The sequence below is a fragment of the Argiope bruennichi genome, chromosome 6 (genome assembly GCF_947563725.1).
Source record: "Argiope bruennichi chromosome 6, qqArgBrue1.1, whole genome shotgun sequence".
NCBI lineage: Eukaryota > Metazoa > Arthropoda > Arachnida > Araneae > Araneidae > Argiope > Argiope bruennichi.
Window position 1 is genome coordinate 40598796 of NC_079156.1, and position 72089 is coordinate 40670884.

Consider the following 72089-nt stretch of genomic DNA (forward strand, 5'->3'; position numbering starts at 1 on the left):
TTTCAAAAAAAAAAAAAAAAAAAAAAAATTCCTAAAAGCTTTAAAATATTAAACAATATATATAATGTATGATAAACGTCACTTATATTACATTCCTGATTCAGGGATTTGTTCCAACATCAGCATATCGATTCTAATATTGATTCATAATTAAATATTCAATATAAAAGAGGAAACAATCTATCAGACAAAAAAGAAAACTGAAGATCATAAAAATATTTTATTAATAAACACAAAACAAGAGATTTTAGTATATATATATATATTTCAACATTGTGATGATTGAAAAAATAAAATATATGGAGAAAATAACTGTGACCATAAAAGAAATGAGATAATAACATTTCACCATAACAGATAAAGATTATAAAAAACAATTTCAATAAGTATTTGGGACCTTTAATAGAAACTAACTACATAACTGCAGGATAATTTTTTTTTTTTTCTGTTTTAACTTAAGAGAATAAATATATCACATACAGCTTGTGCTATAACTAACAATATAAACAGAAAAGTGATAAATATACATAATTAAAACACTGAGAAGGAAGATTAAATACTTAATGAAATCTTTGGATTGAAGTCTTCTCTTTTTTCCAAAAACCTCTTAAACATAACAACTCAAAATATAAGAACGAGGTTAAATTACTGTAAATACACAGAAATAGATTGGTATATATGCTAACCATAACAATTTGTTCAATGAAAGTCTGAGAAAATAAACCACTTTAAACAACAAAAAGAAATTAGAAATTTAAGTGAGAAAAACAACATAAAACAATTATAATTAAATGCCATAAGGATAATAATATAAACAAAAGCGTTGATATTCCAGTTAAGTTCAATAAAGTGTAAAATTCATGTACATTTATAAATAACATTTCTTGATTTTGATTGATGCAAAAGGTAATTTAAATATCATGTTCATTATTAAGGCCACAACCATGAAACAAGTTCAAAAGTATATAATAGGATATTTTCATGATCCCATTGCTTCTGCTGTTTCATCCATAACTTCAAATTTGTAGCCACCACGTCCATCCATATAGAGAGTATACTGAAATTATTAGTTTGCATTATTTTAATACATTTTTAATATTACAGTTAAAGTACTTAATAAACTATTCTATTAAAAAGAGAGAGAAATCAAATTTTTAGTTTGAAGCATTCAAATATCATATGTTTTGTCTGTCTGTTTTTATGTTACCTTCAATTACACCAATGGTATCATGCACACAAAAATATATTCAATACTGTTTGAATGTACGTATGCATAAATGCAATTACTAGAAAAATACAAATTATTGTTGCATATTTATAAAGATGTTTAAAATTTTACAATAAATTAAACGAAGAAAATGGAAGATAACATTAATGTCACTATAGAGATTTTTTAAATTTTAAAATATGGGTAAAAATGTTTTTTGTAATGTAAAGGCTCAGAAGTTACTGAAGGGAAAACTTCCAAATTTATTTTTATTTGAAAAGGTTAAGACGCTTTTCTTTTTTTTTTTTAAATAAGCACCTACTATCTAAGAAGTAATTATGCACCAAATCTGGTGTACAATAGACTGTTCTTTCGAGTATTTTGAATTCTTTTTTGTATCATACAATCTATACTTAAGTATGATAAATTTAAATATCATTTTAAAAACAATTAAGGTCTTAATAATTGAAATCATCTAAAAACATTAAAAAAATATAGCTATAAAATGCTTATGTAAAAGCTATATAGCTTATATAAAATAATACAGAATAAAACATCAAAAGAGATTATTTTTTAATAAAATAAAAAAGGCTATTTATTTCACAATATACATTATCTGAAGAATTATGACCTTTACATGTTTCTCGATTTCAAACTCATAAATCCTAATAAATAATTTTAACTAAAAATGATACAGGAAATAAAAAAAAATCCTATTTTAGGAAAGCAAAATTTAAAATTAAATTTCACTGCATTTCATTTAAACATTTTTTTTTTCAGTAGACAATAAGATAACCACAAAAATTAAAACTGTTATTTTTTAATTAATAAATTCAGTTCCCCACACAAAATAGTAATATATGCTAATGACACAAATAATAGCGAATGAACTTGTATTTTTTCAAAACCACAGCAAATGAAGCCACTTATGCAACAAAGTAATTCAATTATTATAAGTAATAATTGAATAAGTAATAAAATAAGTAATCCAACTATAATATTTTTTAAAAAAATCAATAATTTTTTATTATTAATATTCAATAATCGGATAACAAATTCCGATTTATTGAAAACAATCAGCTCATTTAGGTTAAGCAATACTGCATTATTTCTAAAAATGTATAAATGACCCCAAAGCACAAAGAGTTTTTTGAAATAAATTAATTGCCAATATCTAAGATTCCATATCACACCACAATGAGTCATAGGAAAATAGATGTATGGAAGAAAAAAAAATATTTTATCAATTCAGGAAAATTAAAAAAATATGTATGTGCATATTTTTATGTAAACATTATAAAAAATATGTATATACATGAAAGATTTTTTAAATCACACATTAAAAAAATTAAGAAAGTGAAGTATCAAAATGAAATGGTATTTATCATTTCATTGAACAAAACATATTTAACTTACCTCATGATGTTTCCATAGTGATTTTCTGTGTGAAACTGTAAATAATGTTATTCCAACCTGAAATGAAAAGAATGAAAACAATAAGTACATAAAATATTTATTTTAAAATATGACATAATAATTAACTATATAAAATACCAAATTTTAATATTTTTCATATTAAATTATTTGTATTTTTATATAAAGAATTATTTAACATATTGATCTTTCAAATAGAATTTTAAAAAAAGGATTAAAGCATGGCTATGGATGATTGCAAAAAGCATATTTGCATATGATAATTATTATGTTATAGATAATAATAAAAATATAATTCAGAGAGAAAAATAAAAAGATTGATTCTCTATATCATAAAACTGAACACAAAAATAAAATATATATATATTTTTTATGACACTGTGTTCTAATATTTCAAAATTTCTTTATAAATGGCATTGCAAAGCCTTTTAACATAAAAAAAAATTAATTAATGCATTCATACCTCTCGGCAATATTGATACATAGATCCTTCAACATCCATGCTGACAGCACTAGTGCATTCATCAAGAATGGCAAATTGTGGGCGATGATAAAAAAGTCTTGCCATCTTGGAGAGAGAAAGAATAAAAATCAACAATAATTCACAATCTATTAAATTAAATAAGATACATGGATTGGCAGAATAATTCTAAAACTTGATTCAATTAAAGTAAGTAACCAAAAGTTAACAGTATTCGAATTTATCCTATTTCTGTATCTTACTTTTTTTAGTCCAAACATGCTACATTATAAAAACAGGTTTATTAATAAGTATTATCTAAATCCAATCATTTCTTTTTCATGACACTTTATAATACTTACACTAAAAATAAATTGATAAAGTATAAGACAAAATTCACGGGACAAATCTACATTAAAGGTATGTCTTTAAGTATTTATCCATTTATCCATTTTCTTTTGAATTATAAAATAATCCCATAAGTAAACAAGTTTCTATCAAATAATATAAGTTGAAACAAATACTTGAATCCATCTTTATTTATATAAAAATCAAAGTTATAAATAATTTTACATAGCCACATGAATTCATTAATCTTTTTGTGCAAACAATATTTATTTAAGATTAAATTTAATCACATTTCTCATCCATAAAATTAATATTTACAGTTATTGATGTTCGTTTTAGAAAGAAAGACAGATATTGCTGATAGTTTTTCAACTATAATGGCTAATCCTACACAATTTACTGTATATATTTTTTTTATTATTCAGAGTAACGAAAATAAACTTTTACAAAATACATTTATTTCAATGAAATTTAGAAGCTTCTGTTAATAAAACTGAAACATTATTTATATCTCTTTAAAAGCAATGTCAATTAATTTATAGTTTAAAAAAGAATCACTATAAAAAAATAAGGTATCACAAACAGATCGCAGACAAAAAAATTGACACTCCACTGATTATAAGTAAAAAACTTAATCTAACATATGTAACAATATCAAAACACAGGGAAAAATCATAGCAAACTTACAGCAATCCTCTGTTTTTCACCACCACTAAGTATATCCATCCAATCCTAAAAAAATAAAAATCATAGTTAAACACCTTTATCATGTATGAAAAAAAAAAAAAAACTATATACAAAATGTTTTTCATAACTTTAGTATAATTAAAACCTTCAAAAATTGTAACTAATACATAAAAGTTATTACTTTAACAACTAATGGAACATATATATCCTACTAATCTTTTAAAATTAGTTTAACTAAATCATAATAAAAGCAATTTTTTGTATCTTTTTTAATTTAATAGTCATGTCTCAGCCTCTGGCTTAAAAAAATCATTTGGAGAACTCTTCTCAGAAATTATCCTGACTTGTATATCAAATGAAGAGAAAAAGACTTTTTAAACATTTGAGAAACATTTTACAAATTATAAGGTGCAACCGAACACTTTAAGATAAGCATAACTCAGCATACTATGCAATGTCATAATTCAAATAATGAATCATTAAAATATGTCAGGATACTATGGACCCATACTAAACAGTCCCATATTATGGATGAGGCAATTACTTAATACCTCATGTTTGGACTTTTTCCTTTGGGCTCATATGAATAACTCACCAGCTCATATGACTCCAAATATGATAATTCTCATTTTTAAATTTTGATATTGAATCTATAGAATAATTTTTGTCGGCAACACAAGAAACGAATATACATAAAAAAGTCTGAATTCAGTGTTGATATTCAGTGATTAAATTTAATCATTTACTTCAATTCTATAATTTAAATTCCTTCTGTTTTGTTTATTCCTTAAATTTATAAGTTTACTTCAATCCTTCTCTGCCATTCTTATTTTATCTTAAATTACAGCAAAAATAATGCCTAATGTTTTGCCATTTAAATTACAATCTTATTTGAAATATCTTATGTTACATTCTTGCAACAAGACAATCCATGATTGACTGCATAAATTCTAGGACTCATAGAAATTTATATCAAGAATTTTTTAATTCTACCTCTCTATTTTTTTTTTTTTTTTTTTTTTTTTTTTTTGCTCATACATCAAACAACTTAAAATCATTATTTATTAATAAGTGTAAATTATTTCAATACTTAAGGGAGAAAACAGAATCATCACGATTATTTAATGATTAAACATATCAGCACTACTAATCTAAATATAATATTATAAATAAATTTTAAAATATTTAAATAACAGAAATACTAACTTTTATTGAATTCCAGTCTCCTTCTCTCTCTAGTAAATAAGTTAATTGTACCTACAATAAAGAAATAAATCCATTTTAGGTACCATTTTTAAAATTTTTTAAGTAAAATAAGTAAAAAAAAGATTTTTTAATAATAAATTTTCAGACATCAAAGACAAATTTACTGCAACGAAATCTGGTTTTATCAGAAAGGGGAAAATACATTGTTTTATCTTCGAATCTATTTTATGTAATGATAAGTTTGATTTTCTTCTCCTTCAGTATTTAAAAGATAGAAAAGTAGTTTTAAAAATGAGCACAAGTCAACAATTTAACATCGTATAAGAAATGTGTCAATGTTTTTCATTTGAGAGAATTCATTACCAATTTATTTTTACAAAGTGATAATAATTTTACAATTCTGGAACATTAAAGATTTAAATTACCTTATTGAATTAAAAAAATAAAATTTAACAGAAATGGAACAATATTTATTTTCCTCTTCTTAAATACAAAAACTTGATTGATTTTTTAAAATGGAAATTGTTTAAAATTTGATATTAACAAGTGGCCTAGAAAGTAATTAAAGTGTTTTTTTTATTACAAAGATATAATAAAATAATGATCAATTATTTTAATAGCAAAACACAAATTATATGCTTACCAATTCCAAAAAGTATTGCAAATCAAGATCTGTTACTCCTTTTCGTTTCATATCATCTTGGCTATCTGGATATATTATTTGATCTCTAAAAGTTCCAAGAGTCATATATGGTCTCTATGGGGAAAAAGAATTTAACACTAAGAATACTTTCAGTGTAAATTTATTTGTTATTCCATTTATTGTTTTAAGCATATCCTATTCAAATAAATGCAGAAAGTCTCTAGGAATATATAAGTTATATTATAATAGAAGAAAACTTAATCAATGTCAGAAATATGCTTGTATAACAACTAACAATTATTTATCCAATGCTTAACTTATGGACCTTTTGAAATTAATTAATAAATAAAGAGAATGAAAAAAAAATGGAATAAACATGTGAAAATATTCTTAATGGGATTTATTCAGCAATTTAATTTTTTTAAACTGTTGTAGATTATAAAATGAAAGGATTCAGTGTATTTCACCAAGAATACTATTTATTGACTGGATAAAATCAAAGTATTGCTTTTTCATAAGGTGACATTGTATTTTAGGATTATGCTGTTGCAAACCACTACAATACCTCTTTGAACTAAAGTATCTGTTGATTCTATAGTTCACACATGCTATTAAAACAAGTTTTTATTGAATTTTTTAAATCAAAAGAATAATACGATAGAAAAATTTTTAATTTGTAAGCATGCAATATTCTAATATTCAAAATTTTTGAATAAAAATAAAAGTTTAAAATTTGCAACCATGAGTTAGTAAACCAAACATATAAAAAAAAAAAAAAATCTAACATCAACCATTGCAAAGAGAGAAAAAGAGCAACCTGGTAATCATAGACAACATAAGACAGCTTTTTTTTTATATAATTGGATAAAATTATTTAGATGTTATCTTTTTTTAATTGTTTTTCTCAGTAGACAGAAGCAATAATCAAGCATCAAAATTGATCGCTTTCAAATTAGAAAGGCAACTGACAAAATATATGCAATTGTACGATTCTTATTTAATGAACAAACTGTCTTTCATATCTTGTTTCAGTACACTCTGGTATCAACAGCTTAATGGTTTAAAACTTTTTACACAACGTACTAAGCAAAGGGTTACTTGATAAAAACAAACAATGACATAGCTATATTTTTAATTTCTATAGAGTAGCAAGCTGTTTACCAATAAATAAACGCTCTTATTATTTTACTGGCCCTGGGATTAGTATTGCTCTTTAAGTATTATCTAGTTAGAATATTAACGAATTGTATCAAATACATCATTCTTAAAATTGGCAAGAAATGGCATAATTTGGTAACATACAGTTATTACTTGGTATATTGGGTGAGCCATTTTATTATTATTATGTTTAAGAGAAAATTCCAACATTTCACTATATTCTGAAGAATTAAGCTGCCACAAAATTTAAAGAACTTATAAAATCGATGATAAAAAATCTTAAAATGGATGCTATGAATAATCAATACTACATTAATAAATGACGATGAAGCTTCAATTTTATAATGATACAATTGTTCAGTTTAATTACAGATATCTTGGAAAATATAAATAAAACTAAGTAAAAATTAATAACTTCCCTTAAAATAAACTTAAAAATTTAAATGCAGAAACTAGTGGCCTCGTCATATTTCAAGAAGATCAATTAATTTACCGTTTAACTACAAGCAGACAACTTTTTTCTTAAATTTTTACAAATTAATTATGCTTGAATTTTGAAGATAACTTTTTAAAAATAATGGCTAGTTATAGAAAAAAAAAAAAAAAAAAAAAAAAAAAAGGGAAAAAGATGAAGATATTAAAAAGATGATGACTGCTTATTAAAACAGGCAGTTTAAAACAAAACTCTAGACTTTATACAAATATTAAAAACAGAACAAATGTAACTATCAACAAAATTCCACATATCTTTTGCTATCTACAGTATTTTTGTACCAATGAACATAACAAATGTAAAAATTATAGTGCTTACTTGAGGTATATAAAAGAGTTTTTCTTTAGCAGGTTTTGTTAACACTCCACCAAACAATGGCCATAACTGAAATATACATAGTGCTCATTAAAATATTGCTTTCACAGGAAGAAAAAACTTTATAAATGAGCAATAAATGAATGAATGAATGAGATAATTAAAGAATAATTTTATGGCTTGTGAAAGATTTTTAGTTTTAATCTGAAAAAAAAATATCACTAAAAAATACACAGTTTCCAAATAAAAGTGATACTCATTATTATTTTACAAATTCATCATCCTTATTTTTATTTTATTATATAATTTACTCACTGTATATCAGTGTCAGCAGTAAACAAATTTTAAACAAAAAGAAATCTTTTCTTTTCTTTCTTTTTGTATTGCAATGAATTAATAGCGAGGATAATTAAAAATGATAAAAATGTTTTGAATCCATATGCCATTATAAGCCCTTAAAAAAACTTGTATTTGATTAATTATAATAGATGCAATATAAAGCTAAATATATTTACACTCGACATATCACTCTTTTACAACAAAGTTTCAATTGGACTTTGAATGCATCTAAGTAACTGATTTAAGGATCAGTTCTTGAAACTAAAAACAAATGTATAGATATCCATATAATTTTAATAAGACAAATATCAATACTGTTTAAACTACTGACTATAAAGAATAGTTATATGCAAAATTCAATAAAAATATGACTGAACTGTGTTTAAAATAATAAGAATTTAGATGCAATAAAAAAAAAGGAATTCTTAACACACACTTGTATATCATGAGATCATACAAAGATATATGATATATATTGTACTTATACATTGAATAGGACTCTTCTTTTTTTGTAATCTTAGTTTAGATTTTCATAGCAGTCTCTATTTTTCCATATTTACATTGTGCAATAAAGCATGCCTTTTTTTTTTACTGATAATATAATAAAAAATTTAATTAATAAATAGGTAGGTTATTCTGAAATAAATTTTGCTATTTTATTGCTATACTTAAAGTTTAATATACTTACTTCACCAAGAACACGGAAAAGAGAACTTTTTCCACAACCATTAGGCCCATGAACAAGAACATTCATACCAGATTTAACCTAGATTAAAATAAATAAAATAATATAAATACTTTTTCTTTCCAAATTGATTTAAAAATATTAATTGCTTTATAAATCATTTATGCAAACTAAGAATTATTTAAACCCCATTAAGTTGGGTTTCTCAAGCCAGTTATTCATTTATTTCTGAATATCTAATACTAATAAAAATTGTAGTAAGTAAAGAATAATTACTTCAATTGCCAAGATTGTTACAAGGGAAAATATTTTAAAATATACTCACTTCAAATGATAGTTCCTGAATTAATGTATCACCATTAGGAGTTTTCAAAGGAACACGGTCAAACCTAAACAAATAGTTTTAATATAAATAAGATATAAATATGATAACATAAATAACTATGGGCATACTTTTTACCATTTTCAAATGAATAAAACTTCTAGCTTGTTAAAATCAAATTACAGTTGAAAATTAAAGTACAATTATTACTTTAAAACTTACTACTTATTATTTTAAAAATAATAAATAACATGAATGAATTTATCAGTTGCTTTTTTTAAATAATATTTCATTGCTTTTGCTATGTGATGATGCAATTTATTGATTTTTAATTTACTATTATTTTTTAAATCATAAGCAAATAAATATCTAAAAAAATTTTCCTCACTTCTTTAAAAAATAATAGTTTAATAAAAGTATAAGAAATATTTTTCTTTTCATAAAAAAAATAATTGGCACGAAAAATTTAATAGTTCAAATGATACCCAGTATTCGGCATATGAAAGATTGACAAAGTCTAGTAGTTAATATTAAATAACATCATCAATTTGTTTCGAAAAAAAAAAAAAGCAGACGTAGATTGCATTTTTGAAATCAATGACTACTTCTAACCAATTTTCAACAGGTTGCATGCAGAAAAATAAAAATTAAACTCAATAATTTTTTTCAGAAATCATTATTTTTAATAGCTGAGCATTTTTATTACATGCTAGAAATGCAAATTTTTCACAGCAAAGGGGAAAAAGAACTTACTTGATAATATTGTCTTGATATTTTATAACACCTGCTCCTGGTCTTAGGTTTATTGCTGGGGGTTCTTTAAAACTCTCTGCATGTAGTAAATAAAAGAAGATGTATACACTGATATGTTGTGCATATGAATGATAAGCAATATGAAAGATTTTTAAGAAAAACTAATTGTCAAAATACTCACGTCCTTCTCTTGAATCATTAACCATGGTTCGCACGTAAGTTCCTTCGCTCAATTCCTTGAGAACTGTAGTAAGTTGAGTGATGCGAGCTGTAAATCCAGCCAGTTTAGTCATCTCACGTCCAGCTAATACTAAACGTCCTATGGCTTCAGCCAATTTTACAAACATTCGTCCATTTTTGTAATATGACTGTTAAAGAAAGTTTTCAAATTTTACAAAGATTCTTTTTTATTTATTGTTTAAAATACAGTTAAGGATAACTTTAACATAAGAAAAAAACCTTTCCAAAAATAAAAGTTTAAAAATCAATAGCAATAATGAGTTTACATTTATTTTTTAGTGGAGAATTTCAAATCTCATTTATTTTTCTTTAATATATCAGTTTCCATTTTATTTTATTTTTTGCTTACATTTTTTCCCCATTCAATTACTTTACTCAAAGAAAATTTTTTGTATATTTATTTTTCTAATTTATAAAATTTTTTTCTTAACTTTCACAATCTAATTTTTTTAAAAAAGAAAAATATTAAATAGTTGAAATCAACTGCTTATTATATGCAAGTTATTCATATCATAAACTACTAATTTTGTAAAATAAATATTAATATTTCTCGTTTTTATAAATACTTTACAGCAATGTAGTTCATAAGAAATGTACAGGAAATTTGGGATTAATAAATTCAAAATATGTTAAAGTGTAATCACCTCAAGTCGTTCACTGGATGATAAAGCGTCTTTCTTAGTACCAATAAATGGACGACTTATTAATAAGTATCCTACAACGGTGGCCCAATCTAAAATGCAAAAAAGATGCATAAAGTAAAAAAAAAACAGTAGGTAGAATATAATTATTTTAAATTCATGATCCATGATATTATGATAAAACATATTTTATTTGTACTGGAATTTATTATATTAGCTTATTTAAATTATCATTACAAGGCAAATGAAAAAACTATACATATGGCACATCTAAATTGTAATATGCCATTCCAAATGAGAAATTTCAGCACAATTTTTCTTTTTAAATTTTTATTTGTTTTTAAGCTTAATTCTACTAAGTTTATCACTTAAAAATATAAGGAGTACATATTAAGTGAATTAAAAAAATATTTAGTTTTATATGAGAATAGGAGGTTTTACAAGAAAATATTTACCTATAAATAAATCATTTCTTTTTTAAAATTTCATACTCAAAGAACGTTAACATTAAAACATTAAAAATCTATATTATCAAATTTTAAATTTGAAAATGCTAAGATATTTCTATGTATATAAAAAATATTTAAAAGATTTTATTTAAGCAAGAAGGAAAAGTCTATGATATATATATATATCAAGGAAGCTCAAGGTTTAGTAATTTCATTAAAATTGATGAGTTCTCTTGGTAACACACAAAACAGCAATATTACCAATGCACTATGCATAAAAGAAATTTTATTTATTTTTTTTACTCAACTAAATGAAATATATTTACTGAATGAATTTTCATACTCCCATGAATTAAAATATATGAATCTAATAAATGTCCCACTGTATGAAACATATTTATTTCAATTATAATTTTTCCAAATTGATCAGCACTCAGTACATCTTGCAAAAGAGAGACACATATGAAAATTATTTAAAATCACTCCCAAATAATAAATACAGTTTCTAATTCAGACATTTCATTAATCACTGGAATTTAAATGCATGAAAAGAAATTTCAACTTTCGATTATGTAAATACTCACATCTAGCAATGATGTTATCAATATAGCCCATTGTGAAATTAAAATGTTGTGACATTTTAAGATGATGGAACTGGAAAAAAAATGAAATAATAATTGAAAATTATACATACAAAAGGCAAAAGAATGATTTACATTGGAAAACAAAAAATTAAATTACCAATCTCATAAATGCATGCATCATAGTAACTTTTTCTCTTTGATGACCTCGATAAAAAGCAATTTCTTCACTAAAAATAATTCAAGTAAAACAAAAAAAAATTAATGTAAGATAAAAATATTGGTATAACAATAAATTTAGAAAATACAGAATTTGTATACACTATACATCTATTAAAAAAGGAACAAAATAAAAGATACATAGCTTTCCAAAATACCATTTGTTTCATATGAATACAAACTTTTCTTTTAACAAAACAACCAATCTTTTGATATGTAGCCATTAGGAAAACATATTCATATCCAAACATGCTAACCATTCATAAGTCAGCATAGCAACTGGTAGTTGTCATAGTTATGATTTTGATGAACAGAAGGAGCCATTATCTTATAAAATAAAGGTTGCATTGTGAATTTAATTTTGACAAGAATGCCAGACATGCAATAAAGAAAATATGATTGGAATGTTTTTTTTGTTTTGTTTTTTTAATTTAGAGGTATGGAGACTATTTTCAATTGTTATAAGTACATACAGTCATTCTCTTGCTTATATTCTTGGACTAATATGCCAACTGCATTAATTAAAAGAAATAAGAAATTAATTTTTCAAGTAACCTACCAGGTTGTTAGCAGTTTCAAATTAACTGTAACTGAAGTTGATTTAAAAAAGTGATAAAACAGGAAAATTGATAATTTGTTGTGGCTATAGTACTATTAGATGAATAACAAATAATCTAAAGATAACCTATATTTTAGAAAAACAATCCTAAAAACCATTAAAAACAATTTTTTTTCTTCTCTAGTCATACCTATTTGTAATGAGTCTGGAATTGACGTATCTAAATTCTCCTTCCAACTTCTGTTCATTCATTGTCATTTTACCAATAGGCCTTCGTAATCTAAAATGATACATTTTATAAAACTAAATAATGCTTATAGAACATTATTTAACTTTTTTGTACAAAAGAAACTGATGTGAAAGATGGAACAAATTGCAATACAGCAGTAAAAAAAATTAATATTGAATTTAAAAGAGTGCAATCTCATATTAATTTTACATACATATATATTATGCTTTTAACAAAAACAACAAAAAAGAAAAAAAAATGTATAAAAACAGTTTAAATAGTTGATATTGTTTGAAAAAAAATTGTAATTCTGCAATTAAAAATTTACACTGTTGTACTACACAGACATTTTTATTCTCTCAGATTAACCAATTTTAAAACTGTCAACAAAGTATTTATCCCTACCAAAATTAATTTAACAAACAAACACATGCATGCACACACACACAAAATAATAATAAATGAATAATAGTTTGTTAAAAAGTTAATAGTAATAAATTTTTCGCAATTTTAAAATTATTTTTGTGAAGCATTTCTCATATAGGAATGAGAGCTAAAAACAAACTCTATGAATAGAATGAAAACACATTTTAACTTACTGAAACATAATAAATATGACTGAGTTAATCATTTTAATTCAGCTATAACCTAATGGTCATAGGTGAACTATTTTATGTAAGTATGTATTACAATTTTGTGTATGTATGTGAAAGAAATAGGCTGCTAACTATTGTCGCAGAACTACAATTACACAATTAATATTTACTTAATATTCTTTGCCTTAGATGAATGATTCTGTTCATATGATTCTTTATTATTCAAATTCCCAAGAAAAAAATACTCATAAAAAATATTTCAAATTTCAAAAAAATAAATAAATAAATAAATAAAAAAAAAAAAAAAAAAACCCTTAAATATATTTTTTAATCTTTCAAAGTTTTTTTTTTAATTAGAAATACAAAGTATATATTTTTTTTTAATTTAAAAAAGCAATATACAAATGGAAATATAGCCAATGCATTCAAATAAAACAGAGCGAGCGTAAATAAAATATAATTTACCTTGTAAGTATGAGCCCAGCAATTAATAAATAAATCATCATACATGAAGGGCCCTAAGAAAAAGAAAAATAACAAGTTTGACTATTAAGGCAATTGTAAATTATTATAGGAAATACATTTCATATACAATTTGATAAAAATAAAGATAAAAAATACACACATTAATATTTAAAAAAATTAAACCAGTACCTTTTCACTATTCCCTTAATAGAATTTAGTAATAATTTATATAAATTTAAATCATAACTAATTTCTGTAGCTGCTAATTTTAACAAAATATGAAATTTTTTTTTATGATCCATATTTCTATGTTATTCAGGAAAGGCAATTTAAAAAAAAAAAGTTTTTTTTTTTTTTTTTTTTTTTATGAACAAAATATTTGTTGTTTTTGGAACAGAAAAACTGAAAAGCCCCCTCCTAAAAAATAGAAAAACACAGCATCTTTAATTCTATATTAAATTATAACTGTTAGAAAAGGTTTTTTTTTTAATTGGAATTTTTTTTTTAAATTGAAAGATACTAACATTTTTTCTTTTTTTGATTTCCTCAACCTTCACTTTCCATTTAACTGACTGTAACATATTACAACATTCAATCTTTTAAAATTGCTCAGTTTCATGGTTGCCTTTTCTTTATGACATGCATTTAAATAGATTTTGAAGCATAATTGTTCATTACAAAAATTACTGTTAAACTATTAATATTTATAACAATTATGTATTAATATATACAGAAAGCAAGATTTCGTAATAGAAAAGTATGAAAAATCATTACCTCAACACCCACATCTGATGCCAAGCGTTGGACAAATATTATTATATCCAATAAAGGCTGAAATATTAAACAAATAAATAAAATTAATTAAAAATTATAATACAAGAAAAAAAAAGTACAAAAAAAAAAAGAAGAGTCAATCAGACTATGTTCACGACAGCAAAGAAAATAATTCAGCTTTTAATTTAGTTTCAAATTTCTATACAGAAATAAGAACATGAAGAAAATTATATGCATTAGAATGATCACATTTGAAAATATTTATTAATTTTGTTGTTAAAAGCATTTGTTTCTTCTTCTTTTTTTTCTCTTTAAAATCTATATATTTCTTTCTTTGAATATACAATGCATTAATTCTTTTATCATTTTTAGGTTGCATTTTCACTAATTTAGTCAAGAATAACCAACCAAATTATTTTGTGTTTAACCAGAAAACAATCTACTTGTATTTATACAGACAACAATCATGCTCAAGGATTATAATGCAATACTCCTTATATACTGGGGTTTTATTCTTTTCAATAGTTAATAATAGGAGATGACTGATTAATACAAATGCAAAAAAGCATGTAGCAATGAGTTTCCATCTTTTTTTAAAATGCTGCAATAGTTGTTTTTAAAATTTATTATTAATATAAATATAATAATTTTTTTAAACACTACAATTTACTTCAAAGATTTAACATGATGTTGTAATTACCAAAATTATATTATGAAAGCTTATATTAATTATAAAATGGGAATTTGTATTTGTAGTATTAATAGTATTTTACTGCTTATAGTTCTTTTTACTGTTATGTATTATTAATATATTAAATTGACTATTACTATTTATTTATTATTATATGTTATTAAAAAATTTTACATTTTTAATAGTCATTTATTTTGAGCATACATTTTTGTGCTTTGTTTAACTATTTCATTAAACATTAGCCAAAACAGAATTCTTTTATAGTAAAGTAATTAATGTAGACTGTTTAAATATTTCTCCATTTTTATTCTGTTAATACAGTATAATATCTATTTGATATTTTATGACAACCTTTTCTAAATGATAATTTAGCAAAAAATTAATAATAAAATCCTTTTCACATAGTGTTTAATTTACATTTTATATACTCTCCTGATATTTCATATAAAAAATTTTTCTATAAATTACAAACACGAATACATGTCGGATTGTGTATACTGATGTGCTATAGTGGTTGCATCAACTTGAGATGCATTCATTTTACTTAAAGTCTCATTGCTTAGAGAGTTTAAGTAAAATGTACCTCATTCATTCAAATATGGAATCAATTACACATCTTGCATTGTCTGCTCATATACTAAGAACATTCCTATTTTTAACAAATAAGGTTATTTTTATCTAATATTTTCTTTGGCAGTATTCTTTTATTTTTTTACATTAGAATTTTTATACTTTTTATTGCATTGTAATCAGTTTTTAAATTATGTTTACATTATTTAAAAATAACAAATATAAATTTTAATGATGTTTTATGCTTGTATATTTAATTTATTTTTATCAATTATTTCTCAGATCCTTTTTTAATAATTATTGATATATATCAGCAGGTTTGAAAACTTGTGTGCTTTAGTGAACACAATTTAATGAAGGTTTACAAAATTAATTTCAAATATTTTATAGTATGCGCTTTTAATAACTTATGATTGTTAAGTGAATGCTTGGAATGCTTTTTTTTTTTTAATTTTGAATATGTGATTTCTTAAAATGCATTCATATAACCAAAAATCTAATAAATAATAAAATGTTTCTACCTAAAAAAAATTACAATCATTTTAGATGACAAACAGACATGTAATGAATTATACAGTTAATTTCAAAATGTCTTTACATATTTGATGACACGCATTCATATGACAATATACTAACATTTGCCATGTGATTATAATGTCATGAATTGACTTCATTACTTCCAAGGCAGAACAATGAAATCCATCTGATATTTTCAGATTAACTAAATAATTATTATACTTAATGAAAACTAATTAAATTAAAGGAAGTTTTAAATATTTTTTTCATTCATTAATTTTTATAATATTTTTATCACAATTTTAATTAATTTTTGTTAGTAGTTGCATATTTCCTTTACGAAATATACAGCTACTTTTCCATTTAGGAAATATTCAACTACATTTTCTTTTAGGTAAAATACAACTCTCTGAAAAAATTGACCACAGATAAACAAAAAAATTCCAACTGTTTAATAAGTATCTAGTTTCTATCTCTCAACTGTTTAATCTGTTTGAGCAGAATGTTCAAATTTTTCATCACTGCACAGCTGATGTTTAAAAGAATCATCAATTACACAACTGTCAGATTATGTGATATACTAATCATTAAATAAATCAGGTAACTATTGCATAAAAATGTAATTTACATGCCATACGAAATTATAAAATGTGCTATTACATTTGTTAAGTTCACACTTTTTTAAGGAAAAGAAACAGTGATAAAGTAAAAGAATTGTATTTTCAAGAATAAATTTAATCTTTCTTTTGAAATGAATCCACCCCCCTCCAAAACATTTTCAAATTGGGTTCATGTGATTAGAGGGTAGTAGGACATTGACCAATTAGAAGTATTAGTAGAAATACTTTAGAAAAGCTACTGTGATAAAATGTTCCAGAACATCTATTAATATTTCAATGATTTGTCAAATATTTTACAGTATATTTAAATTTCAATATATATATATTATAGTTTTTTTTTTATGTTGATGTGAGAGCCAATCTTCCCAGAACAGTTTGTTTGTTAAATTAGTGATTTAAAATGTTTCAATATAAAATTTGTTAATAACAATTCAGGCATTATTTTATGTACTTGAAAATATTCATACAAAACTAATACTCACTTTGCTAATATTTGAGTATAGATCAGTAACTGAAGCACAGAACTTATCAACATCTTGAGTTAAAAGCTGGTCTGGATTAGATATTCGATTGTCGATGTTGCTCATTTTATAGTAAGTAATGCCACTGGAAACGAAATATATTGAACTTTAACAATTTTTTCATTAAAAACAACTTCTTTTAATCAACAATTATCTTAATTTAAACTAAAAAAATAAAAAAATGCAGCACTTCAGACATTATTACTTCACAGGAAAGCTAATCAAAATTTTAATTTAGAAGAAGAAAATATAGCAGATGATATAAATACATGTTGTAGCATGTTAAAAAGTAGTGGTGAAGGAATGATTTTAGTTCATAACTATCTAGATTTCACAAATAATTGAAATTGTGTTTAAAAATATTAGATTTGTGAAATTTATCATATGGCCTTTTCCTCTTAAGCTTTGACAGTAAGAAAAAAAAAAGTTTAAAAAAGGAAGGAAAATTAAATTAAATTTCAATTTATTTTTTAAAGTTATCATTAATTATTGTTTTATTTTTATATTTATTTCTTCCTTTTGGGATCACAAGACATAAATTATTTTGTGATAAATTACAAATATTTTTAAAAGTTTGTAGCTGAAAGAAAGTTTTAAAAATTCTTTTCCTCTTCTATAGATGTTGGAATATGCTATGAAAAAAAAAAAAAAAAAAAAAAAAACTATATTTAAAAGTTAGTTCAAGAAATTTAAGACATTTTTCAATGCAAGCTATTACAATTATTTAAAATGCTAAATTCATATATTAGAACTGAAAGTTTAAAGCACTTCTAATTTATCTATTGATAGATTTCAGTAAAGATCATTAAATTATTAACACCCATAGTCATATTTTAAGAACAATTATATTTTACTTCTGCAGCTAAATTAAATGCATAGCATATCTCCTTTACTCTGTCTAACAAATCAATATGTATTCCTAAACTTGTAACTTATTCTTAATTAAAATGTAGCACTCATTAATCAAATTTTGAAATCAAAGTGTTGACATTATGAAATTCCACTTTCCATATTGTTTACAAATGATGGTAGGAGATCAAAAGCTATTTTTATTTTTCTATACTTTAAGAATCTTTTAATATATATCAATAAAAAATTTTTTAAAGTATTTTCTATCAATTTTTCAATTTTTTTTTTTTGGAAAAAAAGAAATTTGATGTACTTTACAATATTTATAATCATGGTTATTTTAACATAAAAATAAATTCATTGAAATCTATGCTTTAAATTATGATGAGTCAATCAAGAAAATTATGATATAAACTGTTTAAGAGATTTTTTTCAGGGAAATGAAATAACTACTCTCAAATCATTAAATAAAATTTAATAAGTCTTAAAATAATAATTTAAATTCATTAAACTTCATAGTTTAACAAACAATAATTTTAATTGATGGAAATTTTAATACACCTTTAAAGAACATTTACAGAAAGCACAAAAAGAACTGCAAATTAATAAAGAAATGAAGCCTCATGAATATAATTTAAGTTAAGAATTTTCTTATCATAAATTTTAATTAAAAAAATATTCTAAAAAAATCAAACTTTAAAAAAAAAAACATTAAGTAAAGAAACATCAAACAAACCTAAGGTATTTGCTATATAAGTGTTTGGTAAGACGTGATCGGAAAAGAAGTTTCAGCTCATTAAGTGTGAACTAAAATAAAAAATTTTCAATTTTAAAAACAAGAATATAATATACAGATGGAAACTGAAGTAGCAATTTATTTCATACAATAACTACAAAGAGGAAAGCATCTAAGAACTCCTTATCTAAAGTTACAATTCAGATTAGTAAAAATGTTGCAGACTTTGCTAATTTTAAAACTGTTGCACATTTCTTCATAAAAACAATTTTGGTAAGTGTTTTAAGATGAATATAAAATATATAAATTAAAAAGTGTATTAAAGTTAGTTGTTTGGACAGCCAGGTGTATTGATATATATATATAAATGCTTAAAATAAAATGCTTTTACAACAGGAGGAAATATTGCTTATCAATTTTTAAAAGAAATATTAATTATTATGAAAATTATATTATGAAATATTAATTATAAAACTATATATAAATTAATAATATGTTTATCCAGAAAAAGTTTGCAATCTATAATTTTGTATATATATTTAAGACACATCTTTTTAATGTACTTTGATTCAGAATTTGAATTAGAAATGATAAAAATCCATTTTTCAAAAATATAATGCTTAAAAAGCAACAGATTTCATCAAAAAATTAACTTAAGAATATATTTAACTGATAATGATAAAGTTCCTAATGAATAAAGATATCTATCATTCCGTTAGAAGTGACAGACAACAAGGAAACTTATTTTCCAAGAAAGCAAATAGTATGGCAATTTTTCCTTGTGCAGCTCAAGGACAAATTAACACAAATGCATGGAATTATAAATATCTTACAGATTTGCTGCCGAGACCAAACGAGAAAAAGATTTCCTCCTTGCTTATCAATGAAAGAAGATATACTAAAAAACTAAGCTGAAATATCATATCCTACAGCTTTAATCATCTCAAAGTTTCATTTTAGAGAATTATTACTAGAGTTTATTTTGAATTAAAATATTTTTTAAATATTAATATATTGTGTCATAGAAAAGATGCATTGATTAATAAATTTGAATAAACAAGAAAGGATAAAAAAATTAATTCATAAAAATAATATTAAATATCTAATCAAATGAAAAACACAGACTATAATAAATTTCAAGTCCTACAAAAATTTAATTGAAACAGAAATAGCAGACAAATTAAAAATTATACACTCACATCTATAAATTTTCCACCAGCAAATCATTGAACTTTGTTATTTTATTAAAATTTAATTTAAAATTGAATGAAATAAAATATATTGATATATTTTTAAATAAATGAATAAATGGTATATAATTTATAAAATGTTATATAATAAATTAGGCATTTATGTAGATTTATATATTAAGATTAAAAGAAATCATGAATAACTAATATAATTTATGTAAGAACTGTATTGAAATGTATTTTTAGATATAATTTAAATGATGGGGAAAATGTTAAATTAATATTAATCATGCAGTTTAAAAGGAGTCATTCAAAAAAAGATTATGCTTTTCACAGTTAAAAAAAACATTCCCAAATCAAAAATACTAAACATATAAATTTCAATATCAACCAACACAGAATAATTTTTAATTAGAGTTCTTCCATTTTTCAGTATTTTTTAAGACATTTTGATGATATTTATTATTTATGTTTGAAATCAAATAGAAACATATTTGGAAAACTATAACTAATTAAATATTAATATCATTTAAAGGAAAAGAAACTGATTAAATAATGTTACGATGGAATTAAAATAATAACTTACTTTCATAGCATTATTTACAAGTGAAAGCTGAAAAATAAATTTTCAAACATTAGAAAAAACATTTAAAGGTATTTACAAATTATGTTTTTAAATTCCCAAAAGATTATTGATAATAAATTTTCAATGGAAGATAATATTTCATACATATAACACTGGCCCTTCAAGGACAGATACAGCAGTTGGAATGAATATCATAATACTATGATAAATGAATGGCAATTTATAAAGAAGTAATGTACTAAATGTAAAAAAAGATAAAATAAAAATAATTTTAGAAACTATTATTTTGAGAATTTATATATTTTGCATAGTTATTATAAATGAAGTTACAACAGATTCATAATTTTGTAACAAACATATTGAATCAATAGCTGCATAAACTAATGCTTATTCATTTATGATAATAGTTCTGGAAAAAAAGTAATAATGTTCAATGATGTAGTATGAGAAGTCACCAGATAAATCTCTCTCTCTCTCTCTCTCTCTCTCTATATATATATATATATATATATATATGCAATATTTTATGACATGTTAGATTTATAAAAATTCCCATAACATATTTATTTATTCTTATCATTTTATTGCATCCTATGGGATTTTACTGATAAAAATGTAATTTTCTATTTAAAGTTGCTATGCAAACTGTAAAAGAATGCTATAATTCTATATAATGAAAAGATTTAATTAACAATTTTTTTTCACTAGTTTTTCATCTTCAGGAGTCGTAAAAATTTATGATATTTCATCCAAAATAATATGGTAGAATTTTTAAATCAGATTAGAAGTATTCTAGGTAATGTTAAATGAGAGAAAATGTGAATAATTTTCTTTGCAACTGAATTGCCCCTTATTTCATATGCACATCATACCTTCAATTCAAAATTAACATAATAATTAAATAAAAACTATGAAATCTTGAAAATTCCATCCACCCCAAAAAATGATTATATTAAATTATGCAGTATAGAATTTTTTTTTATCCGAAAGTGAAAAACACTGTATTTCAATAGGTATATGACCATAAAAAAAATACTTATTTGAATTATTCAGAAATTATATTATAAATCTTCCTAACAGATAGATATCGTAATATATATAATATTTAAATAGATAATACTGAAATAAAGGATCAGTGTTTGAATAAAACTAAAAGGAAAATAGACAGCACTGCTAAAATAAAATAATCTTTCCATATGAATTTGAAAATTTTTTTTACTTACCATTGGCATTGCAATAATAAATGCCTCGAGACTTTTTCTGAATAGAGGAACATTTTGTGTAATGATTGCCCTATAAAGGTAATTCACAAAAAATATCCCATATATTAATCCATACATAAAATATGCTACATAACAAAGACCTTCAAAACAAAGTGATAGAAATTTAAATATTTATGATATGAATAATGCATATATTATATACATTTTATAATATATGCATTATTACATATATAATTAATAATTTAAATAGAGTGAGATTCTGATGAAATCTGTTACATATTATTCTATTAATCAAATAAAAGATCTTGCTGATAACTCAATATTACAGCATCCAAGATTTGCAAACCAAATATAGCATACATTTCATATTTATATTCAGGTTGTTCATGGTAATCATGACACAATACATAATTTTAATATTGCATGAAATAAGGATATACTTCCAATTGAAAAACTGGATTAAATAAAATAACGAATAATATTCTATAGTGCTTGAACTAATAAAATGTATTCCAAAAAAAAAAAAAAAAAATTATTAAGTCTAAATTTTTATACAGTTTCCTGGTTCTATCAATTATATTTAATAGAATATTCTGGACTTTATTCAACAAATGAATAAACAAACAAAAAAAAACTTTCAGTCTTTCGTAAATAAAACTACTAGAGATAAGAAGCATTGAATTTTACTACTGTATATGATTTTAGATTATTTCAACAAACCCCAAGATCAATCAATCAATATATCATAGGTCTTTAAGGCAGTCACTAATTGACCCAAAATAATGAAATTCAAAATTCTTAATTTCTAGAAAGTATTTTAATACCATTAATAGGACAGGGAACCCTAATAGTCTTACAGATTTTTAATGATGCATCTATTGACACAAATAAATAAAATTTAATTTTATAAATCATTTCCAGTATTTCTTTAAATAGAATTAGAATTTCATGTTTATATCTATTGTTTTAGAAATTACTTACTAAATCATAATTAGAGTTAGATTAGCTATTATTATACATATAAAAACATAATTTGTTTCGTACAATTAATTGTTTTTCTTATATCAAGTGTAAACTTTAATGACGCAATTACTTAGAAACAAAAACTGAAGTTAATTCATTAGTACCAAAAACTGTAATAATAATAAATAAATAAATAATAATAAATGAGAATATTATTTTGCATTGATAAAAAAAATGTTTCAAAACCATTTTATATTAACATTTATTATTTTTCAATAATCTCATTTTATAATGAAACTGATTAATGAAAAGATACTGCCATCTTTCAATGTACCACTACTCTGTTACATAAAATAATAAAATTTTATAACAATTTGAATACAAAATGAGAAATACCTTTCAATAACAGTTCCATTATGTATCATCCAGATATCACATAAAGTTCTTCCAACTAATGTACCAGCAATTAAAGCAACATAAAGAGCCTGAAAAATATTGCATATAAATTAGCAAATATGAAACAGATACATAAAAATAGAATATTTTATATAAAACAAATCTTTAAAAAAAAGACCAACATAAAAAAAAAGTTTAATACATACCTCACGACTGAAAATCCCAGGCAAAATAATCTTTAAAATTGCTTTTAGTTGCCTGCAAACACATACATTAAAATTAATATAAATTTTGATATAATTATTAACTGAAAGAAATAATAAATATTCAGTACATTCAAAAGTAGAGCAATTTTTTTAATAGTTTAGTTGAATCATAAAATAATATAAATATAAAAAAAGGACAAGATTTATTATTATCAATATAATGAAAATATTTCAATATTCCACTATTATATCACCCTATTTTACAAAAAGAATAATGCTGTGGTAACTTTCAAATTCTAGTTTCTATGCTAAAAGAATTAACAAATTTAAACAATACATACTTGAAAAATTTTGCATCGACTTGAACTTTTTCTTTTTGTCCTTCTTTCTAAAATAAACAATAAAATTTTAAAATTTTGTATAACCTGTTATAACAATTTATTAAAATTGCATGTTAAATGCTCATGCTCAATAAGAAGCAATTTATAATTAAAGAAATTATCTATACAATTATCAAGTTTTCTTATTGTATGCAATTTTTAATCAAAATAAAATTATAAATTATTTTTAATATTATATAATTTAACAAATTCTCCAAAGAAAAAAAAAACTATACAGCATTTGATTTTTTTTTTGACAGCTTTTTTCAAATCTTCATTAAAAAAAATTGTTTACTCATAAGTGTATAATGATTTGTTACATAAAATCTATTAAATTGTATAATTATCAATAACTAATTAATACAAAATAACAGTAATTTTTATCTTAATAGATGAATTAAGATAAAAATAACTACTATTAAAAAGTAAATGATTAAATTCTAATAAAATTTATCAAGTTTAAATAAATATAAGATATCAATTTTATTTAAAAATGAATATTTAAATATAAACAGAATTGTATATTTTAGACTTAGTATCATTTATGACAAACTGCTTTGCCAAGAATGCTGGTTATACTTATTTTCAATTAAATTGCTTAGGCATAATGATACATCCCTAATTCTGTCAAGTTGTCAAAAAAATCATGTTATTTTAATAATTTTATATAATCATTGTATATTTGAGCTTTCCTAAGCAAGACCAGTTTCATGACACTAGTGTGCTATTAAAAATACAGTTGTTTAGTTCATCTCTGTTCTAACTTCTGTGGTATTGCAAATTCATTTTTAATTCATCTTCTGAGATATACAGATATTAAACAGAATCCTTCTACAGCTTTCAATAATGGAAGAAAATTTCATTATTGAAATTTTCATTACTGAATATTTTATTATTAAATATGCGGTGAAGCAATGAAAATGGTTTGAATTTTAATTCAAGAATGTAATTTATAGTAGGAAAATTAGGCAAAATAATAATAACAAATTACTAAAAAGCAGGGAAAATTTACATGATTATTAAATTGATACTATTAAAAAGATTTTTCTAAAAAGAAATTTGATGTGGTGTAAAATCTATTTTTGTTACAATATTATTTTCAAACGTTATAGTAGTAAACTTCAAAATTCAGAATAATTTTCAATTAAAATTAAAAAAAAAAAAATATTCCAAAATGAACATTCCCATCCTCCTAGACATATAGTGCTAAATTTGGAAACTGTAGGTCAAACAGTTTGTGTGTGTAGAGCATAAATGCACAAAGAAATACACAGACATTCAGTTTTATTATTATATTTTAAAATAAAAACTCACTTGAGCATAAGCACATGCAACTTCATCAATCTCGGCTCTGAAAAGTTTTCATAAGCAATATAAGAATATGAAAAAAAATTTAAAAATACATTATCAAAAAAAATTATGTTAATTTAATTCATATCTTTGATACACTTTCAATTTTAAAATTATCTCAATAATTCAATAAGATTTTTAAAGGCATTTACAACATATTTCTTATAATCAAAATAAACTTTTAATAAATTCAAATATATGAAAATGATTTGAAATTATTAATCAGTAGTGTACATAAATTTTGTAAAAACCAGCTGACTAAATAAGAATACCAAAGATTAGGCTTTCAGATGATTCTCAAATATACTATTTGAAAGACAAATCTCAATTTATCTAACCTCAAACTTTTTAACATTTTGCAAATAATGATTAACATTGAGAAATCTTGTCAATATGAACTTGTTTTTGAAAATACTGACTTGTTTTACTAATAAGAACTTGTTTTTGAAAATACTGACTTGTTTTACTAATAAGAACTTGTTTTTGACAGTACTTTGTTTTGTCAATAGGAACTTGTTTTGCAAATTTGATCCTTTGGAGATAATTTATGAAAATATATTCCAGATAAATAATTAAACTATAATACAAATACCTGAACTTTTTTTTTTTTACTAATGATGTTATATAAAAATGTTTACAAACATAAGACCAATAGCAAATTTTAGAAATATTAAATTTTCTTTTGGCAAAGTTCAATGAATGTTGATTGTTTCAATTAACTGCTTTCTGATTGAGGATTTTACACCCTGGAAGTCAATAACACAATATATAGCTTAATCATTAAAAAAAAAGAAAAAAAACAAAACAAAAACAGGCGGCTTTATTAGTTTATGACTATGTTATATAATTTAATGGGAAAAAATTGTCTGCTCATCATTTAACTCTCTTAAAAAATCTAGCAATATGATTAAAACATCAATTAACAATTTTTCTAGAAATGATAATTTTAAGACAGACTGTATACAATTATTAATTACAATTTTTTTCAACGTAAAAAATTTTTTATGAAAAAGCTATGATATAAAAATTTAACAGGATAAATCAAAATATTAAGTAAACCGGAAATTTTAAATTTTTTTTTCAATACAAAATAAGTAAAAAAGAATGTAAAAAAACTCGTTAAAATCTTACTTTTTTAATCTGTTTTTAAGCCGAAGTACAGAAATCCAATATACAATACCTACAGAAGCACCAATTAATGCAGAATTACGTGCAGCAACTTTGCTAAATACAGGAGCCATCTAAAATATTTTGAAAAAAAAATCACTTTTGTGATAAATAAATAGGAATAATTAATAATGTAAACTTCAGAGTAAATTCTTTTAAGATCCTAGACGGAGAGATAAAACATTCTTATCCCCCTACGGCTTAATGATCACTTGATGAAACGTAGAAAGCAAATTATCGTGATAGCCGGATTACAAACAAAACAAAACTAAACTAAAAGTATTCACAATTAACGGTTAACAGTTAGTATTAATTTCCAACGTTATTTTGAATTATAATTTTGCCTTATTGTTTAAAACTAGAAGTATGCCATACAAGATATTTTTTTTAAATATATTCACCGATCAAAAAATATTCATCATTTCGACATAAATACATTGTATTATCATAACATAGATAACTTATTTAACTGTAACTTCGAAACCATTCCAGTAAATAATAAACAATTTCAGATTCAAGTAATGTAGCAAGATATTCAAACGTAGCAATTTATTTCACACATTCGCAAATTTAATATTTAATTCTTTGAATATTGGCTCTTTACATTAGTATAAATTTTTGGATCTCTTTTCATACGTATTTAAATCATGATTTATTATCCTAATATTAATAGATTATTTCTGAATTCATTGTTTAAAATGAAAAGAAATGTATTCAAAAACAGTATGAAAAAAGGTGCCTTATTTTATAATTTTAAGTTCAGATTTATTTATATTCTTTCAAAATATTTAATTATTAAGAATTATGTTATGTTAATCTTTTAATATTAAGTTTTCAAGTATTGAGAAATGCGATGATTACAATTGTTTGGCGTGCTCTTTAATTTTACTGTTTGATTTTATCTGAATGTCATTAAATTCTTCAAAATATGCAGAAGATAACATTTTAAAGGAATTGAATAATATATGAATAAAAGAAATAAATCAGATCTATTGTAATTTTGTATTGTGGCTTATTTAATCATTCATTGATATATCAAATTTTTTTGCTTGCTTTATCTATTTTTTACAAGTGATAAATTTTATTCTTCATTAGCTAATTTCTGCAGTTCTCCATCTTCTAAAAATAAATTACTAAATTATTTATGTGCAAGAATTGAAGCTACTGGTCCAATTTCTGTGGCAGATTATATGAAAGAAGTTTTAACGTTACCTAAATCGGTATGATTCTCTTTTTAATAATTTTAACTTTTTATTATTAATTAAAATTTTAAAGTAACAATTATTAAAACATGGGGATATTTTTTAAAGAATTGTATGAATTGAAAATTATGTTTAAAATAAAATAAAAATGAAAAATTTTTTTATTTGGAATCAGTGCTTTTACAATGCAAAATTAACCACTGTTGTGAATCTCAAAGTTTTGTTAAAATTGCTTGGTGTTTGTTTACTATCTGCATGACATTAATGAACTTTGGTGGTAACTTCATGCAATTAACAAACATTAATTTCTAAATAGCCTAATAGAGTGCAATCTTTAGCAGGGTTTTCTTTTTTTTTTGGTAGTTAATACACAAATGCCAATTCCTTCAGTCTCTACTAAAAATAAAGATGAATGCGTGTCCATCACCATCTAACATATAGTTATGAAATTTGGGTCATATTTACTTTAGAGAGTGAGGATGTACACCTCAGAATGATTTAAAAAATTAATTAAAAATTAAGTAAATTTGTGACTTTTTTCTGGGCAACATCTGAAAAAATTATAGCACAAAAATAAATCTCATTACTGATTCAATTTTTTTAAGTTAATAGTCCTGTAAATTTCCCTGAATTTTGGAAATTAAAAAAAGAACAACCAACTAAAAAAAGAAAAAGAACATTGTTGTCTTGAAATTTAAATAGTTTTCATTGTTTTATCAAATATTTAATTGCTTGATTTTCTTTCATTGTTGAAAGCTAAGGAAGAAGGATTTTCTTTGAATCCATATAGTATACAAGATCAAAAACAGAATGATGTTACAATATCACAAAATGTTGAAGATGTATGAACTGAGCATTACCCTTTTAATAGTGCATGGGATTGGTTGGAAAGGTCATATGAAAGACAAAATAACATGGCTTTAAAATTTGAAAATTTGTGGGAATCATGGATGTAAAGATATATTTGAATGATTTAATTGAAATGAGATATAACCAATATCTCCAACCAAAGGCAATTAATTAGAAATAAAAGAGAAGTATAATATTAAAAAAAAGAACCACAATTTTTTTGTTGTAAATTAACAAGCTTGAAAGTATAATAATTATATGTATATGCTCTCTTCTGCAATAAAAAATTGTACAAAAGGATATTAGTATGAATTTGTAACCTTTTTTGGCTTTAGTGTGTAGTATCCATGCTGCCTCATCATATAATTCCATGGATAATCTGAAGCTTACTGTACTAAAGCTAATTCTAAAAAAAAAAGAAGATATAAATTAATTAAAATGCATTATTTTTGTGCAAAAATAAATTAGTTCTCTAATTATGTTATTATGTTGATAAACAAATTTTAAAAAAAAGAGGTTAGAGAATTTTATGAAATTTAAAATTTTCATCTAAGCAAGTGATGGACTTAGAAAATATGCTTGACCTAAAATGAAGACAAATCATTTATACATGCAACTGTAAATAACAATCCAGATCATTTAATCATTCGAGAACTATAAGAAAATCTCATTTTAAAGCTCAGAGTTTAGTAAGTAAAAATCATTGAGGGAAATCATCAAAATAAAAACTTCTTTTTATCTCTAGGGAAAATGAGTGATATACAGTATTCATAGATAATTCTGTAAAACTCATATTTTTTTATGTTATAAAAGCATTAAAAAAGCTGTTTAAATTTTGCAGAACAATTTATCCAAAGATGCAAATCATATTAGTTAAAATGTTCATGTTAATTACTGTAATTAAACTGTTGAAACAAAACAAGACAAACATTGAACGAGAGATAATTAAATACAGAATTGAACACCACTAAACAAAAAATTTAATAATAAAAATTGGCGATATCTGTGCATTTAGAGGTTATAATACCAATTTTAAAACTGAGTGATTGATATAATTTATTTTATGTTTTTGTTATAATATCTAGAATATTATTAACTACATATAAGTGATGATTGAAACAAAAATCTATTCTCTAATGGTTTAATTTGAACAAAAGTTAAGGGAAATGTTCTTTTTCTTCAAATGCATAGGATTAAAAAGCCAGTGCGAAAAAGTTTGCTGAATTAAAAGGATATTTTTATAGAGAAATAATTATGATATATAGTTGATGATATCTGGTACAGGTATATAAAGCAGATCCACTTAACTTCAAGAAATTAAATAAATAGAATTTTAGTACTTTGGAAGAAAACTGATTAACAAAAATTAACTAAAAAATTACTCTTGGTGAGCTTGAAGATAACAGTAGTTTTTTTTTCCTGCCTAACTTAAAGTTAGTAGAGTACAATCAGGTCTAATATAAAATTATGAAGTATTATAATATTTTGGATAAGATAAGAAACAAGACTTACTCAATCCTTAATTTCTAAGAAGGTTGGAGCTATTAAAAAAAATTGTAATAAAAAAAAGATATTCATTATTATACGACAATAATTTTCCTAACTTCAATAATCCAGTTTTAGCAGCTCAGGAAATGCAGAGAAAAGAAATTTTCCAATAATTCTTCTTTACACTTTTCACCTCCACTCAGTTGAATGACTCATCTTTATTGCATCATTTTGGCCAATAACTTCACTTTTCTGAGAACATATTCTTTGCTGGTTCAAATTTATTAAAATTACTCTAGTTCTGTTGTTCAGAGATAACACGGTTAAATACAATCATTGAAAAAAATATAATATGAAAGAAAGAAAGTAAAGAAGAAATTTTCCTATAATTCTTCTTTACACTTTTCACCTCCACTCAGTTGAATGACTCATCTTTATTGCATCATTTTGGCCAATAACTTCACTTTTCTGAGAACATATTCTTTGCTGGTTCAAATTTATTAAAATTACTCTAGTTCTGTTGTTTAGAGATAACACGGTTAAATACAATCATTGAAAAAAATATTATAATATGATTACAAACTTTCATAATTTTTAATTCATTTTTTCAATAATTCGTAATTTATCTGCTTCATTTTTGTGTGTATATTGTTATGTACAAATAAACTTTTTAATGAGTGATGCATTTGATTTCTGAAGATTATAAGCCAAGAAACCACAGAAATTTCTTGGGAGTTAATGTCATGTGAACCACTGCAATAAGTAGTCTTCGTATAAGGACTGGACTTAATTACTTTTAAAATAAATTAAATCAGAGTTTGTTTTAAAATATTTAAAACTGGTATTACATATGTTACAAGGAATTCTGTAGGCAGAATTTTCTTATTTATTTATAAATGCATCACTCTGTGAAAAATCTATGCAATTATGCTCTTATGAATAAAGTTATAATGAAAATGTAAAGTTTGACAAAATTATTTAATGGATTGAAGTTAAAAAAATAATTTTCTCTACTCTTTTGAACTTACAGACTTAGAAAGGATTTTTTAAAATATATTTTCTCAATTATTTTCTTTTTGAATAGGGATATTACATGTCTCGAGATGTTTTCGGAAGCAGTGGAGATTTTATTACGTCACCTGAAATTTCACAAGTGTTTGGTGAGGTTTGTGATCTGTTCATTATGATTATATGCAGTTTGATAGTTTTAAATGCTGTAGGCTTTCCTATATGCAGATAATGTTTTTTGGTCTTTACTAAAATAAAATAAGGATGTAAGTTTTTTAGTTTGCTTCTGTAAAACATTTTTTTATTTGTTGCCGATGTGATAGAATAAAAGTTATGTAAAGAAACAATGGAGAAATCTGGAGAAAATTCTCATTAGTTTGACAGCAGTTGTCAGTAAGTGCAGATGAAGCATTGAGAAACAAAGTGAATCAAACCATAATTTTTCCTAAATTGAATGTGCTATGTGAAAGTAAAAAACAGGTTTTTATTTTTAATTGGAATAAATCAAAAGTGTTTCAGTTGCCTTATGCTGCATAGTAGATTTTGTCTTGTGACTCAATTTCATTACTTACAAAGTGCTGTACCCAACTCAATATAGAAAAAATTGAGGATTAATCTTTTCTGATGTGTATATTTTCGAATGAATATGCATAGAAGTCAGCAAAAAGTATGATAATTTTTATGTATAGAATAGCAATATTGGTGAAAAGCAGCATATTTTACATAATAAAATTTTCATATTTAATTTACCTGTTGTGAAGCTATTTCAATTGTATATTTTTTATTTGATTATATTTACAGAGAGTAAATTTTTCAGTTAAATACGTATAATTTGCCCTTTTTTTTATCACTACTTTACCTTTTAGAACGCAAATATTAAAATAATAATAAAATCTATGTGCTTAGAAATAATTTATAATAAATATTATTAGTTTTTTTAAATTTATTTGTAGCTGATAGGTGTTTGGTTTTATAACGAGTGGTATAGAGTTGGACATCCTCAACCTCTACAGCTTGTTGAATTTGGACCTGGCCGTGGTACTTTGACTGATGATATACTTAGAGTAAATAGTTTTATGAAAGTATATGAATAATTTTGATGCATTTGCATATTTATTTGGTAATTTATTGAAATATTTTTTTTAATAGTTTATTAAAATTTTCTGAATCCTACTTCAATCTCTAAACCTTTTCTTCCCAAATCTTAATTTAAACCAATAAAATTTTAAAGAACAGGAATTAAATTGATTACATTTGTTTTTCTTAAAAAAAAAAAAAAAAAAGAAAGAAAGAAAGAAATTGTCATAATATTCTATATGATTTAAAATTTCTGTAACGTAGAAATATGCAAATTTTTATTACATTACATATTTTAATGTTTAATTAAAGAATGACATTATTTTAGTAATTTTTTTTTTTTTTACCATTTTTTTAAACATCTACATTTTGTTTGCTCAGCTCTTGTTGAAGATGAAAGTGTAGTATGATTGTATCAATGCACTTATTTTATTCATAATAATGCAACACCAAATAAAAAGCATTTCTTTATACCCAATTGTAAGGCTTTAAAAGAAAGTGTTATTTTTGAATTCTAAAAATTGCAAAGAAAATTATAAACTCAGAATTAAGTCATTGAATAATAGGTGTTTAAATAAATTTAAAAAAAAGCTGTTGAAAATTTAACAATTTTAATCATATATGTGTTTAGTTGTTTAATTTCTTAATTTTTTTTAAAGGTACTATTTTTTCTTTGAATTTGACAAGTGCCATTGCAAACTTAAGTATATATTTTTTGAGGGGAAGGGGACAGTGATCTAAATATCTTTATTTGTACTTTAGTAATAGAAAAAACCAGCAATATATTTTTTAGATTAATACATTTTCTTTTTAAAATTTAAATGCTGTATTATTTGTGGGAGATCAATTAAAATAATAAGTTTTTCTTGTAGAATATATAAATGTTGGACAGTGGCACCGTGAGAATAAATGGCACTTGAGGCATAGTTTTGAATTGTTTCCCTGCCATTTTTAGTAAATATAAATTGGGCATTAGGCATGGCAATATCATTACTTTTTTGTCCAATAAAATAATTATCTTTAATGCATTAATATATGCATAATAAATGCATTAATATTTCATCTACATGATTCCTCCTAAGACTGCTCCTTGTTAGATAAGATGCCCTGCGAGTCATCTACATTGCCTCCACTACCACTGTGCCCTTGGGGCAAAATGCAGTTATTATATTTGTTGCCCATATGCAGATTTAGACAGCTGACAGGCTAACAAAATAAAACAAATTAACCTCTTAAAAAGCCGTTTTCTTCTAGCCATGATATATTAAAATATTTTTAGGATTGAGATTGGCTTAAAAAAAGTGATTCATTTAACTTTTCAGATAAATTTAATTTAATCCATTAATTTAGTTAATTAATAATTAAATAACAAATCAAGTTACAGCATTTCGTGTAAGATAAAGAACAGAAACATCTAATTTTCTGTTTTGTTGAAAAATTTGTCAGAACTTATGCCAATCTACGTAACCATATGCAAAGATTGATGAATTTGGTGGGAAGCATACTTCTTATGGCTCTAGAAAGGGTTAATATCAATATTTAAGCTAGCCTGAAATAACTGTTGTGTTTATGGAGAGATATCAAAATGTAATATTTATTAAAGTATATAACATTTATTATTTATTATGAAAAACTTTTTTAATTCATTATAATCTCTATTTCATTTACATTTTTATAATTGTTTTTTATATAATTTTACTGACTTTTTAAATGTTGTTAATTTATTATAATTGACTACTTTGAAGACTACATTTTTTTTGTTTCTTATATATTCTGATTTATTATTTACTATTTCGTATTTTTTTCTTGCTAACATTTCATTGCAATTTCAAAATTAATTTATTTGCTAATAAGTTTTTTTTTTTTTTTTTAATGCAGGTATTTTCTAAACTTACTAATTCAGAGCTCAAATTATCCGTGCAATTTATTGAAGTCAGTCCTCACCTTTGCCATGTCCAGAAGTCCAGACTTTGTTCAGAAGAAGCTGAGCAAGATTTATATGGCAAGACATTAAAGACAAAATATGGATTTCCTATTGCATGGCATCCTCATTTAACAACTGTACCAGAAGCATTTTCTTTATTTCTTGCACATGAATTTTTCGATGCTATGCCTATTCATAAATTCCAGGTAATAATTATTTGCTCTCTATTCTTTCATTATTATTTGATGGATTCATAAAATGTTTATTATTATTATTACTGAGGTAGGATAGAAATTTTTCCTCAAAAAATCATTTTGATAAAGACTAATTTTATAAATTTTCCAATTACTAAAGACATAATTTTTTGAGCAGTTTTATTTTATATGGAATGCTTGATCAGATGTATTTTAGAAAGATTTCCTATTTATATATTTTTATTATTAATAGTGTAAATAGTTATAATTAAGTAGTAAGAAATTGTTTTAATTGTATCCATGGGAAACTCAATTAGGAACTTACAAAGTAAAAAATATTAGAATTTGATTGTAATGGATTAATTTTAATTGTATTATTATGTACTAATCTTATTTTTCTTATGTTAGGAGTTCTGATGTTACTCGTGTTAATAATCTTTAATTGGAAAATATCATGATAAAGTTAGTTATCTAAATAGACTAAAAGAAAATTATAATGACATTTTTGGCTTTCATTTGGTTATAAAAACTTCTGCCAGTTGATGGCTTACAATTATCAACATTAAATAGCTAATTATTTTCAAAAATATAGATGAGACATTGTCAAATTGTTTTTCATTTATTGAAACTTGCTTTTTGAGAATCAAACAGTAGCTATAGATTTTGTTAATTTTGGAGCCCTTAATAATATGTTTGCAAATTATTTTTTATTTTTCCAAATATATTTATGTTCAAAACATTTTTAATGTATTGTGCCGAAATCAGAAAGCATCTCTTCACTTTCATATTGTTTCTTAATTTATTCTGTCCTTCTCTCTTTTTCAATTCCATTTTTCAAAATTGCATCATACAAAAATTAAAAACTCACATGTATATATAATGTTAGTTACATATATATATAATGTTAACAATGTTCCTTGCAAATAAACTCTCAGAACTATAGTGAAAATCAAAAATTCATGCAACTGAGATGTTAAAATATTTTTTTAAGTTTGAATTTAGGCCATTAGGAAAAAAACTAACTTTAAAAAAAAAGCAAATATTTTGTATTTATCACACACCTATGCAGATATACTTTACCTGCCTTTCTTTGTTTTTTATTGTTAACTTTTTTATTGTATGTAAACAAGGGTTATCTTGCAGTGACTAAGTAAATTACTTTGCAGATGAAATAAACAACTGAAAACTCATTCTTGTACATAGCCGAAATTTTGGTTTGGATTCTTTATGGAATAATTAATTGCATATTGTTCCGACCTGTCACTGTGCTGCCCTCTTGCGGCAAAGGGAAAAACACTTCAGTGTATCGTGTAGCGTGAGTGAGAGCGTGTGCGGTAGCAGGACAGCGCCTGCTAACCAATGATGGCCAGAATAAAGGAAAAAGGAGTCCAAAATTATTCTTGTGTTGTGATTTTTTAATAATGTGATAGCTATCGACATAAATTTAGTGCATGTGTATTCACATATGATTCTATTAGTCAATCATATCAGTCTTTTTTTGTATATCATAAACATAATATCTATTTTGTCTTTGTTTAGTAAAATTTTCCTCACTCTTAGCATTATTTATTTAAAAAAAAAGTAATAAAAAGTAAAGTTTGCTTTTAACGTTTGTAAAAAAATGCTTTAGTTTTGGCAAGATAGTATTATATCCTTTTTTTAATGTTTTTGTTTTGTTTCATATGTTATTTTAGAGAACTCCAGATGGCTGGAAAGAGATTTTAATTGATTTTAAAGATGGAGAATTTCAGTATGTTTTATCTCGCAGTGCCACACCTGCTGCAAAGCTCCTAATTGATGTAATATGATTATTATGTCTTTTGTAAAGCATTCCAATTATTTTTCATAAATCTTTATATGAATCTATGAAAGTTTATTTTATAATTATTAATTTTATATGTTAATATTTAATTATTTCTTTTACTTACTGCTGAAAATATCAAATCATTTTTTGTTGATTTTTCTTAAGTAATTGTAATTTATAAGTAAAAAAATGTATTTAAATATAAAAATAAATTTGGTTTTGAAGTTTTCTATTATTTTTTTGCTATTGACTTTTAATTTTAGAGATTTTAAGCAATCTATAAAAGTAATTTTCTTTCAAATCTTAAAAAGATTATTGTGAATCTTTGAATGAAGTCTGCCTTGTTACCAATAGCTTTATTATAAATATTAAATATTCAAAGTCAAGATTTGTTTCTATTTTAAAGAACAATTTATTGAGAGAAATAATGAAATGAGTAGTAAATTTTTCTTTGAACTTAGAAATTTTTGCAGAATTTTTTTTTAAATATTTTTTGGGGAATGTGAAAAAGCAACCAATTTCCAAAACATCTTCATTTATTTTGAAAAATAATTTATTTCTTTATATTTGTGATACAAGAATACATTAAAATATTTTTTATCTAGACTTTTCTCCTAACAATTATGAAAGGCAATATTTAATTATTTGGAATATATTTATTTTATTAATATTATTCATTTTAATTTCATTATGCCTTTATGTAATAACCTGCTCTGCTGTCACATTTAAATTTGTCATCATAATTTTTTTTAAAATTTAAGTATTGACTTTGTTCTGATCTTTTTATGAAAAGCATTAATTCAAATATTTTAATTTCAAGTAGAAAGATGAAAAACGAGACCACATTGAAATTTCTCCTGAGTCTGGTATTTTACTAGATGACATCACAAAGCGAATGAAAGAAGATGGAGGAATATCTCTCATTGTTGATTATGGTCATTATGGTACAAAAACGGATACTTTCAGAGTAAGTGCTTCTTTTCTTTGGAATTTTCTTTCTTTTGTATTTTTGTAAATAAGATGAAACTGTGTACATGTTTTTATAAAAATTTTAGATGAAATCATTTTATGTTTAAAATTTAAGAATAAGCTTCTCTGTGGTGGAAATCATAAAATTTATTGTCTGCATTGAAATTTGTTTAAAAAATAATCAGGCAAAACTTTCTCTGTATTGATGGATTTGGTATTAAGACAAATTCTATGACCAACTAAATGTTCCATTTTCAAGTGCAGTAGATCTGCATATAGTGTGTTTAGTTAATTTATTTATAATAGCAATCATTCTCTTATGTTATTTTAGTAAATGTAGACTTATGTTAAATTAGTAAGTAAATTCATACTGTTTTAGCAATAAAAATGTTTTGAATTCTTTTCATTTAGGGATGAAAAAAAATTTTTATTGCTGTACCTGAAATATTCAAAGAACTATTATCTGTTGAAAAGAATGTAGTATTCTTTTCTTTAATAAAACAAAAAAAGGATACATTCAACAGTAAATATATTCTTTTTTGTTGAAAATTATTTTTAATATCTTTATAAAGCTTGTCTTTCTACTGATGAAGATAATTTGACAAATTCTTTTCTCTGTACTTTTCCATTTTGTCACCAAGATCTACTGAAAATGTTGATCATTTTTAGAAATTATATTATTGCACTTTGCTCATTTTTTAGGCTTTCATTGCTGTAATATTTCCAAGAAAAGTATCACAGTCAATTATATTTAGAGTACTGCATGAATTTTAGTTATAGTTAGTTATTAGGAAGAATATAAACTGTCATAAAACCTGACTTACATTTTTATCTATTGGCAATACATAAATACTATTCAGACCTTAATATTAATAAAAGATTTAAATCTTTCATAAATTTAAGGAAAGTAAATTGTTATAATATCAATTTTCCTTTATATATTTCTTTTATTGCATATACTTTTTTAATACAAAAATTTTAGAGTGAATTTCTGTTTAGACTTCTTTTTACATAAAATAACAGAAAAGTTATAATTAGGTTTTTTTTTATCCCCAAATATATTACTTTGCAAATGTATGTACTTGCTTCCAAAATTTACTGAAAATGATTCATTTGGAGAAAAACAATACATTTATCATCACTTTTGTTTTGGTTCATTTAAATTGATGTATTATAGAAAGAAAAAAATGGATGCCAAGCTTTTTTTTTTTTTTTTTTTGTCATGAATGAATTAATGTCTGTTTAAATGAAATACAGATCTTTGCGCTTTTTTATGCTAGTAAAATTCTTTTCATAGCACACAACTTATTTCTAATTCAAATGCAAATTGAAAATTGCTTTGATTTGAGCTAATTTCTTTATTTTAACTAATAGTTTATTGAATTAGTGTTTTCATGCAAACTGTATGTCATTATGTTCATTGGTTAATAATGGGAATTATTATTTGTTCATGAAAGAGAATAAACTCAATTTTTTAGATATTTATTATAGATAAAAGTTGAATTAAATATTTCATTCATATATGACTTTGAATGCTTGCAAAAATATCTTATTCAGTTGGTAGTTACAAATTTTATTTAAAAAGTCTTGTTAAAAACCTCTTTTTACAATCTTTTTAATAAAATCATTAAATAATTTAATTTATTATTATTAATGTAATATTGAAGCTTGCTTTAATATTTTTCTTAATCTGATCTTTTTTTTTTTATAACTTGCTAAATGGTGCCTCATTATTTTTCATTTACAATTGCAGAATCTGAAATGATATTAGCTTTCTTTCATGCTTAGAGCTTTAAAAAGCACCAGCTTCATGATCCGTTGAAAAATGTTGGAGAAGCTGATTTAACAGCTGATGTTGACTTTCAATTCCTCAAGAAGCATGCTGATGGAAAGGGTAATATTAATCATTTTAAACTCTAATTTGAAAAATATTTTATGGCAATTGTGATATTGCATATGAATGCATGAAGTATTTTCTTCAGACATGTGATGTTTAAATTTTGATGTATTTTTTATATGAATTTTGAAACTTTACAAAAATATGTAATTAAAAACTTTTTGATGATTTATGATATGTTAATATCATAAATTTTAATATATTGATCAGTAATATAAGTTCTTCAAGGTGTATCAACAAGTTACCAATATGAAAATATGTATTTTTTTATGTTTCGTACACAAATCATCAATGACTTAACAGAAAATTATGATTTACCTTACTAATTAATATAGTATTACTACTATTAAGAAAAGAGATCTTATTATTTTTCAATTACATAAATTTGGTGCATTCCCTAAAAGATTGCAAACCTAAATTTAGAAAAAGAAAGAAAAAAAAATTAAATAAATATCATGTTTACAGTAGTGCTTACAAAAATATTTAATCCTATTTAATCACTAGATTCGAATTTTATAACTACAGAGTTCCATAGTCACAATTACTATATTGATTTCAAATTTTTTTATTTCATATAAAAGTTTATGATTTCTTGATGCATCATCATCAGTGATTGGCTGTCCTCCTCCATCCACATTTTTCAAGAAAATTAAGGGGGGGGACATTATTTCAATAGACAGTTTTTGTTTAGGAAAGCCTTGATAGATTTCCCCATCCAAATAATTGTACTGACAATTTCTGTTTCAGGTGAATACTTATGCTCCTAGATCATCAAGGGTTAGCTACAGTACTGTGCAAATTAATTGGGACAAACACAAAAATTTTCACAAATGTTGTTTAATTAGTATAGGTAAATTTACATGCACAGTATAACAATCTAATACAAAATATGTCCTCCTCTAGCTTGAATGAGATCCTGTTCACGGTTTGGCATGGATTCCACTAAATTAGAACATAAATTTTTGATATCCTCATCACGAAACCAAACTTTTATAGCATTCTCAATGATTGTTTTCTTTTTTGAGCTGTCCATTTTACTCAGATGTCTCTTTACATTGCTCTACAAATTTTCAATGGGATTTACATCAGGAGAATTACCAGGCCAATCCAAAACCATTATTTTCTGTTTTCGAAAAAAATTCGTTGTTAGCTTAGAAGGATGGCATGGAGCAAGATCTTGTGGAAAGATACCAACACTACCAGCAAACGTTTGCATCATAGGCACAATTTTACTTTCCATTATAGAAATGTATTGTTTAGAGTTCATCATCCCTTCAACTAGTACTAAGCTGCCAGGTCTTTCAGAAGTAAAATAACCATAAAACTTCTGTTTCTGAGGGTGCTTAACTGTTTGAATAAGATGTTGTTCCCTGACGGGTTCTCCACCACTTCGCCTCCAAATCTTGGCCGAAACCCGTGCACAAGAAAATGCGTTTTGTCGCTGAATACAACCTTCTTCCAATCTTGTACAGTTCAGGATTGATATTTCCTATCCCAATCCAAATGTTTTTACTTCATTGCAGGTGTTAATAACGATTTTTCTATTGGTTTCCTTGCAAATCTCCCAGCTTCACTAAGCCTTCATCGAACTGTCGATGAATCCACGCTCACACCAGTAGCTAATAATTCTCTCTGAAGACCTCTACTTGTCTTGTAAGGATGCATTGTGCTATTTTGTACAAGAAATCTGTCTCTTCGAAGTGTGGTCTTGCGTTTGCGTCCACATTTACTCTTTCATTTTGGAGACACTGCCCCAAAATTCTTTTGCTGATAAATAATCCTAGAAACACTGGATTTTCCAACTCCAATTACTGCAGCAATATCTCTCACAGCCATAGAAGTATGTTGACTAAGGGTAACAATTCTAGCCCCTTTCCTGGGAGTGATATCCATTTTTTTTAATACACTTCAGAAGGAGACAATTCACACAAGCGACCACTTTTTACAGCAACTGAAGGGAAAAATTTTCAACATGTCATGATCACGTAGTCAAACTGGTTTAGATTAGTCAAGGGCAGTCACACGTTCTAAGAAAATGCTGTTGAAAACGGTTTGAGGCAGAAAATCCCTGAGAAAGGAACAATTTTCTTAAAAAATCTGTTTGTCCCAATTAATTTGCACAGTACTGTATCTCCTTTTTCTCCTCTTGAGTGACAATGCAAAATGAAAACTTTAATAGAACTCTCAATCTCAGCAACTAAACTCATTTTCAAATTTTCTTTGAAATCTTTGCAATTTTATAACTGTGAAGTATACATAGCCAATCAATATAATTTAAAATAATATTTTTATTTGCTTTTTCATATAATTGTAACTATACTTTACACTTTTTGTTGTGGTAAGTTATAGTTAATCAGAGTTGACTAACATGGCTAACATTTTAATAATATAGGCTGGCTTCAGTGAGATTAATGTTATTAATATAACCTTGCCTGCTAATAATGAAATATTTTATTAAAACAAAAAAGTACTACTTATACATAATAATGATATTTTGATTAATGATTTAGCTATTACCTGCAATTGGCAAAATTAGTGCATTTTTTGAGATTAGGGACTACATTTTTGTTTTTATTTTGCTATGTTTCTCTAAAATAAAAGCGGGAGGGACAGAGGGAATAAACAACAATCGATAATATATCTATGGGTTACAAGCTTTCATAAGAAAAAAATTTGATGAAATTTGTAAATATTTTATTTAATGGTTGCAACTGAGGAGTGCTGTTAAAATTTTCCACTAAGTAGTTTGTTTGGGATTTCGATCAGAAATGAATGATAGTGGAGAGTAAGAGACTTTTAATGGTGTATCTAGTTATTAACTTTTGTAACAAATAGCAGTGGGGTAAACATAATGGTGATTGCGGCTGGTTCTGTAGTTTTTCCTATTATTTAAAATATATTGATGGTAAATAACAACTGATGGACAAAGATGGCTACTAAGATAAATACCAGCTTTCCCCAAAATAAATAATTTAATTTAATTTAAAAACAAATAAAACGAAAATACTGTTTTGGGTATGAACATACATCCTTTGCAAAAAAGTGTGAAGGATAATTTGCAAATTGCATGATATTTGTATAATTTTTTTAAAAAAATTCTTTGCTGGTTACATTTGTAACCTTTTTTTTGCCTAAAAATTAACTATACATAATGGTTTTTAATAAGAAAATGATGAAAAATTTACAGAATATATTCTCTGTATCAATTTTTCTTCATAGAAATCTTCAAATTTGAAATGTAGTTGTTTGAATTTATGTGTCTTTTTAAAACATATTAAAATATTTATTTTCTGTTCTGTAAATAAGGAAAAATACTTTACTTTATTTTTATAGCTGCCTCTTTTGGACCTGTCACTCAAGCAAACTTTTTGAAAAATATGGGAATAGATATCCGATTAGAGGTAAATAAATTAGTTTTTTGATCATCTGTTATGTGGATTGTAATTACAGTGGATTTAAAATGTTTATTGTTACTGTGTGGTGACGCTTTATAAGCTAGATAACAGCTATGGGACATGAATAATTACTTTTGTCTTGTGGTCATGTTACTCGGCTACGAACCCAAAGATTGCGAATTTGGTCCTCGCCTATCGCCAATAGCAGCAACTGGAATTTTTTAATATTAACCAAATAATGTATACAGTATTTTAATCATATATTTATAATAAAATGGTATTTTCTTTTATATTATTTGAATGATTATTATCTCCCTGATCAAAATTTCATTTCTGAATCTGTAAATAACTCATTTTATCAATATCTGAGGATTATGTAAGTTTTCTTAATGAGATTTTGTTTGCTTAGTTGCATTATTGATAAATGATGCAATATTATTTGCATACAATTCTACTTCAGGAATACCAAGTTAAAATAGAAATAAAAATAACTGCTATAATTTATTAACTTATAGTGTAGAAATTGATTCATTTAATATTTATAGAGAATTTATGAATAGTTCTCTTTAATAAAGTAATATTATAATTAAATTTTAAAATTTTAAATAAAATTATCTTAATTGAGGAAACATTTCTAAATTTTAAAAAATTACTACTTTTCCACTGTATTCTAGTTTTCTCCAAAATGATGTTTATATATTAAGGTTTAATGAATGACAACATTCAACTTTCTATTGAACAAATACTTAAATAAATATTTGTTATTAATTGTTTTTCCTTGATGAGAAAAAAATTTGGATACTCATTGTGACAAACGAAAACTTTAAACTTCTGATAATCGGTTTACATATAGAAAGAGAGATTTGAGATGCAAATTTTCATTCTCCAAGTATGGTTGTACCAAATTTCATTGCATTAAATTCAGAGATTTTCTCTCCAGAGTGCTAACATAGAAATGTTCTTCTTTACTATTAGCAGAGATTAATATTTCCTTTTAAATATAATATGAAAAAATATAAACATATTTTGTGATAAAAGCAAACTTCTCTAGTATCTTTTTGTAGAATTATATTAATTAACAGTAACTTGATCAATAAATTATTTGGAAGCATAAAAGCAAAAATTACTCAATAGTTAGTATGTTAATGAAAATGAAAATATATTAGCCTTCTATCAATAGATTTATTACATCATAAATTGTAAAATTGCCCTAGTAATGATGCTTTTTTTTTTTTTTTTTTGTTCTTTAAAAAATTTACTGATTTTAAATAAGGTTTTTGTATAGTTGTCTTAATCGATTATTTTCATTTAAACAGAAACTGATGCAATGTGCTACTCCAGAAAATCAAAAGTCTCTGAAAACTGGATATGATATGCTGATGAATCCAGATCAAATGGGAGAACGATTCAAGTTCTTAGCTTTATATCCTGTAGTTCTTAAAGATTTTCTTTGTAAATACCCACCACCTGGATTTTAGCTTAAATAAAATTTGTTTTTATAGTTTTTTCTTTTATTTTGTGTTGTGGTTTTCTTATAAATGACATGCATTAAATGCTGTAATGTTTTATGCACATTTAACATTTTCTTGCAAATCGGCAATTATTTATGAATCATATTTCCTTAATTCTTCAGGTACTATAAATGGTTACTGCCCATCTAAATGTGTTAAAGAATGTTTTCATGTATTTGGATGAGCTAATTACATTTGAAGATAAAGCTAAATCATTGATGACTGCAATTTAGGATCTATTTCATATTTAAAACACAACAAAAATTAATTGATGCGCACAAATAAAATCTGCTGATAAGGATGCTCTGTGCAAACCAGCTGTCATATAATAGATTGGTCACTTTCTGTCATGGAAAAAGGGAAACTCTATTTACTGTATACTATGCTCAGTAAACACGAGAAGATTTAATTTTCTTTGCAGTTCTTTTTAAATTGAATCACTAATTACAGAAGCTGCATGAGTCAATTATGTTATAATGTTAAGAGCTATATTTACTGATTATTAAGTTAGTTAAGTTCTATAATTTTCATCAGGCTATTTTTTTTTCTAGTAGATTTTATACATTTATAAATTGGGTTTATTTGAGCCATTAATTTATTTCATATGAAAATAATTAGGGTTATTTTTAGATTGTGTAAACAGCATAAACATGGCATTGAAAAATAAAACTGGTTTATGTAGTTTCAGTGATTCATTTAAAGGTGGGCGATAATTAGAGAGGGAGCTAGTTTATGGATCCTTTCATCTATTATTGACCTTATCAGTATAGCAGAAAGTATTAAGTATTTACCATTGTGGTGAATAGCTTATAAGCCAGTTAACAACTATGCTGCACGAGCAATTGCTTTTGTATCATGGTCATGTTACTGGACTGCGAACCACAAGGTCCCAGGTTCTATCCTCGCTCATCCGAATCCGCTACACCATAAATAGGACCCTGTGGCAGATTACTGATAATTTGCAGTCTCGGCCTATTCATATTGTGAGGACTACCTTTTAATAGCTGGTTAGTTTCGTATTATATAGTTCAATGCATCTTTAACTTAATCAATATGTTAATGATTTATTATTTTTTAACTTTTTTTTTATTTTAGTAATTATGTGTGATATATTTTATTTAACATGTATATTATGGGAAAAAATGCTAATAAATGAAATAATAAAATTTCTAAATAAATAACCACGATTATTAGTTAGTGATTTTTTATTACTTTTAAATAAAAGCATTTAATGATTAAAATGGATTGTAAAGAAATATAAAATTTAAATCAAATGCAACATTAAAAATTACTATTTTACTGAATATGTCGATTAGAATATAACATAACTAATTAAATTAATGGTTGATAATTCATAGAATAATAATTAATTAACTTAGTAATGATTCGTAATTTTGTCAAATGATGCATGCGCCAATTACCCCAGATGCATGCTCAAAAGTGCAGAAATCTCCGAATCCGAAAATGAACGGTACATACATTGCCCTACCCATACATTGCAAATAATCCTAAATAATAATTTTGCATTCATTTTATTATCTCATCCTCATTTTTCTATTTGTTTACTTCTTACATATAAAGATAGCAAATAAAAAATGATTCAAAAATCTTTTTGTAAAAATAATTATATTGAAGAAACGAATACGTCCCTCTAATATATATATATATATTGTAAAATGTGGAGAACTACTTGCACATTTTCCAAAAATGTCCAATATTTTTTTTTTTAACTCGGGGAGATCTAAAAACGTGAAGATTCATCAAAATCGCGAGTTCGAATTTTTTAACGATATCTTACTATTTCTGTACTACGTATACGAGAAAGTAAAAAGGATTATTATTGTTCAAGTGATAACATTAAATGTTGTTTTTAAATGTTTAATTATTTAAAACTTGAAATCTTTAAAAAAAAATTGTAAAATATTAGTAATATTGTCTCAGATTCTAAATTTAATAAAATTCTAAAATTTTTAAGAAACTTTATTGAAAAATTTATTCTTATCCTTATTATTTATATCTTTGCATCAATTTTATCTTTTCGGCTAAACAGTGAATTATCGCATTTTGTACTACGATTCGGTAGCGCGTCATTTTGAAGCCGTCATTTCTACAGTTTTAATATACCGAGAAAATTATTTTGATAAAATGTTTCAACCTAGATAATTTCTGTTTATTTTTACTTCCAAAAAGAATTTAACATAAGCGCACTCTATCAGAGTTTTTCGGCAATAGAATTCATCCAGGGAAGTCCCAAATGGGATAGAGATTTACAGTTTTTCTATATTTTAAAAGCATCTTGCTAACTGAGTGCAAGAATTTTTCTCATGGAAAAGGAAACTGACTAAGGGCAAAAAAAAAGTTGCTTCGAGTTTGCTCTCAGAAGTGTCGTTGGCCTAGTAACATGAGAGATTATTCCGATTTCCATTTGATATGAGAAGTGATCTGAGAGAACAGAAGAATATTTCTTATTCTTCCCAAAGGGTACCTCGAGATGAGCATCTATTTTTATTACAATCAAAAAGCAGCATTCGAAACACAGAATAGGCGGTCTGGTCGTGCTCCCTCCTGTTTTGCGATCAATCTTCATGATTTTACATGCTGCATTCCCCAGGTCCCTGGCAATCAAAATGAACCCTAAGTATTTCCGCGTAGTCAACCTCTTTGCAGCCCAAGAGGAGACTCCTCCCCTTTATTTAGAACCTTAGGTCAGTCGTGACCACTCCTGATTAGTTTACAAGCCTAATGTTCGAGATCGAATCGTACAAACAAGACCACTGCTTCCTAAAAGCTACCACCACCACTCGCTGCTTGCGATTAAGGTTCGAACAAAACCTTTTTATAAATGGGAAGTTTTGTGTTACGCGCCACAATTCGTGAGCCGGCGTGGTTAGGCTTCTGCTTAATCTTCGCCATCGAAAGCAAGCTGTTTTCTAAATCGTTTGGCCTATTTGAGTTGTTCTGCTGCTGGGACTGCTCAACTGACAAATTATTCCAAGAAATCTTTTGTTTACAAACAATTTTGTGTAATTCCACGCTTTTCGAGAACAAAGAAGAGACCGTAATTACTCACTTTATGAAGTGTATTCTTCAGATGACTAGATATTGAAATAAGTGCAAATTCTCAATGTTTATTGATTTTTTTTGTTCGTATATTATTGCTCATTAAACTGGAACATTGTTTTTTGAAACAATTTTCTACACGCTGAGCCTATCTTGAGAAGAAATCTTAGATGTCCTACGAATCATTTTACATTGTTATAGTGTGCAACATTGCATGACTCATGCCAGAACAATTTTGCATGAGTTAGTAAGATTTGGAGCTGTAATACGAATCTTTACATACTTCATAAAATATGAAAGAAAAGTCTTATTTCCAACTATTCAATCTTTATTTCAGTTACTTGAAAGTATTATATCGGCTCACTCCTTTTTTTTTTTTTTTTTTGTGCATGTAATATTTCTGCATCATATGTCATGTCATCAGTTTTAAGGGATATATATTACTGTACATGGAAGTCTGACCATCCCCCCTTAATTGGGGAGGATGATATTGGTGTATATAGGACGAAAAATAACCTGCACTATTTGAGGAGATCTGAGAAAAATGTTTTTCCAACAACTATATATATATAAAAAAAACAATATAGCCTTAATGGAATTTTCAATAGGCATATACATGACTTAAAAATTTCGTGAACTGTAGTTAAAATTATATATAAATTTGTCAAATTTGCTTTTAAGTAAAGGGCCAAATAAAAATGCAAACGATAGCAAACTCAATTATTCGATCTGGTTCGAAATAATACACCATTATAAAATAAAGAATAATTTTTGCCAGAATGATATCTACTTTTGTGGTATTTTTGTTTGTTTTAAAGTATATGTATTCATACTGTACAGTGTTTATGATTTTATGCTCCCTGCAATTAAATGAAATATTTTAACATTTATTTTGAAATGCAACAATATTTTTATTCCCTTCCTAGAATGAATTTTGAACATTTATAAAAGGCAGAAATGTACTGAAAGGTTAGAAGATAAGAACAAAATAAGGTTTCGTTTTGAAAAGGACGTTTTTAAGTGTAGGGTTGGAATAAGAAATGAGTATTCAGGAAACTTAGTCCATTTGGCAGATTTCCGACTCACTTAGCCATCGAGGACAGACAAGTCGGTTAAAAAATGTTTTAATCATTAAAAACATATCGATTAAAAAATATTATTTGATATTATAGATCGATTAAAAAATATTATTTAATATTATAGATCGATTAAAAAATATTATTTAACAAGTTTCTAAATAAAATTTTTTTTTTAAATACACCTTCTCAAAATTATAAAATATTAGGAAAAACATTGAAAATATTGAAATGTATGTTTACTTTGAATTATTTAAATAATTAATAAATAAAATACAACTAATTACTTATTAATAATAATTATTTAATTAATTCATCACGTTATATTCCTCTTAATAGTTCCTGTAAAATAATTTTTAATGTTGTATTTGTTTCAAATTTATTATTTCTTCCTAATTTATACACCATAAAAATGATATGCTTTCATTGGTTAGAACGGTGTCGCGTACACGATTTTATTTAAAGTACGTTTCTAAATACACGTTCTTATTAAAAAAACGCAAACGATAATTTAAACAAAATTTATAAGAACTTTTTTTATCTTGTAAATATTAGTTTCATTGAAATTTTTTTTCTTACAACTTTGAGCGTTATTTTGTCTCACAAGCAAACTTGCCTAGTTCCATATTAAACTCAAAGATTAAAAGAATCTGATGTTCCAGCATTTTGGTAATTAGAGAAATTTTATTTATGATATTTCGACGATATTTAATGCTGATGGAACAAAAGGAAATCATTAAATAATAATTAGTTAATAGTTTATATACTAATGTACATATTATATAATAAGTAAAAACGGCTAATTTTTTAAAAAGTTAAACTGAAACAGATCAATAAAATGCTAATTAAGTTAAAATTATTTTCTGCTTTCATCAATTATTGAAAGAGAGACATCGTAATATTTACCGCCTAAAGACACAAAATACCAAAAATCGGTATTACTCCGCACAATTATTTTTTACCAAACGATCTTATTAAACTGAATAATTAGACATCTGAAAGTTAGGTCCAGAAATAGCTACCAAAAGGTAACATAATAACATAAACAACTACAACAAAAAAGACCGATAGAAAGATATTTTTCCAGAGTAATTGAATGATATTATAGTAGTTAAATACGGAAAACATTTGAGAGTACAAAAGTTTCGTCGGAAAATCCAAATAAGTGTGAATAAACAAGACAATTAGATAAGTTCAGGTAAAATAATAAAGATGAAAGAAGTTTTTGAAAGAACACTTGTGATCAGTGTATTAAAAAACCGAAAATAATCCCCCCCCCCTCCAAAAAAAATCCAGAGATAAAAATAAAAAAAAAGCATAAGGCGCAGAAAAAGAATATTCTAAGTAAACAGGAAATTGCAATCACATTTTTAATGCTTTCTTATTTTTATTTAATGATTTTTTTTTTTTGGTTTCTATTGTGGCTTTACATTTTTTTTTCTTATTATTTTCTGTGTCTGGAGCTCTTATAACTTTCCTTTTAATTTCCAGATTTTTAATAAAAAAATAACTTTTTCTTTTTAATACATTGATGCAAGAGTTTTTATACGAGCATTTTCAACATTTATTATTTTATAGTTTTTAGTCTTTATTTCTTATGATATTCCTTGTGACTTAATAGCTAAATAGAAGTTCCCCAATTCTTTATCGTCTATTCTCGAATAAAGGGGTTATCCATCCCTCTTCTCTCCTTCAAAAGAATGTGGACCATGGACAAGGTCTTGAACGCCATGAGTGAGCAGATTTTAATTTTCAAATTCTCTCACATGATAGCTATGTTCTTCTTAATAGGGTAAAGAAAAGCAAATATCCATTATTGGCAGGGCTTTTTAGATAAAATGAAATTAAAATTTGTCGCAAAACAACAATTTCAATTAATAAGACCACATACCAAATTTCATTTATTTGAATTGTTGCTTATTGAGTTATCGCGGAAGCATAAACGTATATATGGTCAATTTCTCAATGAATTTGATTCAAAATTTGTTTACACTTTTAAATGCTTAATTTGTATACCAATTTTTATTCATTTAACTTTTTAAGTTTTATAATTTCCATGTTCCCTTGTATTCGGGCAGTCAGTCAACTACCCAAACTTCCTGTTAATTAATTTCGTTCAAAATTTGACAGATATCTATGAATTTGGTGTACAGTCTATATACTTCATTTCATTAGTTAAATTCAAGGAATTTTTGAGTTGTCGTTTTCTTAGACTGACAGGCAAAATCCCCCCCCCCCTTTTTTTTTTGTATTTAAGGAGCTTTGAAATGTGGAGATTCGTCAAAATCCCAAGTTCGAATTTTTTGACCGTTTCAATACTTTTTCTCTTTATATTTTGTATTAGAGACAGTAAGAAGAGTTAAAACATTTCGAGATTCCTCCCAAAACAGCTCTCATGTTTCTTCGAGTTCTCATGTTTCATGTTTCTTTCGAGATGTTAATATAATTTAACTAGATTTCTTGTCTTTGTTTGAGCGACTGATTTGTGGCGGTTTGTGATGAGCGAGGATAGAACCTGGGACCTTGGGGTTCGCAGTCCAGTAACATGACCATGATACAAAAGCAATTGCTCGTGCAGCGTAGCTGTTAACTGGTTTATAAGCTTTCACTACAGACTCTCCCTCCAGTAAGTCGGAGGTGAGACGAACGATATGGCTGTTGAGTGGAGATGTATAGCTGTTGATTCTAAAGCGCCTGTACCCATTTGAGTAGCGCCAAGCGCTATGGCAAGCGTGTGTGGGTGAGGGATTGCTGATGCTGTTGCTGCGTCAAGTGAGTGTGACGACTTTGGTTTGCTGTGGGTAGATGGCGCCACAACAGCTGTATAAAGGTTGAAGGATCATCGTCCGAAGTCACCAATGTGGCGATTGGATTGAGCGAAGATAGAACCTGGAGCCTTGGGGTTCGCAGTCCAGTAACATGATTATGATACAAAAGCAACTGCTCGTGCAGCGTAGCTGTTTACTGACTTATAAGCTTTCACTACAGATTCATGTCTGCTTTTAGGCATTTTGCGTAGATTAAAAAATATATATATTAAAGCGAAAAAAAAAATAGTGGTAGAGTGTTTAAAGTTAACATTAAATTTACGCACACCAAAGAAATGAAATTACAATACCATGAATGCTAGATGAACTCGTTAATTACAATTTTAATAGCCTGTGTTGTCTTGGGACTGACTTCCATTAGAAAAATCTATATACACAATAAACAGATCATGTGTAACTTTATTAAAATAACATGATAAGAATGACTATTTGATACTTAAAAATAGTTTGTTGATAGAAACACGGTTGCGAAATTTCGCTTAAGGGATTTAATTGAAACTAAATACAACCAATATCTCCAATAAACCAGTTGGTCCTCTAAAGCTACCAGTACACAAATTAATACGATTGCGTAATCGGAAACCAAACATCATTTTATGCATTTTGACGAGTGTGTAGTTTGCAGTGCAGGACCGAGCAATTACCGTCCGTTGAGAAAGTATAATAATCGTCAAAATAAATACATAAAAATCGACCTTGAGATTTTGACGAATCTCCACGTTTTGACCATCCTTTCGAAAAACACATTTTTGGAAAGTGTCTGTTTGCGACAAATATAACACAAAAATGGTTTGTGCTAGATGGTTGAAATTTGGTGTACGAATTTTATAAAAAATTTGCAAATTTCCATCAAATTCTGAGTAAACTATGTTCAGAAGAAATCCGGCTGTTCTAATGTAAGTTACCGTGGTAATTACAAAAAGAAAAGAGATAGATAAAATTCGGTACACAAATTTAATATCTATAGTGTAGAACATGTCAAGTTTTAATGATGATGAGTTGACTGTCTGTCGGTCTGTACTTTTAGAAACATATAAAGACGATAACTAAGAAACGCAATGACTTAAATATATCAAATTTGTATGAGATTTCGTTACTGCAAGTGCAGTTTTATGTCAAATCTTTGTTTTGATCATTTGGGAAAAACGTGTCTAACCGCATGCCAGGGATTAATCGCCAAATATTTCGCCAAGGATGACACGATAGACTCAGTAAAATTGCTACATTCACGCCAAAGGTTAATATTTCGCAGCAATTGTATACAAAGGCCATGTTAGGCGTTCTCTAAAATGACTAGTTTAATAAAGATTATGCGAGAAAGTTTTGGGAAAACCACTTCCGTTTTTTTTTAAAGTTTAACGACAGCTCTAAACTTCCCAAAATATGTATTTTATTTCCGCATTACAGTACACTCACGAGTACCCAGTTCGAGACTATCCGACTTCTGTATTATCGGGCTTAGTTTTCTTTTATCATAATTAAGTGAGGAAGGCAAGGAGTTCCAATGGTAACACTGCCAAGGCATTGGAAGCGGGCGTCTGCTACGATCCTCCTAGATGTTGTATGCAAAATATGTGACTGGAAAAAAACAGCGTTCTGCTCGTTGTTCATTGTTTCGTTAGTATGTAACGGACCTCTATTATAACAGTACATTACGTGCAGTAATCGTATATTGTTTTTGGGATATTCTTAAGGTTTTTTTAAAGTGTATCACAGTGAAAATTTCAAAATGGGTGATAAAAAAAAGTTGTGTATTGCATTTAAGTTAGGTTTTGCAGAATTTATGTTAAAATGTGAACAGTTTATACTTTTTCTCTAATAAATTTTTGAAATGTGCAATGCATTTTATAAACATATATAAATTACCAGTACAGAACTTTCTACTTTAACTTGACATGTTATCGACAACTGCTTCTACGATTCATCGTGTCGCGATCACGTTATACATGGCTTGAGATAAATGGAGAGCTTGGTACTCAATAAGAAGTGAGAAAAAAATTATTATAACTTTATGTTTTGGTATAAAAACTTTGTTTTCTGGTACTGGTGGGCAAAGATATTAGCCCATAAAACTCCAACCTATTTACTTTTTTGTTACCCAGTCTGCCCTTCCACCACATTAGCCGGATACTCGGGAGTGTACTGTACTTAATGAAATAAGTCTCATTCAAAATGATGAATTGTATACATTTTCGACTATATAAATTTTGAGTGTTTAATTTACAAGCTTTTAAAGAATAGCTAATACATTTTTGTTATCAACATAAGGAAAAAAATTATTTATTTTCCCTTTTACTTCTATCCATTTCATTTTATTTCTCCACTTAATTTCACCTTTCACAGGGAAGATTATCATTCCCGGAAGTGCATTTTCATTATCACGATCATATCTAACAAGATCAACAAACAAGCAAACACCTTAAAAAATTCCCACGGCTTAAAATCGCACATTCCATCCATCATAAAAATTTGTTTGTAAAAAGAAAAAAAGGAAGGGAAAGAAAAATCAAATCAACTACTCATAACCAAAAGGCGAGGAATTGTTTGTCCCCGTTTGTTGATTACATTCGCAAGCCTGCCTTGTTGAAATTACCCTTCTCCTGGGTTAAAATTGCTTGTAAAGCACGCATCCTTTTTATTTGGTGGGACAAAGCCTCTAAACACTAACCACGTTTCTTCTGGCAGCTGATATGGCACTGTGCTATTCCACAGTCGTGATGCGGCAAAAAGCTGGAGTTCTTGCACAAAAGGGGGTCATTGACATATCGCTTTAAGTGCGACGAGGCAACTACTGTTTCTTCTGCTGCTTCAGTATCACCAGAAGAAAGTTTTGCTGGAGAGCATTGACTTTTGGCGAGTTTTGATTCCAGCAGATATAAGAAATAGAAGAATGGTGGTACAATATTTTCATACCCGCATTTCAATTAGAGCACAAAGATAATATTATCAGTTGCTTTAAAAAAAGATAATCCAATTCTTTGTTTACATTATATAACAGATGGCAGTCGATACAGCAGATGTAATGAGTTTGTTTATAGAATTGGACATGAGAATAGTTTGGGAATTTTGGCAGATAATGATGTTGTATTTTATTCTTTTCTTACAACAAATGTTAAGGGGGAATATATCTATTCAACTTTAGGTTTCATCAAATTATTAAGGCTGAATTTATTTTTCAGGAAAACAAATGATCACTCTATAGCAAGATAATGCCATTGCCAGATATGAAATGGAATTGGTTATTTATTATAGTTATCAACATTTGAAAGTGATGTTTGTGATTGTAAAGGTTGGAAAACATATTTAAAGTATATTAAGGCCTCAGAGAATGAATGATTCTATTGTAAGCAATACTATTGTCAACTATGATAAAAATTAACATATGATTATGGTTATTAGACTCATTTATTTTTATATATTTTTATTAAATGTATCCTCTCAGAAGACAGAAATTTAAATTGAAGAAAAGGATAGAAATTGCAAAAGAATTTACGAATAAATTGGATGATCAATTGAAGAAAATATAAACAGATAATAAATTAGCAAAATATTAAAAATGATAATGACGATTTGAAAAAAAAAAAATCCCACAGAAAAAACAGTTAAAAACATTTTTAAATTTTAATTTATTAAATTTAAATTATTTAGATTGAATGAAGCATTTATAATTGGGAATTATAACCTCTAATAAAACTAAGTGAACGATTAATATTACAATAACAAAAGAAGTTATTAATTTTTTGTGAATGTGGATCTACAACTTTTCTATTTCTAAATGACATATATTTAATAAAAAGCTTCATTTTTTTATCGTTGTAGGTACGAATACCACAATTATTTGAATTGTGGTGAATAGCATATAAGCCCGTTAACAACTACGCTGCACGAGCAATTGATTTTGCATAATGGTTATGTCACTGGACTGTCAACCACAAGGTCCCGGGTTCTATTCTCGCGCATTACAAATCCGTTAAATTGGTGACCTCGGACAATGAACCTTCAACCTTCGTACAGCTGTTGTGGCGCCATCTATCAGCAACCAAAGTCGTCAGACTCACTTGACGCAGCAACCAAAGTCGCCAGACTCACTTGGCGCAACAGCATCAGCAACCACTTACTCACACACGCTCGCCATAACGCTTGGCGCTACTCAACTGGGTACAGGCCCATTAGTCAACAGCTAAATACATCATCACTCAACAGCCATATCGTTCGTCTCACCTCCGACTCACTGGATGGAGAGTCTGTGGTGAATAGCATATAAGCCAGTTAACAACTACGCTGCACGAGCAATTGCTTTTGCGTAATGGTTATGTTACTGGACTGCGAACCACAAGGTCCCATGTTCTATCTTCGCGCATCACAAATCCGCTAAAGAATCATTAAAAAAAAAAAGGTACAAAAGAAAAAATAAATAATTTTCTTTTCTATAGCACTGAAATCTCACGATTCACTTTTCATATAAAGAAAATTTCTATAAAGTTTTGTGATAATGAAACTTATGGCAGAAAGAGCAAAAAGAGTAATTATTTAAAGAATCTCAAGCTCCAATATCCAGGTTACTACAGCATGGTACACAACACTGTACAATATTGGGCGATATTATATTATTCAATATTTAACAATAATGTGCAATATTGCAAATATTTTTTGATATTATACAATGTTATATGTTACTGGAATACTAGATTTGAGTTACAAGAAATATGGTTTTTGAAAAAAAAAAAAAAAAATGTCATAGAAAACAAATTTCATCAATGTATCAAATAATTTTTATGGCATTATTGCCAAGTGGCATCGTATCTCCTCGAGATAAGCTTCAAAGCACATTCCACTTAAAATTCGCTATATGTATTATCCTAATTTAAGCTAAATCTGCAATCAAAGTGAGGTCATCTTCGAGATTTGGTGATTATGGAAAAAATGGCATATCTTCATCCTCATATGAACATCAATTTTTCATTAGCAACCATCTGATAGCATAAAAATTCAAAAACTTACAGAGCGGAATATATATTTTAAAATCCTTAAGTGCAAATTCTTTCAAAATGTTTTACAAATGTAATCTGTTTCAAGACAATTGAAAATGGGGGTTCATATTTCGGAGTAACCTTATCTGGCTAACCAATAGCAATGAAGGTATATAGCTCAACTAATAAACTCTATAATAATGATTCATGCGGTTTCGGGTGATCTGATGCTAATCATTTAATAGCGAGAATTGTCTCTTCATTATTAAAGAGATAAGAAAAATAGATCAGATAGCGAGATAGATAAGGCAAATAAGTGAATTTTGAACAAGTTAAATTTCTCCAACATGCAGATTTATTTTGCAGATTTATTTTATTTGTGTACGATGGCAGTATTTATCGCAAATAGTATTTAGTATGTAGTATATTTTAGTATTATAGTATTAGTTTATTTTATATAAAATGTAAACAAAATAAATAAATAATAGTAATAAATAATAATAATAATAAATAATTGTAATAAATAATAATAATAAATAGTAATAAATAATAATAATAATAATAGTAATAAATAATAATAATAATAAATAATTGTAATAAATAATAATAATAATAGTAATAAATAATAATAATAATAATAATAGTAATAAATAATAATAATGTAATAAAAAATAAATAAAAAAAATAAAGTATTAGTTTATTTTACATAAAATGTACCAAAAATAAATATATATTTCTGTAAAACTGAAATTGTTTTGAAAATACTCAACTAATAATGTAATATCTTATTAAAAAAAACATTAAAATGAACTCGATTTTATTTTTGAATGTTTAAGGAGTCCTGAAATCAAAGTTTCTGTCTTTATTTAGAGTTTTTGAATAATCAATAAGGAAAAAACGGATTAGAGAATGATTGTAATAGCTCGTATCAAGCGAATAAAACTGAATGTAATATGAGAAATATTTCTATGAAAATTCAATAAAAGCAGACCTACAGATAAGGAGAACTTGGGAACAATTTTATGGAAATTTGCTCACTATATGACGGATCAAATAAAGGAGAGCCAAGGATTAACTAGCTCTAATAAAATTGAAGAAATTCGGCAACTGTTTTCCAAATCAAATCAACAATTTCAATTAGCAAGGGTAATTGAGACTCAGGCCAAAGAAAATCTTTTACAAAATTTTGTGTTAAATACTCATAAAAAAGTTTTATTATATTCAGTTACAACATTCTTTTGATCTAAATAGAGAATCAAAGAGTGCAAAATTTGTAGAGCGAACTGAAAATGGGAAGCTCACTGAATAAAATCTTATTCTGCAGTTAGTACAAATCCCTCTGAGAAATCACATTAATTTAAACACGGTTTGGTTTAGTTATATTAATTTCCCGTTTTTGAATCAGCACTAAGACTATTTTGGGGCAGGATTCGTAATTTTAAACTGCTATCAGATGGCGAGAACAACACTGAGCTGGCACCTACCTTCCAAACTTCCACATCACTTTAGAGAAAGGGAATTTCGTCCCGATGGATTTAGAATTACAAAGTCGAGATCTTCCAACAGGCTATTGTAGCTCTGATTTAAATATGAACCATCCCGAATTAAATCCGAATCCCAAATGCGTTCATAGCACGAAACGTTACCAGTCGTTTAATTCTTAATACGCACAAATATTAGACCATTTACTGGGCATTGAATAACTGGATGTATTAATCGGAGAACATATACATATGTTTATAAAATTAATTTTTACTTAATGACGATACATGAGCAATTTAATTGTTTACAGTGAAAGTTTTGGCCGCGATGGCCTTGTGGTAAGGTCTCGGCTTCGGAACCGGAGGGTTTCAGGTTCGAGACCCGATTCCACCGAAGAACCGTCGTGTAAGGAGGTCTGTTGCTCGTTAAATCCGTCCTGACAAAACGTCCTCCCACTGGTGTGGAGAGGGGGAGCCAGCTCAGGTGTCGTCCTCGTCATCTGACCGCGGTTCAAAATGACGAGGTCCGTCTCAAAATAGCCCAAGTGTTGCTTCAAACGGGACGTTAATATAACTAAACTAAACAAAACTTCACTGAAAGTTTTATTGTAACAAATTTGTCTTTAAGAACATATCGATTTATTTATATAATAGAAAAGTTTAAACTGAATTGAAAACTGTGTATTTGTTCAGTTCAGTTGTTCACTTCATGTATCCAACTCTGGAATATTCTTCGTTGAAAAAGTGCTATGAGATTAACTCATATCTATGATCTAATAGCTTATCTTCTTTCAAACCAATTTTCGTGACATGGTTTTCACTGAACCTTTTTCTTATGAATTCAATTAAATCTGCATAGCTAAAGATGCAGGTCGATGATTTTTCATCCTTATCTGATGGTATGGATTACTTCCTTCAGAAGCTGATTCAAGTAATGCCAGTTCAAACATTCACTGCTTTAGAAGAAAATATGCTGAAATTTTGTGCGTGGGGTGAAGTTAAATAAGATTAATGATGACTGGTTTAAGATTAATAAACAAATTAAATAATATTTATATTTCATAAATTTTAAAACCGATAGATGATTTGATAATTTTTTAAAAACATAAAAAATTTATTGAAATTAAAAATATTTATTAAATTAATTATGTCGGTTTTTTTTTTCATTCAAGTTTTATTTTCTAGTATCTGAAGTATAGTAATCTTCAAAAGTTGCTATTTAGATATTTTAATGATTCTTCTGCAGTGAGTACCAAAAATACATTTATGGAATTATGTTTGTCTATCTGTCCATTTGTTTATGAATACGGTAGTTCAAAAACGCTTTGAACTATTGCAATGAAATTTTGACACTTTGTTTTGTACCAAATTTGTAGATTTCAATGAAAATTCAAGAAGGAATTCTGCCTTCAACTTTATTTATGTGGACACGCTAACTCATAAACACTTAAAGCAATATGCTTGAAATTTAGTACCCAGATTTATCATTAGAATTATAAATTAAATTTTGAACTAAATCTCTCAAGGGTTGAGGACAATCTGTTGCTTGTAAATTTGTGTATCTGTGAATGAGACAACTCAACCAGTGGGTGTGGTCTCTCTCCTCAACGCTTTCTTGCACATTCTATAATGAAGGCGTTATCCTCCTTCATTACGCAAGCAGTGGATGCACGAGTACCAGAAAATCGAATTGTATTTGGATGATTTTTTTTAATCGGTTGAAAGCAAAAATGTGACACATTTCTGTCATAAATGTCGTCGCAAAATCATTTATTTAAGTTATTGCATTTTTGAATTATTGTAGTTATTTATCGAGGCAGCGATATCGGTAGCGAATTTGATTCGAAATTCGATACAGATTTAAATTTTGCAGTTTATTCTGTACCAAGCTATTACGTTTTGTAGTCAAGTTTACTTGTACTTGGACAGTGTTTTCTTCACTGAACACGGCCCATTCCTGACATACCTACACAGATTCCATCTGGCAAACTCTCCTTACTGTAACTGTGGGGAGATAGGATCCCTAATTCACTATGCCACTGAATGCTTACTGACTGTCTCATGACACATGAGAAAGCTAGAAACAAGTCTCGAGGAAGAATGGTACAGGAGAGTAGTTGCATAGAATACCCTTTCACGCGGCAAGATCCCCTCCATAGTAAATCATATTCATAAATATCAAGACCTTTTCAAGACTACACAATAACTGAGACCAAATTGCCACTTGTCAAAATCCATTAAATTATTCATTCAAAAGTGCAGTTGTTACGAAGGAAATTAAAACACAGGTCCCAGGCGGACTATTATTATTCTATATTTTCTTTTATTTATTTTTTTCCTCCCCCGCTTTTTTTTCCTTCCTTCCACCTTCTGCTCATCCAACTGGTTAGATAACTTAGTGTTACAGGCAACGGGGCACAGGATGGCATTATGTTACGTACTTGGACAGTCAGACAGACAGATTTAATCTGAATGGATTTCATTCAAAATTTTATAGCCATTTACAAATTTGGTGTAAGGACTATATACAAAATTTCACCTACCTAGTTCAAAGCGTTTTAGAGTAATCGTATTCCCAGATGTCAGACATGATTTCAAAATTGTGGTTTTCGGGCTTAGAGAAGTCTGAAAGATGAAGATTCGTCAAAATCTTGAGGTCGACTTTTTTTGACAGTTATAATTTCCCTTTGTGCACTTCATATACCTGGAGATTAAGGCAACAAGACTTGGATAAATAAGATATGGTATGGTATCTTGTCGCTAAAATGTAAATCTTTCCCTAATTTTAAATTCAGTCTGTGGAAATGGAGGTATCTGAAGGATATGCTCAGTTTGCCTCAATTTATTAAGGAGCACAAATTGCTCCAGACAGCAGTCTTCTTCCCTACGTTATCTTAAAACCTTACTGCATGTTCTGAGATGCAGATGATTATAGAAGAATAGCAGAAAAGGTTCTACATTGTTTTAAAATGTACGAGAGAGTTGAGTGGACAACACTCTAGCAGGCATAAATTCTGTTGCTAATGATATATAATTTTGCGATGATTTTTTCGGCTGGTTCTTAAATTTGCAAATAATTTCTAGTTCGAAAAATACAAAGAAAAAGTATTGTAATCGGCAAAAAAATAAGATATCTCAAAAACGTTTTGACATAGATGAATGAAATTTGGTGCGTGGTTTTTATTCCAAATTTATATATTGTCAAATTTTGGATAAAATCCGTTCAGATGAAGTCTGTCTGATCGGCTGGCTAATATGAGCTAACACGATAGCTACAGAATGAAAAGACTATGTGGATAAAATTTGGTAAACAAATTTAGCATCTAAAATGTAGATCAGATTTTATATCAGATTTCGAGCCAAGTAAATCTTTCAACATCTTTCCGCGTGCATTTTTGTATTCGTGTACTCGCTGTAATTCAAAAACATAAACAGCATAAGTAAATGAAATTTTATTCGCAGTTTTAGAAATTAAGATATAGATTCTCATTATATTTTGAACCAGATTTGAGAAAGTATTGACCGTCTGTCGGTCTGTGCTCTTCGCGTGTGAACGCAGTAACTCTAAAACGCAGTAAGAAAAATGAATGAAAATCAGGATGTAATAAAAATGACAGTTCGTATTAAATTTTATTTTCAATTGGTCGGAAAAAAGACGTCCGAAACACTTTTTCGATTTTCTGGTACTTGTGTATTAACTGCATGTCCTTGGTTAACCATCAAGAATCCCATCCTAGGTTCAATATAAAAAATCCAAGATTTATATCGCATCAGTAACTATTGCTTGCCAGTGCTGTGTAATCAATGGACAAGTACCGATTTTCTTTACTATATTATGAACCCCTTAATTCTTACATGTGAGAATCTGTAAATAAAAATCTGAGCACTTGTGGATTGAACAGTCTTGCACAAAAACCTATAGTTTTATGCGGGAGAGGAGAAATAACGCTTTCATTATAGAAAATGCGAGTAAGTTTTGGAGTAACCACCACCACAGGTTTACATTTTCCCCCTGGTTGGTAGGGACAGAACTATATGACAAAATTTATATTGTACAATTTTATTTATACACAAAATTTTATATTTTTAGTTTATTTTGTTTATAGAAAATAAAAAGAAACATATTGTAGTTGAAATAAAAAAAAAGAATATTGGAAAATAAGTAATATAGATACGTAAAAAAAAATGATGCTGCTTTATAAAACTGATATTTTATATTCATTTTTCTGTCATGTTTAAAATGAGAAACCTGTTGAATCTAGAATTGATCACACGTTAAATTGTCAGTACGAGGAAAATTAAACAATGTATCATAAACTTTATTTTATTGCATTTAAAAGAAATTGGTACATTTGAACGAAATCTGACACTCTAGCAATTGTTATTCTATGGCATGAAAAGTCTATATTCAAAAGGATAAGCTGTTTACTTTTTTGATATTCTTTCTATTCATCTTAAAATCACATATTACGTCATTCACTTGTGATACAATCGCTCGTCATTTTACACGTGCTGCTAATTTTAATTATCACTGATTATACTGGGATGCAATTGGTAACAAATGAAATACCTTTAATTTACAACTATTTAAAGAAACTGGATTTATTTTTCGACATAAAATGTTTTTTAACTAGATTTTTAGTTTAGTAGTTACGAAGAAAGTGTTGCAACGTCAAAACATCGAGTCGACGAAATTTTTCAGATCTTTCCAAATACGAAATAAACTATTTTTGGAATTCTGTTTGTATGTTCTTGTCTGTATGATATCAAACTAATGGGAGTGGTGTCCTTCCATTAGTTTTCTCGCATGCTTCATATAAAAATGTTAATCTATCTTCCCCATGCAGCTTAAAAATTATAGACTTTGAATAAGATCATGAACACCACCAACGCTCAGATATTTAATTCCTGGGTCCCCTGCAGGAACAGTTTATGTTACATAGTATAATGAAGAAACAAGTATACATTTAGGAGTTTACGTACATTTTGGGTGCTTTTTTTTATCGATCGATTAAAATCAAAATTTAACACCGAAGCACAAATTTAAAAACAAGATCACATACTTAATCTCATTTATCTAAATCGAGATATTTTTAAGCTATCACGTTTATATAAAAGCGAATGTACAGATTGAGAGATAGTCGATCAATCAAAGGATTTTATTTAAAGTTTCAATAGATTTACAATTTAGATTCTAAATCTATGTGCAAACGTATAATTAACTAGCCCTTTTTTAATTTTGTAGTTATCATGATCGTTTTCTCTCAGAATGACAGACAGATTTCTTGTGAATGAAATTTAGTTCAAAGTTTGAAAGAAATCTACAAATCTTGATCACACACCAAACTTCATCGTCAGCTTACAGAACTTTTAAGTTATCTTATTCACAGACGGACAGACATAATTTAAAAAAATGTGTTTCATGAACATCTAAAGCATAAGCATTCGTCAAAATCTGTAGTTCAAATTTTCCGACGATTGCAATATTAAATTAAAAATGCAGTGAGTTGGTTGAATGAAATTTGATAAATTGTTTTTATTTTCAGAGTCGTGAATCATTATCGAATTTTGGGACAAATATGTCAAAGGCATGCATATCTGTCTGTCTGTCCATACGTGTGCATGCAAATAATAAGATAGTAAAATGAAATTTGGCGTGTGGTTTTGGCTCCTAAATTGTAGATCTATACCGAATTTTGGATCTAATAGACCAAAAAGATGTGCCCAAGAATATACATTCAATTTTTTTACTGAATTATAAATTTACAAACGTCCTACATAGTGTGTCGGGCTACAAAATGCACTATGTAGTGAAAATATATGAAGAAATGTGGGAAGAGATAGAGAAATATTCATATGCGGTAAGAGATGGAGAGTATTCATATGTGTCGGTCTGTGATTTTGGCTCCTAAATTGTAGATCAAGAAATTTTGTATCTATAAGACCAAAAAGATAGGGTCAAGAATATACAATCGATTTATTTCACTGTATGATGAAATTATAAATTCTCTACATAGTAAGTATGTCGAGCTACAAAATGCATTATATAGTGGAAGTATACGAAGAAATGTGGAAAGAGATAGAAAAATATTCATATGTGCGGCCCGTGGCTTTGGTTTCTATGTCTGTATCAAATTTTGAATCATTTCTACCAAAAAGATGTGATCAAAAGTATACATTCAATATTTTCACTGTATTTCGAAATTACAAACTCGCTGCATAGTGTGTCGCGTTGCAAAATGCTTTATATAGTGGAAATATATGAAGAATTGTGGAAAGATATTCATATTTGTGGCTTATGGTTTTGGCTCCTAAATTGTAGATCTATATAAAATTTTGGATCTAATTTACCAAAAAGATATAGTCAAGAATCCACAGTCAATTTTCTTCAATGTAGTATGAGATTACACACGCACTACATAGTGTGTTGTGCTACAAAATGCACTATGTAGTGAAAATATATGAAGAAATTGGAGGAATACTCTCTCTAGCGAAATATTCCTTCTTTTTTACAGAAATAATTATTTTCAACAGATGGACAGAGAAAATCATCTTTACCCATCACAATATTTTTATGAATTTCTTTGCACTTTGAACAAACCGATGTTTCGTATGTTGTATTGTTATATGGTATGTTCGACGATGTGGTATACTCTTTCTCCATGGTCTAATCTGTTCATTCTTGTTCGATCACGCCCTGGTCAGAATTTCGGTTTCCTCATTACCTTCTGCAGGCAACAACGCTTCTCCGGTAGCACGACTTCACGATTTCAGAAAGCGAAAAGCACCTCCAGGAACAAAACAAAATAGGCGTTGTCCCTCGTTATCTCTGACTCATGTTCTGCGAGATCTGGTCACGAATTCGCTCCCAGATATCATAACCTTCCTTTTTGCAATGAGGCGTAGGTGTGCAGTGATCCCATGTTGTCATGAATGTTTATCTCCATCGGCCTTTCCTCTTGCTCCAGAACTATTCCTGCAGAGATTTGCCTACATCTCACACCGGTAAGATAATTACTCGACCCTACCTGCCTATGTCTGGAAGTTTCTGTGGTGACTGACCAGCTTATGCTCCATGGTAATTGAAGAAATCCTTCCGTTAGATTACTTACCCGCACGGAAACCTACAGTTAGCCTGTACCAGCAACAGGTAGACTGCGTGACCAGGCACTAAAACAGTTAACATCATCTTAGACCTACACGGAAGGAAGCATACATTTTTTTAAACGGTCTGAGATGCTAAGATCTAAGACCCGCACTTAATTTAACATGCGAAGATCCTTTGACAGGTAGATGTTACCTCAATTAAAGGAAGTGTTCTACTTATGGTATGGTATGTTATTAATTATGGTGTTGAATTTCGAGGGATGACTAATATCCTTTTATTATTCAGTGGTGGTTTATTGTAAAGGAGAAACGTGAGGTGGTCATTTAGTGGTCTGAAAGTCGAGAACTTGAGAATGCAGAAGAGCCATTGAGTTCTTATACAAATTTTTTTCTCTGTCGACCGAAAAACTTATCTTGTAAGCAGTGAGTATTAGAATAATAATATATCACATATTTAGAGTTTTGATGTTTAAAGTTAAAAGAAGAAGAAAAATAGTGTGTGTTATATAAAAAGATAAATATTTTTTATAGCTATTTTCGAAATTGCGAAACACTAAGATCGCCTTAGGAGGGGAAGGATGGAAGGGTATATCTTAATGAAAACAAAAGATACCGAAACAAAATTTGATGTGCAATACTACTATGCTTAAAAGCTATTTTTTTATGTCATTGAGACGCTTATCAAAATGGGAAAAATTCTTTATTGTCGATATTATACTCATCTGTTGCAATGACTGAAAAAAAAATTAATTTATTGTTACTTTAAACACTTCAAGAATTTGGAAGTCTGTATCTCTACAAAATTCCATTCCTGGGAAAGATAAAAAAACATTGAGCCCCAAACTGGGATTATAATGGGGAAAATAAGAATAGAGCAAAACTTCCTGCTTGAAATTTTGTGACCAATTGCAGAAGATCGAGTGTTGATAAGAATTAACAAATTCCTCCAGGCAATAAATTCCTGCAGTCCTCGAAAGCCCTCCCCCCTACTTTTTTTTCTTTCTAATGAGTTGAAGGACTTAAAGAAGCAATAACTTCATTAACAACAGATGAGAATAACATCAAACTTTGAAGCATTTGTGTTTCACTGTAATAAGAGCCTCAGTAACAAAAGTGATTATGATGGCAGTTGGCAATGGCAATATTTGTTTTCTTTTTTCTGGGACGACATCAGGCAACAGGTGTTTGTTTCCCTGTTAAGAATAGACTTAATTTGGGAAGTTAGTAATAGTTTAGTTATCTTAGTTTGTGAAGTTTCTTCACCTGCAGAACTTAAGATATGCATATATGCAGACTTTCAAAGCAAAATAACAGTGATACTGAAAAAGTATAGGATGATTTACCTTATCGCTTTGCTATCGTTAGTATTTTTGGAGGCACTTATAATAAACACTTATATCTATGTTGAAATTCTGATAAACAACAAGGTTGTACTTGGTTTTCTTCTAATAGCTCTTTAGTTGGTATATTCCTTTATAAACTATCTGTAATTCCAGAAGCGTTTTTTTTTCTGAACTTTTTTAGGTATGTATCGTGAGGATTCATTGAAAGTTTGAGGGATATTTTCCCTTTATATATTTCATAGATGAAAATTAAAATTTAAGAATGTATTGCTCTTTTAAATTTTTTAACTCAATTTTACATTTTCTTGTAATGACTGTTTGGGTACATGTTCTGACTTTCTCAAACTAGTTACATTAATGAACTGTGGTGAGAATAGATTGCATTCTGGTCTAGAACACTTAATTGACCTTCTATCTCGCTTATGATACATTAGCCTATACTAGATATGATTTTGGAGTTAATACTGAAATCAGTAATAGACTTTTCTAAGAATTTTTTTATTGTAGCATTGGTACATTTCTACTTTTCTCCTATTTCGTCCTCTGACAACCGAACGTTTGGAGACAAGTTTAAGCCTTCAACTAAATGGTTCACACTAGTGATGTTACAGATACTCTGTATGGTGGTGTACTGTGAGGTTCGTGTATATTTTTGGTAATTAAATACTAATAGCTTTCGGCGACCAGTTGGTCCTTCAGGAATATTGGTTATATTTAATTCCAGCTAAGTCGTTTAGTTATAATTTTATGCCCATGATTCTGACAAATATTAAAGCCGTGCTATTTAGTCTTATTAATTATCTTACATATGCTTTTCTTCATTGTGAACATGAACCTTCCAAATAAAGAGTGGCCTCATGTGATTAAAGCACTATAAAAATATAACTGTCCAGTTCATTTATTTTCTGATTTTTGCGATCTTATAACTTTGCTTTTTTAATCATAGCATACACTACACGAATATGAAGAAGGATCCTTCTTCTTTAATTTCAAGAATGAAAGGAAATTAGATGATTAAATATTTGAAGAAATAATGAAAATGGTTTGAATTGCTGGGTAACAATATAATCTATTGTTAGAAATTAAGCAAAAAAATCTTTTTAAAAAATTACGAAAATTCAGGAAAATTTTACACGACTCTTAAATTGATATCATAAAAAAGACAATATTTTAAAAATTTTGAAAAGGCGTTAGATTTCTTTCTATCCAATAATATATTCGAAAGTTATAGTGGTAAAGCACTAAAATTCAGCTTAATTTTTAATTAATTAAAAATTTCAAAATATTACTCCAAGGTGCATATTACCGTCTCCGAAGTATATATGTGCCACATTTAGTAACACATACACGCACACGCACATCTTTATTATTAGTAGAAGAGAAGTACTTAAAAAAATTCGAACTTGGAACTTTGAGTGGTTTTGATTAAAGAATTAATATAATAATGAGTTTTATATCTAGAAATTTTTTTGTTGTGATTTCATTTGCTAATATTGAGGAATCTGACAATAGTACGCTCTGACTGTGTTTTGCAACTACAAAATGCATCTACCTGGATCTACTTGCTGATCTGACCCATTATGAAAATCTGTTTTATATAATTAAAAAAAATCCTTTAATATTTGTGTATTTATTTAATTTTTTTGTGATAGAATGAAAAAAAAATAATAATATAAGATCAAGCATTCTTATGAATAGTGTTACAGCAGAATAACCAACAGTTGTTGGCTATTAATAGAATTATTAATATTTACAATGCGATTTCAAATCAAAAGTGGGAATGAAATTTTCGATAGAAATACTTCAAACAAAACTAAAAAAAAAAAAAAATTGAGACAAACAACCGTTCTGTCTCGTACTCTGGGAACCGAACCAGTTCTTCCGATTCCCGAACAAAAGTTGTAATTTTTGTTCTTTGTCTAATTTTCGGAACAAACTCTTCGATTCTGGTAAAAGAGAGAAACCCGACGGGGCACCGGTACCGTCTCCCGTGAGATGTGAAACCTCACACGAAGTTTTATTGCGGCATGCGGCTCAACTCCCTCCCACTCCACTCTAATTAGTTGGAGCAAGAAGATTGGTAGCGGGTATTTGCTGAGGTTTCCCGCCGAATGATAGGGGAACGAATAGTAAGCAAAATGCAGCTCATTTCTAGGTATTGCAACCAATTTTTTTAAATATAATTTCTGCATTTAAAATGTGTTCTTAAAATGCTTCCGATTTTGATACATCGAGCATTATTGTCAATACTCACATTTTTTTGAGAATCAAATAATTTTTGTATAAAGTTTCTGTTTCGATAATAACAATAAAAGGAGAATTCAGAGATGAATAATAATCAGAATAATAACAATGGAAGAAGAATTCAGAACAATTCTTTCAGAATTTCAGGTTTAGAATTTCTGTTGTGATAAAATGAAAGATAGATAAAACAATTTCTTTAAGAAAGAAGGAAAATAATAAATAAATTTTCTAGTTATAGATATTTTTTTAATTAAAATTTGTATTCAGTCTTTAGTATTCTTATCGTAATAGAGAAATTAGTTTATTCTTTTTATATATATATATATATTTTCAATCCAACAATTTTTAAACCACAAATATTTTTTTTATTTAAAATTTGTTTAAATTACAATTTTTTTTTTTTTTCTTCTTGATAGTATTATGTTTAGAATTTGTTTGGAACAAATGCGTTCAATTTGATACAATGTGATACAGCTATTTTTGAATAAAATTGAATTTTGTTAACAACAACAAAACTTTCTTCAGAATATCAGCTTAGAATTTCTGTTGCCATAAAATGAAAGATAACATGGAGCTAAAAAAAATTCAAGTTTTCTATTTATATAAATTTTTTTAAATCCTATATTCAGTTTTCAATATGTTTAGCTTTATAGAAAATTAATTCATTATTTTTATATTTGGTTCATTCTTTTTTCTGGTACATCAGTCTTTACGATATTAAAAAGCACCAAACGATTTTTGTGTGTAAGATTTGTTTATAATTAAAATGTTTAAAAAAAATTTTTCTTAATAATATCAAGTATAGAATTTGTTCTGAAGGAAATAAAAAATAACAGAATATTTTTATTAATCTATTTTAGATATTCTACTTTTTAAGAATTTCTTTGACTATAAATATAACTGTAAATATAATGAATAGTAAAACAAATATAAATGACAACTATATAAATATAAATGGCAACACAGAAGTTTATTTCTGTTTGTCCATATAACAATCTTCACATCAGTAAGAGTTAACAAAGCACTTTGTGTGAAATTTATGTTTGGATAAAAATAGATTCTTTATGATAATATCATAATTAGAGTGGAATTTATGTTGCGACAAACTGAAAGACGATATACTTATGGTTAAAACATCTTGCTCACACATATTTTAACCATGGTGCTATTGATTTGAATTTCTGCATCCAGTGTTCGGTATGAATAGGTTCACAGAAAATTGTTCTATTTTTGGAGCAATTATCTTTGCATCTTGAACAAGGATAAAACGATTTTTGAAGGAGATTTAAGTTCTGATAAAAAAGAATTCTTGCAGTTTCTCTGAAAATACTATCTTTAGAATTTTTTTTTTAATTGCAAAGTTAACCAGTGGTAGTTATCTCTCTGAAACTTTCTCGCATATGCTTAGATAAATGATTTACTCCCCCGCCACCTTCCCCTGCATAAAATTATGGATTTTGAATAAAGCTACAAATGCCTTGTATAGTATCGGCCAATAATGATAGCGAAATATAGACCTTTGGCTTGAATCTATCATTTTTACTGATCTATAAACTATAATGCGAATATGTATTTTGGCCGCTTTTTGAAGACCAATTGAAATCAAAATTTGACATGGAATTACAACTATATTCATACGATCACATACTGAAGAATTTCATTGATTTAAGCCATTGTGTTTATGAATTATTAGGTTTAGATCCATTCAAAAGTGCAGACAACCAACCCTTTGATAGATTGCGTTCAAATTTGATAAGAATATATATTTGAGATGACAAACCTGTGTACCAAATTTTATCTATATAGCTCTGCTTTTGTAATTATCCAGTCCACTTGTACAGGAACACAAAAATAAGTAGATTGCTTCTGAATGGATTTCGTTCAAAATTTGACAGAAATCTGAAAAATATCTAAAGTATACCAAATTTCATCCGCCTAGGTCAAAACGTTTTTGAGTTATCGTGTTTTAACAGACAGATCAATAAATAGGTTTAATACCAGAAGTTTGATTTTCGGAAGGTCTGACGTAAAGATTCATCAAAATTTCAAGTTCGAATTTTTTGACGTTTACAATACTTTTTGTTTGTATATGAGAAAATAAAAATCAATCTGTTTGTACATCAGAAAGTAAAAATCTGAATATACAGATGGAAAATATTATTAAAATAAACAATTTTTTTTTAGTTTTAAGCAAAACAAAATTTTATTTCATAAAGGTGTATGATAACTGAATTGCATTTATAAATGTAGATTTAACTATTTTTAAGTAGATTGTAGATTGTAGTAGTAGATTGCAGACTGTAGTAATAGTAGTAGATAAAAATCAGAATATACAGATGGAAAATATTATTCAAATAAACAATTTTTTTTTAGTTGTAAGCAAAACAAAATTTTATTTCATAAAGGTATATGATAACTGAATTGCATTTATAAATGTAGATTTAACTATTTTTAAGTAGATTGTATATTGTAGTAGTAGATTGTAGATTGTAGTAGTAGTAGTAGATAAAAATCAGAATATACAGATGGAAAATATTATTCAAATAAACTATTTATTTTTTAGTTTTATGCAAAACAAAATTTTATTTCATAAAGATGTATGATAAATGAATTGCATTTATAAATGTACATTTAACTAATTTTTATATCTGTTGCAAAATATATATATCAGCGCATGAACTACATAAATATACGAAATTAGAAAGTATATATAAAAGCAAATAAATCTTTTAATATTATTTGATCTAAATAAATATGTTAAAAGGCAGAAGAATAAAATATAAAAATAAAATATGTTAAAAGGCAGACGAGTTTATTTCATATATCAAATCACAATTATGCCAGTTTCGATGTTGAAGCTCCAAAGATGATACATTTGTTAAGGAAAAAGAGATAATAAATATAATTATAGACATGAGCATTAAATTTTTTATAATAAAGATCTTTTATATATATATTTTTTTATTTTGAGCCTATGTGTAATCTTTTAAGCAAAGGCCAATTTCTATGGAGTTGCTTATAAATATTGTTTTTTGATTTAAAAATAAATTTATTTGATTAATTTGATAAATAAATTTGATTTAAAAATAAATCCTAGATCCTAGATATTTTTATTAAGCAAACGAAATAAGAAAACCGAAGTCTATGAAGTAATAATAACTACTCTGTACAAATTTCTAGCTTTAAACTTTTCGAAGTAAGGACAAGTGAATCTGCATGATAAAAATAGATTGTCATAATACCAAAGTATTAAAAAAATCACACTATTCAATTTCATATAGTTTTTACTAAACTTCCATTTATTAAATTCCTATATTCTTTAATTTAATATATTTAACAATGATGTATCTTACGAGTTTTCATAACTCAACGATCCCAAAGCATCTAGGGATAAATATTCGTTAGTTTCTTTAAACACTTTTTTTCTTATAAAATCTGTTTAAACGGACAGTTCTTTTTATTATGTTCCTAAATGTTAGAAAAAAATATTCTGGGGAAAAAAAAGCTATCTTCGGTACGATGTTTCATTAAAATTCTTGAAATAACGGTATTGATATTCTTTCATTTGAACTTCAGTCGTAAGACTTTTCATTTTTTTCTTCTTTATTCAAATTTATAAGCTCAAATTTCAAAAAATTCTAGGAATCCATAATTTATTCATTTCGGAAAATTTCTGTTTCTGTATAAAACTAAACTCATGTTGCACATTAATCTGCAGTTAAATATATCGCTGATGCATTATGTTTTTGAAAAGAAGTTCAAATTCCAAATGGCTATTGAAATTAGTTGAGCATTTCTTTTTAAATTGTCATTTTTATATGAACTACTGTTTATAATTCTTTTAATTTTAGTTAATTTATTTTTCCTATATTTTAATTGTTTACACAGGTTACAT

The 72089-nt window shown here is 26.6% G+C and overlaps 2 protein-coding genes across 4 annotated transcripts; one reads left to right on the plus strand and one right to left on the minus strand.

The window, feature by feature from the left end:
* Positions 1–300: 300 nt before the first annotated feature.
* LOC129972488 (ATP-binding cassette sub-family D member 3-like) lies at positions 301–27009 on the minus strand. The gene is made up of 27 exons (XM_056086634.1): positions 26966–27009; positions 26732–26841; positions 25565–25601; positions 24212–24258; positions 23871–23922; positions 23665–23753; positions 22306–22375; positions 21083–21109; positions 19307–19377; positions 17683–17806; positions 14804–14860; positions 14030–14082; positions 12930–13019; positions 12122–12191; positions 11965–12034; positions 10935–11023; positions 10232–10418; positions 10051–10126; positions 9301–9364; positions 8979–9056; positions 7955–8020; positions 5986–6099; positions 5343–5393; positions 4137–4181; positions 3105–3209; positions 2624–2680; positions 301–1057 (listed from the first exon to the last, which is right to left on the minus strand). Exons 2-27 carry the CDS (start codon positions 26839–26841, stop codon positions 980–982), a joined length of 1977 nt encoding a protein of 658 aa, XP_055942609.1. The 5' UTR covers positions 26966–27009; the 3' UTR covers positions 301–979.
* A 279-nt stretch (positions 27010–27288) lies between these two features.
* LOC129972522 (protein arginine methyltransferase NDUFAF7, mitochondrial-like) lies at positions 27289–44075 on the plus strand. 3 transcript variants are annotated; one of them, XM_056086685.1, is made up of 10 exons: positions 27289–27308; positions 27863–27987; positions 31391–31471; positions 32268–32378; positions 34270–34521; positions 36204–36308; positions 37137–37280; positions 39071–39176; positions 42513–42580; positions 43891–44075. In XM_056086685.1, exons 2-10 carry the CDS (start codon positions 27958–27960, stop codon positions 44050–44052), a joined length of 1059 nt encoding a protein of 352 aa, XP_055942660.1. In that variant the 5' UTR covers positions 27289–27308; positions 27863–27957; the 3' UTR covers positions 44053–44075. The 3 variants fall into 3 exon arrangements, with proteins under 3 accessions (XP_055942660.1, XP_055942661.1, XP_055942659.1); XM_056086686.1 differs by lacking the exon at positions 27289–27308 and adding an exon at positions 27347–27502 and having other exon boundaries at positions 31391–31466; XM_056086684.1 differs by lacking the exon at positions 27289–27308 and adding an exon at positions 27348–27502.
* Positions 44076–72089: the final 28014 nt, after the last annotated feature.

Bases quoted from the DNA above. Each gene is read 5' to 3' on its own strand.
- LOC129972488 (XM_056086634.1), bottom strand. From the start codon at position 26,841: ATGGCTCCTGTATTTAGCAAAGTTGCTGCACGTAATTCTGCATTAATT. The intron at 12,192-12,929 runs GTATGACTAGAG...AATTATTTTTAG, and splicing joins TCCAGACTCATTACAAATAG to TGAAGAAATTGCTTTTTATC. The intron at 9,057-9,300 runs GTGAGTATATTT...ATTTTAATCTAG, and splicing joins TTCAGGAACTATCATTTGAA to GTTAAATCTGGTATGAATGT.
- LOC129972522 (XM_056086684.1), top strand. From the start codon at position 27,415: ATGATTTATTATCCTAATATTAATAGATTATTTCTGAATTCATTGTTT. The intron at 32,379-34,269 runs GTAAATAGTTTT...TTTTTAATGCAG, and splicing joins TGACTGATGATATACTTAGA to GTATTTTCTAAACTTACTAA. The intron at 42,581-43,890 runs GTAAATAAATTA...TCATTTAAACAG, and splicing joins GAATAGATATCCGATTAGAG to AAACTGATGCAATGTGCTAC.